Genomic DNA, 72,089 nt, shown 5'->3' on the forward strand with positions numbered 1-72,089 from the left:
TGAATCGCCCGCAGGCATAAAGGTAAGAAAAAGGCACTGGCCGTGCCAAGGCAAAGTAAATGAAGGGGCCCGAGGCCCGCCAGGACGCAGAGGACAGCCCCGCGCAAGGAGAAACGTATGCGCAATGAGGCGCAAGCAACCTGCGCAAATGTACGAAAGAGAAGAAAAAAAAAAAAAAAAAAAGGGGGGGGGGAATAAATAATAAAATATATAACATGAGTGAGTGTGCGTATACAGAACAAAACATCAAAACGCATGGAGGCACGCTAATGTGATGTGGTGTGTGGATTGCCCGCAGGCACAGAGGTAAGACAAAGTCACCGGCCGCGCCAAGGCAAAGCAAATGAAGGGGCCAGGGGCCAGCCACGACGCAGAGGGCAGCCCCGCACAAGGAGAAACGTATGCGCGACGAGGCGCAAGCAACCTGTGCAAATGTACGAAAAAAAAGAGAAAAAAAAAAAAATAAAAAAAAAACAAACAAAAAACAAACAAACCCAAGAAAAGATATACCGTGCGTGTGTGTGTGTAAGAGAACGCAGGTGGCAGCGCAACCACGCAGGCAGGGCGGACCATGTCAGCCTGCCCACAAATGGGTGGACAGTCGTACAAGCGCGGCGCAGCATGTGCAACGCCCGCAGGCATAGGGTACAGACCCCGTCCAAGCAGGGGCCCGAAGGACGAGGGGGACTGGGCTGGATAGGTGGAAGCATGTGAAAATACATACGTATTACACACGAAAAAACAAACAAAAAACACATACGTGATCCTATGCGATCCACGGCAGCCCACACAGAGAAGCACTAGCAGGCACTTGAGTGCGATGCGGCAGGAGCGAAGACCGCAGGCATAGGCACAGGACAGAGGCACTGCCTAGATAGGGGGTGTGTGTGCGGGAGAGCTCGGGCGCCCATAGCCGCAGTGTTGTGTGTGAGTGCGTGTGAACATAGCGAAGAAATAAAGAGAAGTCATATCACTGTACACATACATAGTCAGGGGGGGGTCTGGCAGACACGAGCAACAGAAGGTTCAATGCGGACACAGCACCCCTGTCCCCCAAACCCACACAGAGAGTGGGGGCGGCAGAAGGGCTACGAGAAGCAAGTAGTTGCAGAGGCCCGAACCCCCCCCCCAAAAAAAAAAAAAAAAAAAAATATATTAAATATATAAAATAAATGGAGTAAACAGGACAGTCCAGTCCGAGTAAATAAACAAAAATAAATCGCCACGACAGGCCGGAATTGAGTGCGGTGCAAAGCCTCCTACTCCTCTATCGGGCCCATACGCCGAGAGGCCAATAAGGCAGGGGGGTCAAGCGGAGAACTCCGTCGCGTGTCAGGGCGCCGCAGTCCACGAGGCCGAGGTGGGGGACCAGCGAGACGGCCAGGCGCCGCAGAGAAATCCACCCAGTCAGAGATCTGGAGGTCAGGCAAGGCCAAGGATCGTAGCACCTCCGGGATATCGTGGTGATAACGGATAGTCAGGGACCGGTTGGCGTGTCGGATGACCAAGGCGAATGGGTAGCCCCAGCGGTATGGTATGCGGAGCCGCCGCAACTCCGACAGCAAGGGACGAAGAGCCCGCCTCGCCTGGAGCGTCAAGTCAGAGAGGTCCTGATAAAAGGAAACTGGGTGTCCATGAAAGGACCACTCACCAACCTCCCTTGCGCGGGCCATAATGGATTCCTTGAGGCGGAAGTCAGTCAGATGACATATGATGTCCCTAGGAGGGGATCCCGGATCTCCACGGGGGCGCAGGGCGCGATGAGCCCTATCTGCAGGCACGGGGGTGTCCAGCGGACGGTCCAGGAGGCCATTGAAGATCTCTCTGAGCAGGCCGATGATGTCCTCCGGCGTATCCGACTCTGGGACCCCTCTGACCCGTACATTCTGCCTCCGGCTACGGTTATCGATGTCTTCGACCCGGCGATGCAGCTCCCTGAGGTAAGTCGTGTGGCACTCACCAAGGCGTCGAGTGGACGCAACAGCAAGGCTCTGTTGAGTTGCCGAATCCTCCAAGGTCAGGACCCTCTGTTCCAAAGCGGAGAGATCCGTGCGCAGGGCCGAGACTTCATCGCGGACCACCTGCTTGAGCTCGGCGATGAGAAGAGAGAAGTCAGCCTTCCACGGTGCCGAGGAGAATAGCTGGACAACCTCCGGAGGGTGAGATGATGAAGGTGGGTGTGAGATGGAAGCCGATTCCTCCGCGGAGGAAGAGCTGGCCGGAGATGCAGCCTCGTGGTCCCCTGAGGCCTGCGAGGCCAAGTCAGCCGGAGTGCGAAAATATTCGCGGAGAGAAGCCGAGGAGGGCCGGTGACGATCCACGGCAGGAGAGGGGTCAGAGACCATCTTCTTATTGCGTCCCATGCTAGTGTAGCGGTCAGGGAGTTTAGTGGAACGAGCGGGCAGCGGCGGAGCAACTAGCTCATGCGGCCATCTTCCTCGGCGGCCAGACACGCCCCGGATGATATTTTAGTTACTCTTACTCAACCCCTTATTTCTCTGCATCACTTAATGAATGAAATTAATAGATATAGTCTGATCTCAAATTATAAACTAAATGAGAATAAAACAATAGCAATATTGCTCCAGATTTACAGATTATTCTAGAAAAAAAATATAAATTTAATTGGACTAACAAAGAGTTCAGCTATCTGGGTATATGAATAGCAGCAAACCCAAAAAATGAAGTAGAGATACATTTTATGCCTTTATACAGACAGTCAAATAAGCTCTTAAGAGATTGGAGATATCTAGATATATCATGGTGGGGAAGAGTCAACACAATTAATTCTTATATATTGCCAAAATGGGCATATCTCTTTAAAATGCTACCATGCAAAATACCAAGACCTTGGCTAGAGGTGATTCAATCATTATACAATACATATATTTGGAGAGGGAAGAGACCAAGAATAGCTAAGTCGACTCTCTCTAAGAAAATCAAGCAGGGCGGACTAAATTACCCTAATATCTACTGAATATATCAAGCAAATATAGTCGCCCATGTAAGCTATTTACAAATGGAACAAAATAAAAAAGAATCATGGTATATGATTGAATCTGACGCTGTCTCCAAAAATTACCTAGAATACTTACTATGGATGAACAGTTTAAAACTTAATACCGACTCAATTAAATTAAAATCAATGACTTTAGCTCAAACTTTATCAGAATGGAATATTATAAAAAAAAGAATAGGTTTACAAAATAGTCATAAAAACAACCTACATAAAAACCTTACAACACAATATTGAGGACTTTACACTAGATCGATGGTCAAATCTAAACACTATCCATTTCTGATATAATGATAAACAATGAGATCCGTCCATTTTCAGATCTTGCTAAAATGATACAATACCTACGTATTAAAAGTTTTCTGGGGGCGTGTCTGGCCGCCGAGGAAGATGGCCGCATGAGCTAGTTGCTCCACCGCTGCTCGCTCGTTCTCCTAAACTCCCTGACCGCTACACTAGCATGGGACGCAATAAGAAGATGGTCTCTGACCCCTCTCCTGCTGTGGATCGTCACCGGTCCTCCTCGGCCTCTCTCCGCGAATATTTTCGCACTCCGGCTGACTTGGCCTCGCCGGCTTCAGGGGACCATGAGGCTGCATCTCCAGCCAGCTCTTCCTCCGCGGAGGAATCGGCCTCCATCTCGCATCCACCTCCATCATCTCACCCTCCGGAGGTTGTGCAGCTATTCTCCTCGGCACCATGGAAGGCTGACTTCTCTCTTCTCATTGCCGAACTCAAGCAGGTGGTCCGCGACAAAGTCTCGGCCCTGCGCACGGATCTATCTGCTTTGGAACAGAGGGTCCTGACCTTGGAGGATTCGGCGACTCAGCAGAAACTTGCCATCGCATCCACTCAACGCCTTGGTGACTGCCACGCGACTTACCTCAGGGAGCTGCATCGACGGGTCAAGGACATCGACAATCGTAGCCGGAGGCAGAACGTTCGGGTCAGGGGGGTCCCAGAATCGGATGCGCCGGAGGACGTCATCGGCCTGCTCAGAGAGATCTTCAATGGCCTCCTGGACCGCCCGTTGGACACTCCCGTGCCTGCAGATAGGGCTCATCGCGTCCTGCGCCCCCGTGGAGATCCGGGGTCCCCTCCTAGGGACATAATTTGCCATCTGACTGACTTTCGCCTCAAGGAATCCATCATGGCCCGTGCCAGGGAGGTTGGTGAGTGGTCCTTTCATGGACACCCAATTTCCTTTTACCAGGACCTCTGTGACCTGACGCTTCAGGCGAGGCGGGCTCTACGTCCCCTACTATCGGAGTTACGGCGGCTTCGCATACCATACCGCTGGGGTTACCCATTCGCCTTGGTCATCAGACATGCCAACCGGTCCCTGACTATCCGATACCACCACGATATCCCGGAGGTGCTACGCTACTTGGCCCTGCCGGACCTCCAGATCCCTGACTGGGTAGATTTGTCTGCGGCTCCTGGCCGTCTCGCTGGTCCACCACCCAGGCCTCGTAGACTTCGGCGCCCTGACACGCGACGGAGCTCTCCGCTTGACCCTCCTGCCTTATTGGCCTCTCGACGTATAGGCCCGATAGAGGAGTAGAGGATTTTGCACCACACTCAATACCTGCCTGTCGTGGCAATTTAGTTTTGTTTATTTACTTGGACTAGACTGTCCTGTTTACTTCCTTTTTTGGGGGGGGGTTTATTTTTTTTTCCTTTTTTTGTCCCCTCTCCCCCTCTGTTTTTATTTGTTTATAGCAGGTTTCGTGCCTCTGCAATTACTTGGTCCCCGAAGCCCTTCTGCCGCCCCCACCCTCCGCGTGGGTTTGGGGGACGGGGGGGACGTGTCCGCGTAGTACCTTCCGTTGCTCGTGTCTGTTGGACCCCCCCCTGATTATACGTGTGTATAGTGGTATGATTTTCTGTTTGTTTTTGAGTTCTCACGCGCACACACCCCCTACATAGGCAGAGCCTATGTCCTGTGCCTATACCCGCGGGCATCGCCCATACTACATCACACTTGTATGTCTGCCTATGCATATATATGTGGGCTGACGTGGATCGCTCTGCCTGCGCGGCTGCGTCACCCTCTTTCGCTGATTATATGCATGCATAGTGGTATCTCATGCGCGTTGGTTGCCCTCTGGCCTCTCCATAGGCAGTGCATATCCCCTGGGCCTGTAGCTACGGGCTTTACGCACAATACACTACACTTTTTTTTTTTGTAACATATATATATTTACATATACTCCCACCTATACAGCCCAGACAGCGCTCATGCTTCACCACGTTTGGCCTGTTATCACACGGTGCCATCTCCTGCGGGTTTATTGCCTTCGGGCCCCTACCTGGGCAGAGTCTGTACCCTGTGCCTGTACCTGCGGGCATTGCACATACTGCGTCACGCTTGTACGCCTGCCCATACATTTCTATGTTGGCTGGCGTGGTTCGCCCTGCCTGCGCGGATGCGCTGCCTCCTTTCGCTGATTTTCGGTGCGCATGGTGATATGATTTCCGTTTGTTTTTGAGTTGTACCTACATTGCAGCCATGGCCACCTGAGTTCTCACATACACGCGTTGTTTGCACCTCATCACACATACGTTTCTCCTTCCGCGGGGCTGCCCTCTGCGTCATGGCTGGCCTCTGGCCCCCTCATTTACTTTGCCTTTACACGGCCGGTGCCTCTGTCTTATGCCTGTGCCTGCGGGCGATTCGCACACCATATCACACTAGCGTACCTCCATACGTTTTGATGTATTGTTATGTATATGCATGTACATTAATATATCTATGTTTATTTACTTTTATTTTCTTTTTTTTTTTTCTTTTTTTGGCCACGACACTTGGCCTTTCCTCTCCATGATGACAACTTCTGAGATTTCTATGATGTCCCCTTTCATTTGTTATGTTTTGGTTTGCATAGCGGTCTTTTTGTTATCGCTCTTGTTGCTCTTTCTAGTAAAAGGTAGCGGGCGGCGGCCCGCACATGGTTCACTCATTTTTGTGTTTATTTTCTGTTCTGTGGTTTCACCTTTCCTTCCGGATTTGACATCTCCCCTGCACAGGGACGCCCTGTTGCTGTCGGGTGTATACTACCCGTCGGGCACCGTTGGTGTTTTTCTTGTCCTGACCCTTTCCCTCCACGGTTCCCCCTTCCTCCTGTTCTCCCTCCCTTCCTTCCTCCTCCTGCTTCCTTTTCTCTCTTCTCCCCCCCCTCTCTTCTCTCTACTCCCCCCCCTTTTTTATTTTTATTCTTTTTCTTTCTTTTTTTTCTTTGTTTGTTGTGTCTTTGTTTTTGTGTGTGTTAGTTGTTTGTTCAATGTCGACTCTACCTACCCACAGGCTTAATCTGCTCTCACTTAATGCCAAGGGCCTCAACACCCCTGAGAAACGCTCCTCCCTCTTCCGAGATCTTCGCAGAGGTCGGGTAGACATCGCTTTTATCCAGGAGACTCACTTCCTGGGGTCTCGGGCTCCTAGGCTCTCCTGCCGCTCATACCCCACCGTTTTTTTTTAGTAATAACCCATTGGCAAAATCTAAGGGAGTGGCGATTCTTTTCTCTGCCCAGTTACCCTTCCGCGCCTCAGGCGTCGTAGCTGACCCCGAGGGGAGGTATTTATTGGTTAAGGGCACGATCGCGCATCAAATGTACACGCTGGTGAATGTCTACCTCCCTAACCGAGGCCAACACCTCGCCCTTCGTTCTGTACTGCAGCAGCTTAATGGCTTTCAAGAAGGGATTCTAGTCCTAGGGGGTGACTTTAATGTAGCACTGTATCCGGCTTTAGACACTTCTTCAGGGACAACGCGGACCCCCCGCCACGTCCTCCGCAGGATCCATTCACTCCTTACGACCCACAGGCTGGTTGATTGTTGGAGGGCTCTCCATCCTGATACAAGGGACTACACTTTCTTTTCCATGCCGCACAACTCGTATTCCCGTATCGATTTTTTCTTTCTTCCTTGCCACTTCGCCAACCTCCTCCGCCGCTCTTCCATTGGGGCGACGACCTGGTCGGACCATGCCCCCCTGTCCCTTTCCCTGGCCTCCCCTCTCCCCCGTCCTACTGGGGGCTCCTGGCGTCTTAATGAATCTATCTTATCGGACGTGCTGGCCCGCTCTGAGTCACTTGAGGTCCTCCGCCATTATTTTCAGGATAACCTCCTCCAGGGTACCCCTGAGTTGACAGTCTGGGAGGCGCATAAATGCGTCATTAGGGGGCATTTTATCAAGGAGTGCTCTAAGCGTAAACGCGCGGAGCAGGAGCGGATAGACAGTCTCTACGCCCAGATAGCCTTGGCAGAACAGGCGCGCAAAACCTCGGTGTCTGGAAATGACCTGCAGCTCCTCTTGTCTCTCCGGGGCGAGTTGGCCTCGATCCTCAATCGCCGACTGCACACTTCTTTTCTGAAAACTAAGGCAATTTATTACGAGCATAGCAATAAGCCGGGTAAATATCTAGCTCGGGCTTTACGGGCCATACGGAAACCGACCTATGTGCCCAAGATACGCTCCTCGAGCGGTCTCCTTCGCTCGCACCCCTCCTATATCTCTCGCTGTTTCCAGAGCTATTATGAGGGACTTTACAACCTTCGCGCGGTCCCCTCCGGCCCTGCATTTCCCAGTCAGTCCCTGGAAACTAGGTCGTATCTTGATAGGACCGTTAAACGGAAGATCACGTCGGATGACGCGGCCACTCTAGACTCCCCAATCACACTGCCAGAGTTTCTCCTTGCCCTTAAGTCCTCCCCGGCAGGGAAATGCCCAGGCCCTGATGGGCTTCCCTTACGCTACTACTCGGAATTTAAAGATCTTTTGGGCCCTCACTTTGTGAGTGCCTTCAACTCTATTCTGTCGGGCGGTCGTATTCCGGATCATACTTTGTCTGCTGCGATTACTCTCATTCCAAAGGAGGGCAAGGACCCGGAGCAATGCAGCAGCTACCGCCCAATTTCATTGCTGAACGCGGATCTGAAACTGCTGGCCAAGATCCTTGCCAACCGGATCAAGTCTTTCATGCGCTCGCTGGTTCATCCGGATCAGACGGGCTTCATCCCTGGGCGTGAAGCCAGGGACAGCACTATCAGAGCCCTTTCACTTATGCACTACGCCAAGCACACCTCCGCTCCGACCATGCTGCTCTCCACGGACGCTGAGAAGGCCTTTGACAGGGTGGACTGGCCTTTCATGCTGTCCACCCTGTCTCATATGGGTTTCGGTCCCGGTCTACTGACCTGGATTCGGTCCTTGTATTCCACTCCCTCAGCTCGCGTCCGGGTTAATGGCTCCCTCTCGGATTCTTTTGCTATCCGAAATGGGACGAGGCAGGGCTGCCCACTTTCCCCCCTGCTGTTTGTGCTCTCTGTTGAGCCCTTACTCCAAGCTGTGCGGCTGAACCCTGATATATGTGGGTTGCAAGCTGGGGGTACCCATCATAAAATTTTAGGTTACGCGGATGACCTGCTGTTCGTTGTGTCTCGCCCCCAGATCTCTCTCCCCAATATCCTCCGTGAGTTCTCTTTATATGGTGCTCTTACGAACTTCAAAATTAATGCCTCCAAGTCCGAAATATTGAACATAAACCTTCCTCATGAGGTGGTCAGGGGGAACATAAACCTTCCCCCTGAGGACCTCGTTCCCTTTTGCCTGGTGTAACTCTAAGCTCAAATATCTCGGGACCTGGTTATCGCCTGATTTCTCTCAACTATTCCACTATAACTTCTCACCCTTACTGACTACCCTCTGGTCTGATCTGAGGTCCTGGAAGTCGTTGACGATCTCTTGGTTGGGTCGTATCAATGTGCTCAAAATGAACGTCATGCCTCGTTTTCTGTATCTGTTTCAGACCCTCCCTATCGCTGTCCCCCCCTCTTTCTTCGCTTCTCTGCGCACGGCATTTCTTCGCTTTGTCTGGGGTTCTCGGGCCTCTAGGGTACGCCTTGCCACGCTAATTCTCCCCAAATCTAAGGGCGGTCTGGCCCTGCCTTGCCCTCGCACTTATTACAGGGCATGCCATCTACTACGTGTGCTGGAATGGTCCCACACCCCGGCACATAAACAATGGGTGGCTGTTGAAACCGCCTTACTGGGAATTCCTATGCGCTCTTTGCCTTGGCTTCTACCCCCTACTGCCCGGGGAGCGGCTTTGCCTCACCCATTCATACGGGCCACTCTGGATGTCTGGTTTCAGGTTCTTAGGAAGACGCGCCTATCCTCGGTGCCCTCGCCGCTGACCCCTGTTCGGTATAACCCTGATTTCCCCCCTGGGATGGGTGGGGCCCTCTTCTCGGCCTCGTCCGGGGGCGGGAGGTCGGAGATCCGCACTTTCTTCTCCAGTGAGGGTCTTAAGCCTCTGGATCAGCTTTCCCCTCGCACGCCCCCCTCTTTTCTAGACGCTTTCCACTATGCTCAACTACGTAACTTTGTGCGGTCACTCCCCCGGAGACATGACTTGTCGCGAGCACTCACAGCACTCACGGCTATATGGTTTGCTCCTTGAGGCACTTAACCCAGTGACCCCTGTGTTTATGGGACGGTGGGAATCCGAGCTGCGGGTCGCTTTTACGGCAGAACAATGGGAGAAGATCTGTGTCTTTACTCATTGCTGCTCCAGGAGTGCTAGCGACCAGGAAATGTCATATAAGCTACTGGCCCTTTGGTACCGACCCCCTGCCTTGACTTCTGTATACCGCCCCGACGTGCCGAACAGGTGCTGGAGATGGGACGCCTCCCCAGGCTCTCTCCTGCATTTGTGGTGGCAGTGTCCTCGTATAGTTCCTTTCTGGAAATCTGTTCATACCCAGTTGCAACGCCTCACGGACCGTGTGGTCCCGTTCACGCCGGAATTTTGCCTTCTCCTTCATACCCCCCTCTCGGTTCCGCAGGTCTATTACGCGCCATCTTCTCACAGCAGCTAAGGCGCTCATCCCGCTGCACTGGGGTGATCCTGCCCCACCTACCTTTAAGGACTGGGTCCTCCGAGTTGAGCAAATGAGGGTCCTGGAGGAGTTGCACCTGCTTGCCACGGGTGCGGAGGTGAGATACCAGAAGACTTGGTTTCACTGGCTGGAGTTTATCGCAGGCCCCCTTATTCGCCCTCTCTTGGATTAGTTCCACAGAGATGTGTTCCCTTTGCATTTGGTTGTGGTGGCCCGGTGGGGTAGTAGTTTTTGTTGTGGTGTTTGTTGTGGGTTTTTTTTTTTTTTTTCTCCTCTCTCACTCTCCTTCTTTCCCTCTCCCTCTCCCACCTTAGTGATTCCCCTTCAGTTTTGGGGCTGCTGAAACGAGAGCTCCTCTAGCTACCGCGTATGCAACAACACAGTGCCCTTTGTACTACCTTGCAAACCCTTACAATAGGGGTTATCATGTGTGCCCCTTTGCCTCTTGTCATATGGTTCTCTCGTGCACGAGTGCGCTGTTGTTATGTGATCTGCCCGTTTTACGATGTACTGTTAACTATGTCTCTTGATGTGTGGCTCTCTCTACGCGCAATGTGAGCTACCCTAATGCACCCTGCCTCTTGTATTGAGATATGTTACTGTGGGTCTCTTGTTGCGACCATTGTTTTCTGTTTTACCCCGCATTCCCCTTTTTTTTCCTTCTGTATCCCCTATTTCCTGCAAAAATTACAAAATAAAGAAATCTTGATTTACCCTAAAAGTTTTCTGAGAAAACACTTACTGCCTACTAGTCCTCTTAGTAATCTTCTTGAGGTCATTTTTTCCCATAAAAAACTAAATAAACCTGTAACTAAATGCAACGAATTAATTAGACTAAGCAATAAAACTTCTCCACCCTCATCTTTAAAGTCTTGGGAAAACGATTTAAATTTAAAAATATCTCTAAAAGAATGGAATATAGCAGCCTATCAAATAAACAAGGTAGTACACTGTTTAAACTTAGTAGAAAACCGATATAAACTACTATATAGATGGTATTTAACTCCTAAAAAGTTAAATAAAATGTATCCTCACTTGGCTCCTAACTGCTGGAGATGTGGTGACCAAGATGGTTCTTTTTTTACATATGTGGTGGTTTTGTAAATTAGTTTCTCCAATTTGGAAATATGCCTATGAATTGTTCTATCAACTATCTAATATAAAATTTGATAGGGACCCCAAGACCGCACTGCTCCTTCTAAATATAAAAAATATTCCAAAAGAGACCGCTAGCGATACACTGTTTAGCAGCTGCAAAAATAATAATAGCTAGAAATTGGAAATCTACTAACCTCATCCCAGTTGATTCATCAATTAAGTATGGAAAAGGATATTAGTTGGTCTTTTGATATAACTGGTAGAACTGCATGGACTTACCTTAATTGGTTAAAAAAAGCCCAGGATATTGTAGAGACGAAAAAAAACAACCTAATGGAAATGTTTCTTTCTCTCCTCTGAGGCTCTCCCCCACTGTCCATTTGCAATAATTTATTTTTTTTGTTTCGTGTCTGTTGTCTATTGCTCGAGGCTGGAAGATACTGTAATAGCTGTGTATTATGGATTTTTTATGTCTGTATGTATTTATACCTCTTTAATAAAATTTCTTCATTATCTGTCCCTAGCATGATTTCCTAGGGTGGATCCTTCCCCCCCGATTCCTACACCCATGCCTGTACACTTTTAACGTTCTCAAACCACGATAAGCTTCATGAGTGAGAAGAGGCCTCCTTCATGTTTTAGATGCAGATTTCCACTCCGTAGATATACAAATCCATGTGTGAATCCATATGAGAGAGCACATCCCTTTGGAAATTTTGATTCCTTTAGGTTTTGGAACCTTTTTGGGTCCTATCTAGTCGTAATTCCCCAGGGAACACTGAGCCAAAAATAGCTTTAAAAAGATATTGAACCAAAAATAGGCAGAGACTGACAAATTATTCTCCCTTGACCTGTCTTTGAGACCTGGGCTTTGCCAGTTCTGTCTGCATGTCTTATTGCTGATCAACTAAAGAATTATGTGCAGTTGCATACTCCATGCAGAGCTCAAAGTCAAGACTAGCCGGGTTCAGCAACAGGATATATCGATCAATCGTAGTTAGGACTAGCCAGGTTCAGCAACAGGATATACAGATAAATCGTAGTCAAGCCAAGCCAAGCCAAAGTCAGCAACCGGAATAACAGATACAAATCCACTACAGCCAAAATGCACTAGGCACTATCGCAGGCACTGTAAGAATGTCCACAGGACGTTTAAATAGTGTTCCTAATCAAAACCCCACCTCTGGGATTGGAACGAGGTGTGAAATGCATAATGCCTTTAAAAAGGGGCTGTACAGGGTTTCCCTATTTCGTACAGCAGAAGCATTAGACGCATGTTTGTGCCCTCTGAATCGTGACGGCCATGTTGGAAGCAGGACAGCAGCCTGGGACAGGAGGAGTTCGTCTGCCAGCAGCAGTAAGCAGAGAGGTAAGTGTAGTGACACATATCTAATTTACTGTATTTGCTCGATTATAAGATGACCCTGATTTTAAGACAACCCCCCAAAATTTGAATATTTTTTTCATATTTAATAAAAACTATGATTGAGAAAAAATGCATTTTTTGGTTTTATTTCCATTTATTTGCCAACCTGCCCCCCCAGATATGCCTTATACCCCCCTATATGCCACTCTGCCTCCCTGATATGACTTTTAACCTCCTATATGCCACTCTGCCTCCCTGATATTCCTTTTAACCCCCTATATGCCACCCTGCCTCCAGCAGAAGTGGCGGCACAGACCTACACCAGCTGCCGGAGAAGAGGATCCAGGTCCCCAGCAGCTCTGCGGGGGATCTGGATCTTAGTCTTGTATTCAGACCTCATTCAGGTTGTATTCAGACCTATTTGAGGTCTGATTAGAAGACGACCTAGAAGATTTCCATATGGCCTCATTAAAAATCACTCAGTAAAAATCACATAACAGAATATTTCCAAAGCATGAAACACTGTATCTATGTATATGGTTATATTCACGGAATGTTGGTGAATGCAAATTAAAAGAATTTTAAAATTTCAAAAAAATATACATATACTTGTCGGTATTTTAAAAATATTCTGTTTAACAAAATACACTGCAATCCTTGTTTTTTTTTGTTTTTTGACCCTGAAAAAAACAATATATGGTTTGTACAATAAACTAATTACATAACTTATGGTGGGTAAAGGTGATGGAAAACCTACGATAAACTAAATTAGAGCAGATGGATTACAGTTGAACTAGACATAGGAAAAATGTTGAAAACTCTTGTTTCCTCAGGCGTAATGTAGTTTACAATATACGCATCCTTAGGGGTTTAGTGCTAAAAGTTTTACCCTATTTCTTTCGTTGCATCAGTTCTACACACTGCAAATGCCGTATTGGCTCGAATATAGGCCGCACTTTTTCCCCCCACTTTAAGTCTTTAAAGTGGGGGTGCGGCCTATATTCGGGGTCTAGCGTCCGGCGGGCAGGCAGCGGGGTTAGGATACAGATCCCCCGCAGCGGTGCAGGGGACCTGCATCCTACTCTCTGATACGCTCAGACAGCCTCCCCTGCCAGCACTTTCCACGGGGGGGGTTGCCGGCATGGGAGGTTGTCTAAGCGCGATGCGTTTTACCTCTGCCCCCAAGACTTACCAGAGCAGACTCCCGGGTGTCTTGCGGGGCCGGCGGGGGACACCTACGCAATACGCGTATACAACTTCCGGTGCTGGCACATCTGCTGAGTCCCGGCACCGGAAGTTGTATACGCGTATTGCGTAGATGTCCCCTGCCGGCACCGCAAGACACCCGGGAGTCTGCTCTGGTAAGTCGGGGGGGGGGGCAGAGTGGCAGCATATCTCGGGGGGGACGACAGTGGCAGCATATCTCGGGGGGGTGGCAGCATATCTCAGGGGGGGGACAGTGGCAGCATATCTCAGGGGGGGAGGAGGACAGTGGCAGCATATCTCGGGGGGGGACAGAGTGGCAGCATGTTTTTTTGGTGCTTTTTTAAAGAAAAAAACTTTTTCTTTAAAAAAGCACCAAACTTTTACGGTGCGGCCTATATACGGGGGCGGCCTATATCCGAGCCAATACGGTAATAACTTATTTGATAGTCAATAGCATATGACATGTTTGTGCCCAAGAAATAGCCGATGTGCTTAGATTTATTTTACAGTTACTTATCTCGGGCCATTTCCAAAGCACCAGCCAACACGTGCCGAAACTACACGTGGTATAAATTCTTTTCCTCTTTTAACTGCCTCTACAGTGTCTATGTTTAGCCTTACTGGGGGCGTGTCTTTGTGAGCAGTTTTGTTATTGGCTAAACACGCTGACGGAGGAGGAGGAACGATTTCGCCGTCCTCCACATTGTGCTCTTCCGTGTCAAATACAGAGTGGGTCCGTCTATAAGCTTCGGTTCAATACCGGACAGCGACATGCCGAATATCAAAATATTCAGCGGTAGTTCTCACCAGGATCTGTCACAGAAGATCTCTGACAGATTGGGACTGGAAATGGGTCGTGTCGTTACCAAGAAATTCAGCAACCAGGAGACATGGTAAGCTTAGTTTCTCCTCCACTACAAAAGACGGCCTAGTATAACAAATGCCTACACTAACAGCGACTTGCATTTCCAAGCAAGTCTCCGTTTAGGTAAACGCTGGGCGAAAGTGTTCCCGGGAATTGTAGTCTTTGGGCCTGCTGATGCGTAAGCACAAATAAGAAAAACCACTACAAATCCCAGCATGCACGAGGCTAGTCTGCTCTGTAGAACATGTAACCCGTGGAACACGTGTGCGAGGAGAGTTGAAGTCTGCTGGGCGGAGAGATTGGTCAAACGTTTCGAATCGTTAATTAAAGATTAGCGGAGACGCGAATGTTTCCAGGACGATTGCTGTAAAATTAATGATTAATAAATATAGGGATATTTATTTTTCAAATGTATGTAAGGTTGTTAGCTCCTTGGATGTGAGGCTCTTCTCGCTTTACTTATATACCAATGTAGCAGCCCTCCCAGATTAAAATACATGCGTGTGCATATAATCGGTATTTAAGGCGTACTTTAGGCCTTTAACAGTAATCTTTTCTAACAGTTTTCAAACGATTATTCGTTCATTGTTACTATTTTTGGTTATGTATTTGGTACTTGTTGTCTGGGTCAAGCATGCTTTCTAAGAGTAGGGTAATGGGTAATAACTTAGGACAGTAGGCTGATAATGCACTATAGTTGTGTCCAGTTTAGAAAGATAGCTTGGCTTCCATTGCTTTAAAAGAAAAGCAAGGGCTTCTCCACTCATTCTCTGCCCTTTAAATTTCTATGGTGTCCCTTTTTCAAATTCATTGGTAGGGGGCGTGGTGCTTCAGAATACCCCATTCGCATTTGCAGCGCCAACCAGCGAACACTGCAAGAGAGGGTACTATATTATTCAGTAGGTGTGCTATCTGCAGCTATCAAAAGCATTAAATGTCGTATGGTGGTAGGAGTTTTCTTTAAAAATGGGTGACCTATATATTGGGGTTCATTCACTAAAGGGAGACTTGTCTGAAGAGTGTGCATGAGACTTGATGCATAATAACAAGAAGCACTGCATAATGTAGAATTTGACAGAACACAATTAAACTATGCATTACACAGGGCCAGCCAAGCTCCTTGTTCATCAGAACCGCACTTGGGTTGGACTTTCACTGTGTATAATAAAAAAAATGTTAGAACGAGAACCGAAAACCCACACCAGCTCTACACCTTAAACATTTCTAGAATCATCAAGGAGGTTGTGAATGAACTGAAACTATGGCAGACATTCCACCTAATGCTAACGGGTAGGATTCATTTTAGGGATGCACCGAAATTCTGGACCGAAACTGAAAATTCAGCATTCACTTGGCTGAAAATGACTTCCCCACCTAACAGCAATCACATACCTATCATGCTCAGGCATACCCAGATTCCAGCATGTACTGGTTGCCTGGGCATGAAAGGAGTGTGATTGCTGTTGGCAAATATATATACCAACAGCAATCACACTCCCATCATGCCCAGGCAGTCAGTGCATGCTGGACATGGGTATGATGGGAGGGTGATTACAGCCTCCCTATGCCATGCTATTCCCCCCACGCACACTTACACATCTATGCTATCACACACTTTAACAAACCTTCATTCACTCATATTCTCTTAATCACACATACTTGCTCTTACACCCTCCCTCACCCCCTTATCTGAACAGCAGATCTCTCACTCAGACTTCTGCCGGGACCATGCCGCGTCTTTCTGTGTTGCTCACACTCTGTGCGAACAACTTCTCTTGGGTCCCCCCAGGGGAAGACGGAACGGAGCAGAGTCATGTGATGTGCATTCACGTGACAATGCTGGGTTCCTGCTTCTCCTGGCTAGTACAAGAGACACTGCACGCGCACTGCAGCCAACGCACAGGTAAACAGCCTGGCCCCTGCGGACTATTTTGGTATTGGTACTTTGCCCATAATGCCCTTAATCTAATTAAAATGATCAGTTTTCCCAAATACTTTACACTCTACCTTTACTAATTAAGCCAACGGATCTCAAATTTTTAGATAAACAATTCACTTTGTTCCTTTTGTAAGGGAAATAAACCCAGGATCAGTTTACACATATTGAAATAGACATCGCAGATATTAGGACTTAGATTACCACATATTAAGCGTTATAATCTGGCTGCCTTAATGCGCCACGCAATTGACAGGCTATCGTTTTCCTATAAATTCTTAGAGAACCAACTAAGCTCTCTGCATGCACTGATGACCCTCCCACACACGCCATACACCTTATTATCGGAGTCTTAGAGAACACTGTCACACCAACCGGTGTAGTATGTACATGGACTGGCTACCCGGTAGAGATGGCACAGACAATTTCAGTATGTGAGGGGTTAATTCGATTGTATAGGCATGTGGCGCCAAAAGGTCTTTTTAGATAAATTGGTCTTTTGAAGCTGGGACTCCAACCAAGGCACTCTGCAAGGTGTGAAATTTCACGGGGAGGCAGTGCCTTTAAGTCTGCTAGCCAAGTCATTCACCATATGCCTGTATCCCCTCATATATAATGGATTCTTTGATATGCTAAGTGACCACTAGCAGTCAGGAAAACCATTTCATATCCAGGCCATATCCAACACATATCAATAACTCATATATTCATTATCATACCTCCTTGTGTGCATACCTAGAATGGGGAAAGCGCACCCTACAAAAAGAGTACAAACATGGCGGCGCCACTTAACCAGTTTGGAAGGAATTGTGAAGTCTATGATGTTTAGTCATAAGTAGCAAGTGTGACATATCTATGGACTTCACAATTTACAGGAAATTCATAAGTGCACGAATTATGGCTGTGGAGAGCACAGGAGGGACGATAAAATGAAAATAACTTATTTGGACTGATATGTTTCCACCACGCAAGAGGGAGGTCACTTATGGTACACCTTCCCTCCGCTTATACCACCTCTGGGCCGGCTTGGAAACTCGAGATGAACTGGGAAAGAGTATAAAATTAACGAGAGAAGATGGGTCATTGTGCTTACTAGGGTCCAAGATCTAATTTTGAGTAAGTTGCCATCTTTCCTTGCCGGAGCCCTACGGACAGAAAAACTGTTACTTGACCTTTCAGTGAGTGGTTTTCTGTAATTTTCTCCTTTTTATTTTTATCTGTTGGTGTAAATAATCTGTTTATCATCTTTTTGTGTATGCACTGTGATTTTTTTTTTTTGATAATAAATATTCCTTTATTAAGTTCTGCCTTTGTCTGGTAAAGACTCACGTTACCTGATTAGACCATTTTATCGGTAATTTGAAATCACATAATTGTGTTTAAAATATATTGTTTGGTTTTTTTTAGTCTGAATCGTTTGGGGTACCAAGGCACCCCATTTCTAAATTGTCTTGGTGGTGGCAGCGTTATTTTGATATTTGTTATATCATAGTTAATTGCGGGTGGTATTAAGGGTGGATATTTTTAGGTTTATCACTATTTCCGGTCTAGGGCAGACCCTTTTACCACCAGAACCAAGTCAAGCGCGCGCTTGGAGTAGAGTGCGTTCGTGACAAACACCCTCTACTGTATTCCACGATTAAAGCATGGAAATCATCCTTAAACTGCAATGGCAGTACACCTCACACATGCCACTCATTAACAATCCCAACTTCCAGGACGGAGTATCCATACCTCCGTATACTAGATGCTATACCATGGGTATTACATCGATTTCACATTTCCTTGTCGAACCCAACCAGACCATTCTCACACTGTGGCAGGGTAGGGATAAATATCCTGACTTGCAGATCCCTTGGTTTGTGGTTTTGCAAATTCAAAGTTACATTGGCTCTGTTACTAATCACTTTACCCAATATGACTGGCACAATGCCTTTGGCAGATATATACATAAAAGAGGACACACCCCTTCAATTAGCATTTTGTATAAAGTCATCTGAACTGCATGTGACTTGACTGATTGGGGGACTGGACTGTTGGACTACACACATCCCCAATATTATCAAGGAGGACATCTGTAAAGCCACAGCCTCTGTATCTACAATTATACCGTTGGCGACGTACAAATAAATGGCCTATAAAATAGCCCATGATGTGTACTTTTCTCCCAGAACGTTTGTGCAGGCTGGGCTTAAGACTAGGGCTGAAACAACGATTAGTTGAATCGATTTTTATCGATTTATAAAATGATGTTTTTCAGAGCAAATGCTCTGAAAAACTCCCTTCCTTCTATAATCCAATCTTAAATAGAGATCGGATTATAACTCTAGAATCCAGATCCCCCGCAAAGCTGCAGGAGGCCTGGATCTCCTCTGCCACCCGGTGAGTGTCTGTGCAAAACGCGCAGACATCCTCCGCTTCTCCCCTCCACTTCCGCTGGGGCTTCTATTACTGAACCCGGCGTCACGTGACCTTCCAGTACGGCTTCCATCATGGAAGCCCCAACGGAAGCGGAGGGGAGAAGCGACTGTGCGCGCATCGCACAGACCCCCACCGGCTTCCAGAGAGGATCCAGGTCCCCTGCAGCGGTGCAGGGGATTTAGATTTTAGTGCGCAATGTGCACAACCTCTGCTTAATATAGCAACAGAAGAAAAACGGTAAGCACCACTAGGTAAGGTAAGCATGGAGTATTATCTTTATTTTTATGCTTATTTGCCCTGTTTCTTTTGTTGATATATTAACCCCTGGTGGGGCAGGTAGAATTTTTCCGGGATCTATTAATTATGTCTGTGCATTCTTTAATTTGTGTTTTTTATTTTTTGATTCCTGTAATATATAATTTATTATTTATATTGTTATCTATTCTTTTTTGTCTATATTTATTAAAGCATATATTTTATGCCTATTTTAGCGCTGTCAGTTTTTCTTATCAGGTGGCACAGTGGCATAAAGGGGCTATGAGGCATATCAGGGGGCATGGTGGCATATAGGGGGTATAAGCCATATCGGGGCACAGTGGCATATTGAGGTAAAGGGCATATTCTGTTGCTTATTGGGTATAAGGCATATAGGGGGCTATAAGGCATATCAGGGCACATTGGCATATAGGACGTATAAGACATATTGGGGGGCACAGTGGCATCTCTGGTACATAGGAGATATAAGGCATATATGGGGCAGAGTTGCAAGCTGGGAGTGAGATGTGCATAACTGGGGGGCAGGTTGGTAAATAAAAGAAAACAACATAAACAAGAAGCATTTTTCTCAGTTTTTTATTAAATATGAAAAAATAGTTTACATGAATTAATATTTACTAGTAAAACTTTTATCAAAACTTAGAGAAATAGTGTGTTTGGGTTCCTTTAAAATATAGCTTTATTATGTCAGTGTTAATGACACATCTTAATGTAAATTAAAAAAAAAGTTTTTATTTTAAATGAAAAATTTGCATATTTTTTTTTTATCCGATTAATCGGACCAACTAATCGATTATGAAAATAATTAGTTGCAGCCCTACTTAAGACCAACCTTTGTCTGCCCCAAGTGTGGTGTACTGAATGCGCATTCCTTTCATTGCTTGCGGCGGTGCCCCCGAATCCGAGATTTCTGGTCCCGGTCTACACTTGTTACATGACACAAACTCACATCGTTCATACTTCCCCCTGAAATTGCAGTGTTTGGCATTGTTTAGGACTGCAACAACTAATTCATAATAATTGATTTTATAGACTAAAAGATGAGTTTTTTTCAGAGCAAATGCTCTGAAAAATACCCCTCGTTTTATAATCCAACCTCAAATAGAGGTCGGACTATAACACTAAGATCCAGATCCCCCGCAACGCTGCAGGGGACCTAGATCCTCCTCTCTGGCAGCCGGTAGGTGGGCATCTGTGGGATGTGCGCAGATAGTCTCAGCTTCTGGGCCATATAGGGAGGTATAAGGCATATCAGGGGGCACAGTGGCATATAGGGGGTATAAGGCTTATCAGAGGGACATAAGACATATTTGGGGGTGGAGTGCACATAGGGGATAAGGCATTTCAGGGGGAACAGTGGCATATAGGGGGGGTATAAGACATATCAGGGGGGCACAGTAGTACATTAGGGATCACAGATGAGAAGGATTTGAGAATTGTTATAGACAACAAACTAGGAAACAATGTGCAATGTCAGTCAGCAGTTGCTAAGGCCGGTAAGGTATTGTCAAGTATAAAAAGAAGCATCAATTTGCGGGATAAAAATATAATTTTGCCTCTTTATATTCAAGGTGTGGTCTTACCATTGATTTATACTGTGCAATTTTGGGCACCTATTCTAAAGAAGGATATTATAGCACTGGAAAGGGTGCAAAATTAATAAAGAACACTTTTAGTTATGATGAAAGCTTAACAAATTTAAATCTGTTTAGTTTAGAAAAATGGCGCCTCAGAAGGGATATGATAGGATTATATTAGTGCTGCAACTAACGATTATTTTCATAATCTATTAGTTGGACAATTACTTTTTTGATCGGATAAAAAATAAATTTTTCATTTATTTAAAATTTAATAAACAGGATGTTAAAAACAAACAGCAGAATAAAAAAAAAAAAAACTTTGATAAAAATGCATTTCATGTTTTTGTTTCCCAACCTGCCCCCCCAGTTATGCCAATTTGAGCCCAGCCCTGCCACTCCACCACCCCCCCCCGATATGCCATAGTGCCCTCGTAGATTCACAGACTCGTTCACAGCACACTGACACAATACTTTTATAAATAAATACAGGATTTAGATTCCCCTTTGTTTGCACCCCTTTACCTCTAACTGCACCTTAAGTTAACCTTATTAAATTAACTCTGTCCTCAGCATTGAATTAACCCTAAACACCCCGTCAAACATAACTGCCCCTAACTGGGCCCACCTCCCCTACCTTTCAGCATACTTACCGTTGGATAAGTTGCTGAGCAGTGTGGATGCTATAAGGAAATGGGCGGGGCAAATCAGTGTGACTGCGGGGAGGGACTGGGAAGCTGAAAGGGGCGGGGCCGTCGTGGGGTAGTAACTGCTGAAAGTGACATTGAATGAACTGAAGAATCAGATCCGTGCTTCATCACACAGACACCCCCCACAGGCTGTTAGGAGGATCCGGGTCCCCTGCAGCGCTGCGGGGGATCTGGATCTTAGCGTTATGATAGATAAAATCTAATCAAATAATCGATAATTAAATTTGTTGGCTACGATTTTCATTATCAATTATTATCTATTAGTTGTTGCAGCCCTAGATTATATAAATATATATTCGGGACAAATACAAACCATTGTCATGAATAGGACTATGCATAGAACATGTGGTCACGCATTTAGACTGAAAGAAAGGAGTTTTAGTCTAAGGCAAAGGAAGGGCTTTTATTTACAGTGAGGGCAATAAGGATGTGGAAATCTCTGCCTGCAGAGGTAGTTTTATCGGCGTCTGTACAAACATTTAAACAGCAACTGGATGAATACTTAACTAAATTATGAGGAAACGGCTTCTTGATCCAAGGAGAGATCTGACTGCCATTGTGAGGTCAAGAAGGATTTATTTTCCCCTAGTTTGTTGCAAAATTGGAAAGCTACAAACTGGATTTTTTGCCGCCTTTTTGTATCAACAGCTATTAACAGATATGGGAAAGGCTGAATATAATGGACTCATTTCTTTTTTTCAGACTATGTAACTATGTAAGACTAAATATTCCCTAAAAGGAACACACCGCTTACCTTTCTAGGTGGTGTACTGCAACCACAAATCAAAAACACAGAATTTTGAGTGGGGGGGGTTCTGCCTTTTCACATGCCAGTTTGTGATGGATTCTTCACACTGGGCTACCTTAAACAAGAATCAAATGAATCCCCATAAATATTCCCCAAAAGCATATTGCCCAAATACCTTAGACACTCCACTTAAGTATCAAGTGGAGCGCTGTGACCACAGTTGATGGGTTTTTTTTTTTCTTCTACTTTTTCACGTACTGGGGCAATTTTTTTTTTATTTTTTTTTTCCTGTGTGTCCCTGTTTCTTGTGGCATTTAAAAAAAAAAAATTGGGTTGTAACGTGCAATTAAGTAGAGGACTGCATTGGGATGCGGGACCCGCTTGCAGGCGGTTATGCTGGTGTTGCGAGCAGTCAGACGCTGTACCCGCAGGTTTTGGTAATCCCGCGCAGTCCCGCAAGTCTGCCTTTGCGCTGCTCCCTCACAGCATCTCTTTTCTTGCTCCGTCCAGGAACACAGCGGACTTCCCGTGTCTCCGCTGTGTTCCTGGGCGGAACAAGAGAAGAGACGACGTGAAGGAGTAACACGAAGGCAGCCTCGTGGGACTGCTCAGAAAATCTGCGGTTCAGGTAAGGAGGTGGGCGGGATTGACCACATATGTGGCGGGATTGGACAAATAAATCAGCGGGAGCGGGCGTGAACAGGATTAAAAAAGCAGTCCCATGCAGGGCTCTACAATTAAGTATTTAACAGCTTAGTGATTATATCTAGAGGTTAAAGGATTATGCTGGGTTACTGTTAGTAGATAGTGTTAGATGTTAAGGTTAGGCTATTGATTGGTGAGACTGATCAATGTTCCCCAGTTTAAGATAAAAATGTAAAATATTGTAAATATAAAAAAACTAAATTGTGCAATAAGCACACCAACCATTGTTTTTTCAACTCTGGTCATCCTGCCTCCATGTCCTGTTTGGTACATCTTTAATTGGACATCCGGCCAATTTAATTCAACTATGAGTATTCCAAATGTCAGGATATTTGGGAAGATTGCTCTTATTTTATTACTTGCTCATAAAAATAAAATTAGGCACATTGTATGACAAGCGGTACATCCTGAGTATGCTGGATTTGTTAACGCCATGTCCGCAGTTCACCCTAGAGCCTTGTTCAAGGTTACAGCGTGGAATTTGAACCTGCTGCTGATGTATTTGTCACGGATCTGGCTAGTCCGACCGACTACCTCCGCTGACTTGTGCTTCCTTAGTCTGGGACAGCACACTTTCCCCGGTTCCCCAGTCACTAGCCAAGACTCAGTGTAGGGTAAAACCAAACGAAGACTGAATTATTTCTCACACACAAGGCTGGATATATCCAGCAAAACACACATTTACATAAAAAAAAAGATATTGGGATACAAACCGCCCCCTTAATCTGCCATTTGCTTACATTTAGTCTGCTTCCGTTATCAGAGATTGAACAAAAACTTTATACACTTGATGTTAGGTCTCTTATGTTGTACGCATGTAATATGGCACAGTAGAGAGTCAGCTTCTTGGTGTATTGTACAGAAGGTTGTGGGTACTTAGAAAGCAGTGTGATAAGGAACCGCCTTGAAGTAGCTCATTCTACTAGGTGCTGTGATAATTGTGATGACTGTAACCTACTTCTTTCTCTTGCAGTGTAGAAATTGGGGAGAGTGTACGTGGAGAAGATGTATACATTGTGCAGAGTGGCTGTGGGGAAATAAATGACAACCTAATGGAGCTCCTAATCATGATCAATGCATGCAAGATAGCTTCAGCCTGCCGTGTTACTGCTGTAATACCTTGCTTTCCATATGCCCGTCAGGACAAGAAGGACAAGGTGAAAAATGTTCCCTTCCATTACCTGCGTTAGACTGTATAACATATGCAACCAATATGTCTGTAAAAAAGCAGGGGTTATCTTGTTTTTCAATTTGTGTGTTGCATTTCATAAACCAGTTCTTCTCTATTCTAGTCACGAGCGCCAATCTCTGCCAAGCTTGTTGCCAACATGTTGTCTGTGGCAGGTGCGGATCACATAATTACAATGGACCTCCATGCATCCCAGATCCAGGTTATTATATGCGTGCATTATGACAAAAATGTAAAAGAGCACTTAGCCCTTTTTTCATTTTAAATCCATTTCAGATTAAATTTTTCATGGTCTCCAGTACACTTTAAAGAATGCCTACACCGAGCCGCATGCTTTCATGTACAAAATTAGATTTTCAGTCAAATGTATGCTGTCTTAACACTGATGTTTAGCTAGCATAGATGCAATTGGCTGCTGCTGCTCCGACTGATTGCAATGGGAGTTTGAGTTCAACGCGGCATGTGTTAGCTGTTGATAGTAATGTTTCTTTATTTAAACCTGATTAATCTAATTTTTACTACCTAATTAAGTTCATGTCTAACATAGATTATGTTTGAGCAGAGGTAAATAATGTGTTGCATACCATTATTGAAATGTTTTCCTTGTTCTAGGGTTTTTTTGATATCCCAGTGGATAATCTCTATGCAGAGCCAGCAGTCTTAAAATGGATTCGAGAGAACATACCAGAGTGGAAAACATGCACAATTGTTTCTCCGGATGCAGGGGGAGCAAAGAGGTGAACTTTTCAGGCATTCGATCTGACATGTACACTGATTTCTCATAATTTTCTCTCTGATAGATGTTCCTGTCTCTGCCATTAAGTGTTTTCTGATTAACCTAATATAGTTCATCTACAATAATTGCAGACCTCTTATCGAGTCACTGCTCCACATCTTCTTATACTTTTACTGGCCCTCTACTTTAACCCTTTAGAGTGACATCAATCGCTGACCGTTTGAATGTGGACTTCGCTCTGATTCACAAGGAAAGAAAGAAAGCCAACGAGGTGGATCGTATGGTATTGGTTGGGGATGTAAAAGATAAAGTTGCTATACTTGTTGATGACATGGCAGACACCTGTGGAACTATTTGTCATGCAGCAGAAAAGTAAGTATCAAACTGTTACTGACGGTACGGTCTTCACAATTGGCCCATTGCAGGACAAATTGGGAACACTTAAGCTAGAGCCAGTAAAAGTTTTTAAAACAAAAAATGGCTTGTTTTGGTGAGTGCTATATTTAGGTTGGGTGCTGGCTTGCTCACAGTAGTCACATCTGCACCCTGAACTTAATTAAGGAGTATCTTACACATCTTTTTACACATTTTTGAGCCACTTGTTTATTGCTGACACAACAATTGAGATTTAGGATGTATAGTTTCTCCAGAATAAAACTGGATTGTTGTATATGTCACTGTTACAGCTAGTCACAAGAATGTTCTTGTATTGCAATATTGCATAGTGTCCATCTAGTACCATCTGCTTTGTGTTTATCACTTAGCACTTTATCTGCTGAAATTCAGTCCCTCTGTTGGCTCTCCAGACTCCAGAATTAAACTTAAGTTTCTTAAATGCTGAGTTATAAGCGTGTAGATTTAGGGTGAAAAGCGGAAATGTGAAAAATGATCCAATTTTTACCCCACCACATCCAAAAACAAGACATACCATGGCATATGGGGTGTTTCCTATTATTTAATTCTCTCAAGAGGGTGTTCTCCTTCTGTACCAGCATGTCTTAACATGTTTTAATCTTACTGTAAATTTGTATTATTGTTATTGTTCTCAACATCCGCCTGTTGCAATAATACTACAGAATCTGCTGGTGCTGTAAAAATACATGTGATGTATGTTTCATTTCCAGACTTCTTTCAGCTGGAGCGACAAAAGTATATGCCATTTTGACACACGGTATATTTTCTGGTCCAGCTATTTCACGGATTAATAATGCTTGTTTTGAAGCCGTGGTGGTGACCAACACAATCCCCCAAGAGGAGAAGATCAGACACTGCTCTAAAATCCAGGTTAGTGTGTAACTGAACAGAACCTGCACAATAGAAATAATATGTAGTGAAGTGCTTTGTGGCAAGACAGTAAACCTATTAATTTGGGGTTGATGAAGGAGCTAGAGAAATCTTTTGTGGCTCAAGAAGCAAAGGCAAACCATACTTGGCTCCTTGTTGCAGAGAATATACCTTTTGTTGTTAAGAGCATCTGTCTGACAATTTTAAAATTCATAAATATTTTTACTCCCAGAAGAGCTGATTTTCATTGAATCCCTAATCATCCTTTATTTCCACTAGGTTATTGATATCTCCATGATCTTAGCTGAAGCCATTCGAAGGACCCACAATGGAGAATCTGTCTCTTATCTGTTCAGCCATGTACCCTTGTAGTGGCCGTAATAGTAGAAGACCAGTCCTTGGTCCTTGGCAAAACTCTTTATAATCATCCTTCCCCAGGATACTCTGAAGATAAGAAATGCCCTTCCATCATATTCTCCTTACTACCTGTGTTATGGAACATTGGTGTGTTGCTCTGCTACCGAACAGGAGAAGTGGCATTTAATGTCCTAGGCCAAATGCCTCCAGCTTCACTGACTTGGAGAAAATTGGAACAGCTGTCCACTGATTTTATTTTGTTTTTTGGTTTTACGAACTGTATTAGGAAAACAAGCTGTACTTTTGGACAGAATGGTAGGCGGCAATGAAAGAACACTTTGTATTTTGTTTTTCTTCTTTGTCTAAATAAAATGAGCTGCCTTACATGGCCATACTAAGTCATTATACTAAACTGCTAAGTATAAGCAGACCTCTCTTGACCAACTATATGAGAATTGGCAAAACAGAACAGCCTTTATATTATTGAAACATTGACTAATCGAAAGAAAAGCAGACCAAAGAGTTGTTGCATCAAGCAAATGTACCAGTTTGTTAGATCTTACAAGATTGTGTTTGCCATAAGTCATATATGTGACATTAGATAAAAACTAGTGGGAAGGCTGGCAGAGTAACAAAATTTCTTATTCTACAGCAGACACATATTATTGACGTGCCTGCCACGCCACGCCATGGCATTAAGTAAGCTTAGATATTTCTTCACTTAAATGGTGTTGCTGTAATGCTACACCCAAATCTTCAGCAGGGGCCCCATGTGGCCCCTCCCCTGGGTATCACCATCCCCCCATATACTGTATGGTGGTGGACGCCCCGCTTAACGGAACTTAGGAGCCGATCAACAATCATCTCCTGAGTTTACACCGTGTCGCTGAAAGGGTGCACTGGTGACAGCGAGAGATTTTTCAATGGAGCCCAGCTTTCTCATCACAAAAAAGTTATATTATTATTATATGGCAATATTTGAAAATAATTAGACAATTATGTCAGGGGAACCATCCAGCTCCAATAAAATGTAAAATCTATATTTTCATGCGCAACTGCTAAAATCAGTGCTGATATGGAGAGAGTTTAAATTACCCATAGGGTGTCTAGTGTTTTTATGAAATGAAAAGAAAACATGAGCTCCTCCCAAATGTGACCTTTTAGCCCCGAAATAACCCAACATGGATGGATGGTATCGCTGTACTGAGATTTTGCTGAACACATATTGGGGTGTTGTTTGTCAGTGACATATACCAAGGACTATAAATTCACACCTATAGTACAATGTGTGTGTGATAAAAAGCACAGTAAATCACTACCACAAAGTTTGACAAGGGCTGCTTGTAGAACTAGTGCATGGAAAGTGTTAAAATACCAGCATCTGAAATGCCCTGGGGTACCTAGTTTTCAAAAATATATGGGGAAATTGAATTGGCCGGCTGTAAAGTTGTCCCAAATAGGACACAGAGACAGAATTTTACTAGATTTGGGAAAAAATGGTTTTGAAATAGCAAAAAAAGCATAAAAACATTGGGTATTTTAAACTCGTGACAAGTAGTAGAATCCATTTAGCAGTTTTTTCCCCCCATTAGCTTTTGTAGACGAATAAAATATTTTTCTAACAAAAGTAAGTAAAGGTGATTAGATTAAAAAAATGGTATCTGGAGAAAGGCCTTCTTGGTCTGCAAAAACCAATATATATAACTTGTGCAGGTACACTAAATGAGAGAGAGAGAAGAAAATTAGTTAAATAAGAGGACCACAAAAGTGTTAAAACGGCATTGGTCACAAGGGTACAAAAATTGAAAACCAGCCTTGTCCTTAAGGGGTTAATGGAATCACTTCTGTTGAGCACAGAATGTGACTTGATAAGTTAAGCACTGCAGAGCCCTATAGTGATTTTCCAGCTCTACCTCCTGTTGGACCAGCTTGTCCAATTCGGATACCCATTGCTCCTGGGGTTGCTGTCCCAGGAATTACATCTGTAGTTCCCGCTGGTCTCTAATCCTTTGTTCGGAGCTTGGAAGATACTGACCCCGGCGTATAAAAGCCTTCCGGAGGGCCCTCTGCCATAGTGACCGTTGAACCAGTTGCCTCAGATTCTGGTTTTGTTATGTAGGCAGGGCAGTGGTGTAGCGGAGAGGATGACCCACAGTAGCCCCTGGAATTCTGATGTCACATCCATGTCCTCGTCAAGGCGACCGAAGCCTGCCTTCCTGTCGGTAAATCCTGGTAAATAAGAATTGTCCCTCAGACTAAGAATCAATCCCACATCTGCCACCAATGTCACGGATCTGGCTAGTCCGATGACTACCTCCTCTGATTTGTGCTCCCTTAGCCTGGGACAACACATTTTCCCTGGTTCCCCAGTCACTAGCCGAGACTCAGTGTAGGGTAAAACCAAAACAAAGACTGATTTATTTTTGACGCACAGGGCTGGATATATCCAGCAAAACACACATTAACATAAAAACATGCTATTGGGATACAAACCACCCCCTTAATCTGCCTCCCAGAGACAACAGGGGCAGTAACGGGATTAACAATACAATAGTGTCCCAACCTCTGCTATCTATTGCTGGCCAAAACCAGTTCCAGGGATGGCCGGGGTAAATGTCTGTAGTAGTGGAACTGGGGGGAAGGGGACAACATAATAATGCACCATGGGGTGGAGGGGTCTAATATTAAATTAAAACAATGGTGGTCACTCCCTGGTTGCAGATCCTGGCTGCCGGACAGAGATAATCCCCTCAGCCAGTGATTACATGATATGCTACTGGGGGTAGCCACAGAAGTCGTTACAAACCCAGGGCTCATAGTCAATAGGGAGGAGGCTGGCAGTCAGGCCTCTCCAGTGGTCCCAGTGATGGAGGGCTCCGTCACACATGATATAATGGTTCATGGTTTTAAGTCACAATTAAGGATTCCAGGCTGTCGTTTGTATTCAAAAGAGCTTTGTTTTGGCATGAACCCCCTCCTTTCTTGTAAACTTTTTAGACCTTATTTCACAACACTGGAGACAAACGGAAATTTGAATATAATGACAAAAGAGATATGTGTGAAATATAAGCAAATATGCGCATGTTTTGCAATGTTATATGTATTGGTTTTTATAGGGGTTGACGTGGAGGGCATTTTACAAAAGTCAGACGGATAAGACAAAATGTATTTACAAATTGAATACACTGGACTCCCTAGGCTTGAATATACCGTATTGGCTCGATTATAAGACAAGGTTTTTTCCAGAGCAAATGCTCTGAAAAATACCCCTCGTCTTATTATAGAATTATGGAATTAATATACGTAGTAATGTTTTAAGATCAGGTGATTGTTACATTTTAAGAGTCAAATTCATGCACTTGAATGTTTATATTCTGAAGTATCTATACCTGGCAGCATAGCTGATCCATTCTTACCCAGCAATGGAAGGGTGTAGTATGGGCAATTTAAAGGAAAATGGAAGTGAATTCTACTGCACACCTAATAAAATGAGTCATAGCTCACAAAATGTGTAGGGTGGGACTTTTTGTTGGAATCCTCTTGGGAATGTGTAGACACTGAGCAGTATGTGCCATACATATATATACATACATGCCCCCCTCCCCCACTTACCTCTCAATGCTCCTGCAACTTTCTGTCTGGTTGCTTGCAGACTGTGCGGGCAACCTTGGTTCCACTGTGGGGTCACATGCATTAACATGACCCTGATACATTACTGTCGCCCCATGCCGGTTCAAAATAGTTTAGGAAGGGCCCTTTCTAAACAACCTTGAACCTTTACAAGGAGATAGGAACAAGGGGTCGCTCCAGGCACCCTAGCGACATGGGCCCCATCACAGTTGCAACCATTGGAACCTCTGTAGTTACGCCACTGATGCGTTTGCCCTTTTTTAAGAAAAAATCTTTCTCCATTAAATTATGCCCACAGGTGTACTTTTCATACATACGTGCAGTATGGATACTTTTTATTTCTTACAGAAGAAAATTGGTACTTACTCATTGGACACCTGATACTTCATCAGGTGTGGAAGATTACTGATGGACACAGACTGTGTTTGCATTCTTGATCTTTTATTACATAAGATTATTGATTTTATGTAAAAAGGAGTAGCATTTTGGATATACAACTTCTGTGACTATTCACCTGTGTACACAAAAAAAGATAAAAAGAAATACACTATGTCACTGCCAAACAACACCCCAATATGTATTTAGCAGCATCTTCTACAGTACAATGATACCACCCATGGTGGTTTATTGGGTTGTTTAGGAGTTAATAGGCGTGTTTTGACATGTGCCTTTGTTTTTCAATTTGGAATTTTTACATCCGGTCATCTTTTAAGGTGGCCAAAATCAACTCACCCAATCAAACCATATACATTAGAAAAGTAGACACCTCTGGGTATTTCAGACGCTGGTATTTTAACACTTTCCATGCATTAATTCCACCAGCCTTTGTCAAATTTTGTGGTAGTAATGCGTTGGGTTTTTTTTCCCCCCACACATTGTACTTCAGGTATGAAGTCGTGTTTGGGAGCTAAAAAGCCACATTTGTGAGGCGTGCATCTTTCTTGGAATTATGACATCTGGTCATCCTCTGCCTACGTCCTATTTGGGACATCTGTTAAGCCGACCAGTTCAATTTTCCATCAAACCATGCATAGATACTGCAGGGTATTTTATATGGTGGTATTGTACATTTTGTAAATTTTTTAGGGAAGATACAGTGCAGAATTTCAGGACTTGCTCATTTTCTTGCAACTGGGTGGTTCCCCTTATAGTGTCATGGTGACATTTTTACAAAAAGATTTTTTTTACTATATTTAAATTTGTATTTCATTTAATTTCACTGATCACATAGGGCACCCTTGACCTGCATAGTTGGCTACAGTACCAGTTCTTAGGAAAGTTTGGACAGGCCTTCTAGGAACTCTTACTTTGAACTGGATGCCACCAATATGGCAAATGTGTTCACAATCTTTGATCACTTTCTAAGCCCATTTAAATCCATGATGTACCAGGCATGTCATTGGTCCAGAACTGAGCTTTTGCTTGTGACGTGTCTGGTTGTTAAGGGGTTACATTAGGCATCTATGAATATCTTAACTTGTTAAAATTATATATTAAAGTGTAAACTAGGGATGCACTGATATATCGATGGCTGAAATATATCGGCCGAGAAAGGCATTATCGGCAAAATGCCGAATTTTTTTTAAAAAAAACTGCCGGAAATAATCATCCGCAGGGGCCAGGCTGCTTACCTGTGGATTGGTTGCACAGTGTGACAGCAGCGTCTCTTGTACTGGCCAGAAGAAGCAGGAACCAAGCGGAGTCACGTAAATGCACGTCACATGACTGCTCCGTTCCTTCTTTCCCCGGGGGGAAAACAGAAGTTATTCGCACAGAGTGCGAGCTACACAGAGGGAATCAGCAGGGCCCGTGTGGAAATCTGCAAGTGAGAGATCTGCAGTTCAGGTAAGGGGGTAGGGGAGGTTGTATGAGCAAGTATGCATGATTAAGAGAATGAATATGAGTGAATGAATGTTTGTGAATGAGTGAGTGTGTGCATGTGATAGCATGGAAGTGTGTGTGTGGGGGGGTAGCATGGCATAAGGAGGCTGTAATCACAATCCCATCATGCCCAGGTTCTAGCATGTACTAGCTGCCTGTGCAGGATAGGAGTGTGATTTCTGTTAGCAATCATATATACAGTATCTCACAAAAGTGAGTACACCCCTCACATTTTTATAAATATTTTGTTATATCTTTTCATGTGACAACACTAAAGAAATGACACTGCTACAATGTAAAGCAGTGAGTGTACAGCCTGTATAACAGTGTGAATTTGCTCTCTCCTCAAAATAACGCAACACACAGCCATTAATGTCTAAACCTTGGCAACAAAAGTGAGTACACCCAGCACTGCCTTAACCCTCTTGGGCATGGAGTTTACCAGAGCTTCACAGGTTGCCAATGGAGTCCTCTTCCACTTCCAGTAATCCATGTCCTTAGTCTGCGTGTCTTCAGCAAACTGTTTGCGGGCATACTTGTGCATCATCTTTAGAAGAGGCTTCCTTCTGGGATGACAGCCATGCAGACCAATTTGATGCCATGTGCGGCATATGGTCTGAGCACTGACAGGCTGACCCCCACCCCTTCAACCTCTGCAGCAATGCTGGCAGCACCCATACGTCTATTTCCCAAAGACAACCTCTGGATATGATGCTGAGCATGTGCACTAAACTTCTTTGGTCGACCCATGGAAAGGCCTGTTCTGAGTGGAACCTGTCCTGTGAAACCGCTGTATGGTCTTCCTGACTGATATCTTTCAACAATGAGATGCCTCTGATGCTTTGGAAGCTCTCTGCAGACTATGGTTTTTGCTCTGACATGTAACTAAGCAAATGTCAGGTAGATCCTACAGAACAGCTGAACTTTATTTGTGATTAATCAGAGTCACTTTCAATGATGGCAAATGTGTAATTACTTCTATTTAAAATGAGTTTTAATGTGATTGGTTAATTCTGAACACAGTGCCAGTTATAAGAGGCTGTGCACACTTATGCAACCAGGTTATTATGAGTTTTTATCCCCCCCCCTCAAAGATTTCAGTTTGTTTTGCAATTGAATTGTTCACATTATAGGTCACATTAAAGGTGGAAAAAGTTCTGACATGATTTATCTTTGTCTTATTCTTTAACATCACAAGAACCTGACATTTGAACAGGGGTGTGTAGACTTTTTATATCCACTGTATATTAATATTAGACCCTGTTGCCAATATATTTTATATTTAAAAAATTGGACCCCAGAAAAATATTTGCCACACTGACCGTAGATTAGGGGAAGACTGTGAGAGTCAGTGCAGTCTTCCCTCCTGACCCTACCGTGACATTGAGAGGTCCTCTTCCCTGTAATCACCCCCAGAGTCCCTTTGTCCCCTCATTCACGAAGCCATACCTCTCCTTTACTTACTCCCTGTAGTTCAGGTATAGATCAAACACAGTTAAACAGCAATGCAGGTATAGATCAACTAAATAAGACATAAAAACTGTATTTGAAGTTATAAATAATGTATGGAAACAAAGCATAGCAGATATAGATCAACAGAATAACAAAAAAACTCAGCTTTGCAGGTATAGATCAATTGGATTTCATATAAAAACTCAGCATTAAAGGAATAGATAAAATTAAATTACAGGCATAGATCACAGGTTGCCCCCCCCCCCAAAGGCCAGACCTGGCATTCACACTGCCCACATAGAACCTGACCAGCACCCAAATTACACACATAGGACGTGCCATCTTTGTCCCTAAACAGCCCAGCATGCGTCAACTTTGTCCCCAAACAGCCTGCCCTGTGCCATCTTTGTCCCATAAACAATCTACCTGTGCCATCTTTGTCCCATAAACACCCTGCCTGTGCCATATTTGCCTTTACACAAATGAATTATGCATCTGATACACACAAAACTTTTACAGTGACGCACTATTTCACACAATTCATTCAATCATTCTTTCACACAAATTATTTACACATATTAATGCATTCTCACAAATTAATTCTCTCACTCATTCACACAATTCACGCACACATTAATTCCTTCATCCTCTCACTCATTCACACAATTCATACACACATCAATTAATTCATACTCTCACTCATTCATACAATTCATCCACACATTAATTTATTTCAATATTCTTACTACCCACTTTTCTTACTATCTACCCTCCCCCCTTACCTTGTAGAAGTCCTGCGGTGGGATCACAGAGGCCTCGCGGAGGAGAGTGAGGGGCGCCGAGTGCATGGCACCCCTCTCTCTCCTCCGCGTCAATCACGGCTGCACAAAAAAAAAAAGACGGCGTTTCAGTTGTAGTGATGTCCGGATCATGAACGAATCGTTCATTTGATCCGATTCTTTTTGTGGCAGTGCCAGTTCAGTCTGTGAATCATGCAGCTGTAACCTGATCCTAGAGTGAGTCATCTGCAGAGCACTCAGACACAGACTCTGGGGTCAGGTTACAGCTCATTAATTCACAGAGGAACAGTGACTCAGAGTCAGAGAGTCGTTCAAAGATTCAAATGATCCGAAGATTCAAATGATTCGAATCTTACAGGGATCCAAATCTTACAGAGATTCGAATCATTCAGAGAATATTACTGTCAGGACCCGGGCGAGAAGGTCTGGTAGGAGTCCATTGGCAGGGGATACGGGGGACTCTGTCTGTACTCCTTTATGCATGGTGACAGAGAGATAGGAACAGACAGAGTAGCAGAACTGGAAAGGACGGGAGCTGAGGCAGAGAGACGGGAGCAGAGGAAGGTGCAGGCTCGGGAGCTGAGGCAGAGAGACGGGAGGCGAGGCAGGTACAGGCTTGGGTGCAGGCACAGGCTCGGGTGCGGGCCCACTGGCAGGTAAGCCCACAGGCGGGTTCAGGCACAGGTACAGGCTCGGGTGCGGGCCCACTGGCAGGTAAGCCCACAGGCAGGTTCAGGCACAGGTACAGGCTCGGGTGCGGGCCCACTGGCAGGTAAGCCCACAGGCAGGTTTAGGTACTGGTCCAGGTACAGGTGAGGCCCACTGGCAGGGCGGCCGGGAACGGAGGCCCACTGGCAGGGCGGCCGGGAACGGAGGCCCACTGGCAGGGCGGCCGGGAACGGAGGCCCACTGGCAGGGCGGCCGGGAACGGAGTACTACCGGGCCGGGAACGGAGTACTACCGGGCCAGGCACGTGTACAGGTTCATGCACGGGTACAGGAACGGGCTCAGGCACGGGTTCAGGCTCAGGCACGGGTTCGGCCTCAGGCACGGGTTCAGGCACAGGAGCAAGCTCAGGTACAGGTAGCGGCTCAGAGCAAAGGCAGTCCTTTAACATCAATGCCAAGGCCCTGACTGATGGGCAGGGCAGGTCTTATAAAGGCAGGCTTCACTCAGTTCATGAGGCGCAGCTGTACCTGATAATCAGGTTCAGCTCACTCCAGAGGGAGAAGGGTGGCCACTAGTGGTAGCAGATGTATTAGCTTGATGTATGATTCAGCCATGGTTCAGGGAGCAGAGAGTGGACCCTGACAATTACTGATACCATACTTTTATAAATAAATACATTAATAATGTTCACTGCCCCCAGGATTTAGATTCCCCTGAGTTTGCCCCCTTTACCTATAACTGCACCTTCAGTTAACTTTATTAAATTAATTAAATTAACCCTCAGCCATCAGCATAAAATTAACCCTTATACCCCATCAACCATAACTGCCCCTAAATTAACCCTAAACACCCCATCAACCATAACTGTCCCTGAAATTAACCGTAAAGACCCCATCAACCATAACGGCCCCTGAAATTAACCCTAAAGACCCCATTAACCATAACGGCCCCTGAAATAAACCCTAAATACTCCATTAACCATAACTGCCCCTAAATTAATTGCATGTACTCCAGATAAATTACCTAATAAATTGGTATGGTTGATGTGGTCTTTAGTGTTAATTTTAGGGGCAGTCATGGTTGATGGGGTGTTAAGGGTTAATTTTAGGGGCAGTCATGGTTGATGGCGTGTTAAGGGTTAATTTAATTAATTTAATAAAGTTAGCTTAAGGTGCAGTCGGAGGTAAAGGGGAATGTAAATCCTGGGGGCAGTGATTATTAATGCATTTATTTATAAAAGTATGGTGATATTATCTGAATGATTTGAATCCCAATGAAGGCAGAGAGTCGTTCAAAGATCCGGAGCTTACAGTGATCCGAATCTTACAGGGATACGGATCACTGTAAGATTCGGATCCCTGTAAGATCCGAATCTTTGAACGACTCCCTGCCTTCATTGACATCACTCGAGTAGGCAGGCAGGGGGGTTCATTGCCTAATGAAAGGGGCGGGGCCAATCGTTAGTGTGCCTGCACGGAGTTACTGGAAAACAGTAACTCCTGTGAGTCACACTGAGTGATCCGAAGATTCGGATCATGAATCGGATCATTTCAGTGAACGAGTCGAAATGATCCGATTCACTTTAATGATCCGAACTTCCCATCACTATTCAGTTGAGGGGCAAAGCATGATGTAGGGGGACCATGGCCCCCTCTCCACCCCGCCGACGCCACTGTCTATTTTCTTCTCATCGAAAAGCTGTGCACTTCTAAGCACTCCAATAATAAATAAATTTTGGGGAGCTGCTGTGATTCTTTTTTTGTTGTTATCGATTAATAATCATTATCAAACGTTGTTGTTACTGCTAAAAATCTACTAATGTATGTAAATTATATATGCATTTATTCTAACGAATTGATAATGTATTAAGAATTAATTTATCTCGGGAGAAATCCCCTACTACGTTAACATTGTAAGATGAGAAACAAAAGCTATAAGGACCACCCTACTGAGAATGCAATGCTGAGATCTTTCTCCAATCAGAGCGAAGGCTCAAGGAGGTTTCACGCTCCCTTTTCTATAATGAAAGCTATTTCTAGGAGGACTGATGCTGCAAAGACGCCGTGAAAGAGCCTGTGTGTCCTGAGAGCAGAGGTGACATGTTTTATAGTATAGTATTGTAAAGTGCGTCTATACCTAGAGTCATCATATTAAAAGGGACAATGATTCGGGAAAACAATGCAATAACACTAAAGTCATCAACATGGGTAAATAGACATGCCCCATGTAGTAATAGAAAAGATTCAAGGTAAACTCCTGTCCTCATATGCGCTATCCACGTGATGGCTGTGCTATCTTATATTTAAGATGTTTTATTTTCGTGACCAAATATATAGAGGGATTAATAAAAATGCTCTCTATGTATTTGTTCTGCAAATGTTATTGGCCATACATGTGCTTCTATTAGGACTCATGTACAGCTCCCGAATATGTACAGTTTTAACAGGCCAAGTAGGCTTTTTTGTACGCTTAAAATACGTATTAAAGTGTTTTCATTTGCGTTCGCCTTTGCTGTTGACTGGGGTCCTGTACTGTTCGTTTAAATGTGTTGAACGAGGTCTGCCAAACGTATACAAATAATTGCATATACGTTTAATTGTTATTTGATAGTGAGTTAACACTCATTCTGTAGTATTTTCAGAGATCAGATATTTTCATTTGAATTCACCTATTAAGCAGCAGCTCATCAGTAGGGTTATCTTCTCTAAACAGAATACATTTCTGTCAGGCACATACACTATATGTGCCCTTCGTGACAATGGCTGATTTTATTTTTGTACCCTTCGTGACAATGGCACATTTCGGTGGTGCTTGTGTTGTAATTCTCTTTCCTGTTTACTGAACCACTGAACTCAAGCTCAGCTTCATATCAGACGCTTTTTGTTTCAGTTTAGCATTAGTTGTGTAAGAACTGCAAACGTTATAATAAAGATGTAATGATACAATTATGACTGGATTAGGCAAAGTTCTCACACATGTATATACATCTCCCTACAAAACTATATAATTTAAACAAATTAAAGGTAAATATCAGACCATTGCCAGCAAATTACGTTTTCTAACATTACACAAATCCAACATTGGACCAATATATTAAAAGTACATTCTACACGGTGTTAAAAAAATTCCCCTATTGGACCAACACAGTTGCACTGCACACATCTCTTACACACACCTCTCTATAATATCTTACAATATGGTGTGATTTTACAGTGGAAATTTAAAAATAGAGCGCCCCAAATATCAGCCCAGTAGTTAGTAACTGGCATTTTTCAACATTCTACATAGGGTTAAAAAAAATTCCCATATTGAACCAACACAGTTACACCGTACATATCTCTCACACCCCCCTCTATACTATCTTACAATATGGTGTGACTTTACTGTGGAAATGTAAAGATATAGCACCCCAAATATCAGCCCAGTAGTTAGTAACATACTACAACATTCAACATAGGGTTAAATTCTGTCGTGGGATGCATGGTTTCCAACAAGTGGAGAAATTGTGTACAGCCTAACTTTAATTGACAAGATATTATAAAGGTTTTTCCACGTTCAGTGGAAGTTGTTTCTATGCTTTTTTCATTACATTACATTTATTTATAATGCGCCGACAGATTCCGCAGCGCTGTTACAGTCAGTAGAACAACATAGAATCACACACAATAACAAACTAGTACAAAAGAGAAGAGGGCCCTGTGGTTGAGGGGGAAGTGAGACAAAAGAAGGAGAGGACTGCTTGGATGGGGATGAGTTGATCTGGTTCCGATGATATGTTGGAGCTGTTAATTATTCAGATGGCTTGATTATGATGATGGTTGAGTACTGGGAAGGAATTATGTACGTTTCCCTGAACAGGTGGGTTTTCAAAGAGGTTTTGAAGGTTGTATACGAGGTAGAAAGCCTGATGGAACGGGGAAGAGAATTCCACAGGAGGGGTGCGGCACTGGTGAAATCCTGAATACAGGAGTGGGAAGAAGTAACAACAGTAGAAGATAGCCGCAGGTCGTGAGAGGAGCGAAGAGGGCGGGTAGGTGTTATTTGGATAGGAGGATAGAGATGTAAGGGGGTGCAGAGTGGGACACCATAGGACAGGGTCAGAAGTTTAAGTTTGATTCTGAAGGGTATGGGGAGCCAATGAAGTGATTGGCATAGTGGAGCAGCGGATGAGGAACGGCAGCAGAATTAATCTAGCTGCAGTGTTCAGGATGGATTGAAGCGGTGGAGAGGGGGAGACCGTTTAGTAGGGAGTTTCAATAATCCAGTTGGGATATCACAAGGGAGTGGATTAGTAACTTGGTTGTGTCTTGTGTGAGGAATGGGCGGATTCAGAAGATGTTTTTCAGGTGAAGGTGCCAGGCTTTGGTGAGGGCCTGGATGTGAGGGATGAAAGAGAGAGTAGAGTAGTAGTGACACCAAGGCAGCAAACCTGGTCCGTTGGTTGGATAGTGGAGTTGTCAACAGTAATAGAGATGTCAGGAAAAGTGGACAGAGCAGATGGCAGGATTGCCATGCGTTTGGTCTTAGAGATGTTAAGCTTTAGGTAACCGGACGCCATCCATGGTACAAGTCCTGATAGACAGTCGGTGAGGTGAGTGAGAAGAGGGGCAAAGGTCAAGAGCAGAAATATAGATTAGGGTGTCATCTGCATAATAAGTTGTCCGATGGAAGAAGTGTAGATGGAGAATAGCAGAGGCCCAAGAACTGAGCCTTGAGGAACACCAATAGATTCTCACTGCAGCGAGGTCATGTAGCTCATTGAAGGCGGAGACTGCAGAGCCCGTAGCAGAAGCGTAGAAACGATCACGGAGGTGGCGAATCAATCAATCGATTAATTGATAACGAAAAAAATTATACAGGCTGTACACTCACTACTTTACATAGTAGCAGAGTGTCATTTCTTCAGTGTTGTCACATGAAAAGATATAATAAAATATTTACAAAAATGTGAGGGGTGTACTCAATTTTGTGAGATACTGTATATGATTGCTAACAGCAATCAAACTCCTATCATGTCCAGGCAGCCAGTACATGCTGGAACCTGGGCATGATAGGAGAGTGATTACAGCCTCCCTATGCCATGCTATTCCCCCCCACTTAACCATCCATGCTATCACACACACACTCATTCTCAAACATTCAATCATACTTGCAGTTCCAGGTGCCGGGCAGGTGTTTTTTTCTTTTTCATTTAGCCCTGCAACGGGCAAGCAGCAGAGTTAGTATCCAGATCCCTGCCGCGCTGCAGGGGACCCGGATCCTCCTCTCTGACAGCTGGTGAACGTCTGGGCGATGCAGAAACCCCCGCTGCTGCCGACACTTCCGTCTGGGCTTTTATAATGGAGTGCCGGTGTGACAAGACCTTCCAGTGCTCCACCATAGAAGCCCAAACGGAACTACTGGCCAGCAGCAGTGGAGGTTGTCTGAGCGCATCGCACAGACGTTCACCAGCTGCCAGAGAGGAGGATCCCCGCAGAGCTGCAAGGAACCTGGATCCACCTCTCTGTCAGCCGGTGAACGTCAATGCGATGCGCGCAGACAACTTCCACAGAAGCCTGGCGTAAGTGGCGAGCAGCAGCAGAGGTTGTCTATGCCCATCGTGCAGACGTCCACCGAGTCAAATAAAGACTGAAACGTTGACCTGCAAAAGAGGAATCTGTATTTATTGGAAAAGGACCTAGAGTGCTGGTAACTATCCATAGACTGTGTATATTACTTTGCCTTCTCACCTAGCAACAGGCTATAACAGAATTGGTTTGGAGTGCAATAGCATATTATTGGTTTTGTATATATATATATATACCGTATTTGCTCGATTATAAGACGAGGTTTTTTTCAGAGCAAATGCTCTGAAAAATACCCCTCGTCTTCTAATCGGGGTCGTCTTCTAATCAGACCTCAAATAGAGGTCTGATTAGAAGACTAAGATCCAGATCCCCCCACCGCTGCAGGGGACCTGGATCCTCCTGTCTCACCCCCCCCCCCCCATCATACACACACTTACCGGTGCTTCCTGCTGTACTGCCGGGGCAGCGGGTTGACGTCTACGCGATTCGCGTAGACAACGTCCGCTGCAGCCGGAAGGAACCGCACCGGTGCGGGGAACTCTGATCTCTGACAGCCGGGGAAAGTATACGCGACGGACGCATACAAACCCCCCCTGCCAACTCCACCTCCTTCCGGCTGCAGCGGAAGGCGACGTCAACCTGCTGCCCCGGCTGGAAGCACCGGTAAGAGAGGGCTGAGAGGGAAGAGAGGGGTGAGAGGGGGGGGGGAGAGTGTGTGTGTGTGTTAGTTAAATGGGGGTATAGGGTGTGTGTGTGTGTTAAATGGGGGCATAGGGCATTTCTGGAGTGGCGTTAAGGGGGCATTTAATAGAGCACTCTGCCTCCTGAAATGCCTTATACCTCCCTATATGCCACTCTGCCCCATAATATGCCTTTTAACCCCCTAAATGCCAGAGTGGCATATAGGGGTATAAGGCATTTCTGGAGGCAGAGTGCTCTATACAATGCCTTTTAACTCCCTTAATGCCACTCTGCCTCCTGGAATGCCTTATACCTCCCTATATGCCACTCTGCCCCATAATATGCATTTTAACCCCCTAAATGCCAGAATGGGATATAGGGGTATAAGGCATTTCTGGAGGCAGAGTGGCACATAGGGGGTCAAAAGGCATACCATGGGGCACAGTGGCATATAGAGGGTTAAAAGGCATATCATGGGCCACAGTGCCATATTGGTGTGGCAAGCCTGGGGGCAGATGTGCGTAACTGGGGGACAGGTTGGAAAATACAAGGAAATAAAAACAAAAAAAATATTTTTCTCAATCATAGCTTTTATTTAAAAAAATAGTTTACATGAATTAACATTTACTGGTAAAACTTTTTTCCTTTAGGGTCGTCTTATATTCAGGCTTTTTCTTTTTTTCCTAAGTTAATATTCAGATTTTGGGGGGTCGTCTTATAATCAGGGTCGTCTTATAATCGAGCAAATACGGTAATCACTTAACTTGCATGGTTAAATGCAATACCTGTACTCAACCTGAAGAGGGAGCTCTGAGTTCTAGACAGACCCTTTTTTGGTTCTCTGGAGTGAACACAAGGCACTCTGGCATGTTAATGCATTATCCTTAATTTGCTTTAATTTCCTTAAATCTCATTATTAGGCCTTTTTACCTTTTAATTGTAAATGATAAAAATAAATATGTGAATCTGCTTCCAATTGTAATTCACAAAATACATTAATGTTCCTATGATCTCTGCACAACAATTTATAAACATAATTACATTAAAGAGGCAGACACTTGAATACACATTTTCTGACCTGGAGCAGTCACATCCTATTCTGTCACATAAAACTATTTTTGCAAAGTCAGTTTTTGAACACTCCAGTTGAAGTCCTCAGTTGTATAAAAAAATATGTCATACATTTTAAGTGATCTTTCTTCTGTGCATACTATGATAATTCACCTATGAAGGTGTTCTATTACAGAAAAAAAACATCATAAAACTTCTATACTTGCAGTGGCACCTGCAAAAAAAATGTTTCTTTTCATCAATTTTTTGCAATTTTTCTAGATCTTAGTACTGATAAATACTGTATGTATTTTGAAAAAAGTTTTACTAACGCATATTGATGTAATGTGATGGGATTGGGAGTAATCAGTACACTAAAAAAAGGCATCCAACTAATAAAATATGCAGATTGAAATAGAGTAAACAACACAAAACTTTTACTTTTCCTCTCACTGATTTCTGGACCTTGAAAGTTTTGTCTTTTGAAGTGACTACAAATTCATATCTCTGGTTAACTAAAAATTTAATTTGTTCAGTTTATTCCTACAGAAATTAAAGTGCCAGGAAACAGATGACCAAATACACATACCAGGACAGGCTCTGCCACACTGACACCCAAACACACACACACACCAGGACATGCTCTGCTACACCGACACACCACACACACACACACCTGGACAGGCTCTGCCACACCGACAGCCAAACACACACACCATGGTAGGCTCTGCACCCCACACCCTTGTGTATTGCCCCATGTGCATTTGTGCCCCCAGCCAGCCCCCTTTGTGTATTTATGCCCCAACGCCCATGTGTATTGATTTATGTGATGTCTCCAGCCAGCCCCCCTCCCTTGTGTATTGATGCCCCCTTTTGTACTGGTTAATGTATCCTTGTCTATTGCCCCCAGCCTCCCACCCACCCCTCTTTATAAATATATAAATATATATATATATATATATATATATATATATATATATACGGCAATCACACTCCTATCATGCCCAGTTTCTAGCATGTCCTGGTTGCCTGGGCATGATAGAGTGTGTGATTACAGCCTCTCTATGGCATGCTATCCCGTCCCACTTACACATCTATGCTATCACACAAACATTCACTCATTCATTCCCAGATACTCATTCATTCCCTTAATCTTGCATACTCACTCATACACCCCTCCCCACCCATTACCTGAACTGCAGGTCTCTCACTCCGAGTTCTGCAGAGGCCCTGCTCCTTCCCTCTGTGTTGCTCGCACACCGTGCAAACAACTTCTCTTGTCCTGCCCCCCAGGGGAAGAAGGAACTGAGCAAAGTCATGTGAAGTGCATTCATACAATACAATAGACACTGCTCGCACACTGTGCAAGCAACGCGCAGGTAAGCTGCAGGGCCCCTGCAGATGATTATTTTCGGCAGTTTTTTTTATTTCGCCATTTTGCTGATAATGCCTGTATTTTTGGTTTACCAGTGTGGTCGTCAAAGGAGTTTAAAGCCTTTGGCAAATCACACAGTATCACTCGTAAAACTTGTGCACGTATCATCTCTCGGCCAATGGTAAGGTGGACTGTTTGTGGCCATTTTTGCTTATTAGTTTATACGTAAAATAAACTATTATCATGTCTGTTTGAAAGCATTCTACAGCAGTGAACCAAGTAAGTATGTACCAAGTACATACAGGCCTAGTGTATACAGTTAATAATAAAAACAGCACAACTGAAACATCAACAAAACTTTGTAAGTGCCATTCCGTGACATAGCAGTTAGAAGTAACAGTAAGCATCACTAAAACAACACAATATTGTTAACCCCTTCAGGACTGGGTGTTTTTGCTATGCCTTTATTAAACTGTGATTTGTATTCAGAAACACCCATGAGTACAGGAATACCCCATATGCATGGGTAGGGCATGTCTTTTAGGCACTGCAAGTTCAAAATTAAGACATGCGGTTTCAAAACATGGAATTTTGACAGATCAGTTTGTTGGGTCCAGGTCTCAATTGAGACATAGTATCGGTCCTATATTTCATTTTAACCCCTTTAAACTATATTTACAAAAACTAGACAGCTCAGGGAATCTAGGGGCATATTGGCAGCTGATTCTGCACCAGCACCTTCAAAAGTTAATCTCAGGAAAAAGAGAACGTTTTTCACATCCACTTTGCAGTGTCATAATGTTTATGGATATGTAATAGAACAAAAAAAGTCTTGATTTGTGTTCAGTAACACCCCTGAGTACAGCAATACCCCACATGCATTGATAAGTAATGTTTCTCAGACATTGTGCAGTTAAAACTGAAACATGTCCATTTAAGTTTTCAAACTTGGAATTTTGACAGATCACTTTACTAGGTCAGTGTTACTAGGTAACTTTCAGTTTAGTGAAAATAGCTGCTAGCATAAGGTGTAACACTAGGATTGTGTAGTTGGATAGGTTTAGTTATGGATAGATGTTAGGTTATAGTACTATATTGTGTTAGTATTAGGGATAATGATACGATTAGGTCCCTGGCTATTGAAGTTAGATGGATCAATGATTAGTGACTAAAAAGGTTATTAATCAATGTCACATAGCATTTTATTGTTAAATATATATTGTATTTTTGTAGCAGATTTATGCTCAGATATACGTTCCTTTAAAGGTCTTTGGGTAGATCCGACATACATTTTGGAACATGGACAAAAAAAGAACATATACCACAAAAGCAGTGGCACAGTTAATGAAGGAGTTACTATAAACCTTTTTACCTGTGTAGGGATGATTAAACCATTTGGTATTATTCGTTTTGTTACACTGGGCACAACTGCCATATTTGTAATTTCCTTTAATAGGCTGATTTAGCCACATACCCTTTTGGTTAATGGGTTTTAAATCACTGTGAACTAAAAGATTTCTAAGATTGAGCTGTCTTTTATAGGCAAGGCTGGGGCGATGAGCAATGAAATCTTTCAATTTGGACTTTTTTAAGAATATGCCAGTGGCCAAAAAGAATATTCCAAAGTTGGCCTGATAAAAGTGAAAAGGCTGTGGTATATCTCCAAATAGGGTGTTTAGGTACTTTCTTAGAAGTTTTGCTACTCTGAGTGTCTCTGGACTGGATCTACAATAAAGCTTTATTAAGGATATCTTCAGGATAACTTCTACCTTTAAATATAGATAGTAGGGATTGAGTTTCTGTGTCTTTAATAGAGGGGTCTGTACATAGATTTCTAGAAAAGAGAGTGGTAAGAGTTAAAGTGCAAAAGTGAATTAACAATTTTGGGGCTAAAGCAGTGCCAGATCTATAAATGACCATATCTAAAAATTCAACCTCCATAGATTTCCTCCAACCTCCAAAATTCTCAATGATGTATTGATGTAATAATAGGAGCTGGTCCTGGGGGCCACTGAAGAAAAATATCACATCATCGATGAATCTATGCCACACAGAAATCCACTGAAAAAATGGATCACTGGGGGCATAGATCACCGACTCCTCAAAAATATCAACATATAGATTGACAACATTAGGGGCCATAACAGCCCCCATAGCAATGCTGCTGGTTTGGGCATAAAATTTTGTGCCAAACTGAAAATAATTGTTAGTGAGAGCAAAATGTAAAAGATCGCCCAAAAGGTGGTGCATCAGGGAGAGAATTTAACCACAACTGAGATATGAAGTAAACAGCCCTGGCTTGACAAATATTAGTGTACAGGGACTCAATCTCCATCATACATAAAAAAGTAACAGTCTCTGAGATAAGCTGGAAGTTTAACCACATAAGGGGACAAAAACAATGTATGCGCGAATAGGCTCTAAAATAGAGCCTATACAGGCTACAATGAGCCTGCCAGGTGGAGGTCTGACAGATTTATGTATTTTTAGTACCGTATAAAATACAGGTACCACCGGTTCAAGGGTAATGAGTTGTTTATGGATAGATAGGGGAATATAATTACTGTCTAAAGCAGTCTGCAAAAGAGTCAACAATTTAGCCTGAATATGATAACTGGGATCAGTATCCAAAAGGCAATAAAATCTATAATCCAAGAGCTGCTTCTCACACTCAGCAATGTAAATATTACGGTCCTGAATGACAAGAGCTCCCCCCTTATTAGCAGAAAAAAACATTTCAAACGTAATAATCTACAGAATTTGAACAATTCGATTTTCATGTCTCCAAAACGAGGAATAGCCACTGGCATTAAAGATAACCCCTTCTGTAATAATTTAAACTCAGCAGTATCCAAAGTCCTTTGAGACAAATTAACAACAATAGAGTCTAATATCGAGGGTACCTCGAATTGCATCCCCAGAGGGAAGGTTTGGCTGCGTGTTATAGGTCTGAGGGGAGGATTTTCTCGACCCTCTCGAGCATCGCCCTCTCCTGTGTCTGGAGTTAAATGTTCGTGAAAACGGGGAGCTCTGGAAGGTGTTGAACCTATGCCTTGTGTATATTGGTCCTGGTCTTCTGGTCATGAAGAATAATCAGTGGAGCCCCGGGAGAATCTGGGTGTAGAAAAACCCTTTCTTATCACTCCTGGTTTTAAATTCATTTTTCAATTTGTCCAACTGGACTGAATATTTATGTTTTAAGGTTATAGCTTCCGATGAGTGCATTAGGTCACTCTGTATGTGGGTTAATTTACTGTGAGTATGCTCGATGATAAGAAGCATCAAATCCATGCTACACTTATTCAGTATGGATTCCCACTTGGAACAAATGCAGGATCTTTTGGCTGAGTTTTCTGCTTTTCTTCAATGTTCTATTAATGAACAGGTTGCTGACAGAGTGGATGGATTATTGGGAGGGGCTGTCATATCGGTAACAATGACAAAGTCAGTGGAAAATGGAAGGTCCTAAAGATTGATTTCAGGGCATTAGGATGCACAGAAGAAAAGGACCTCCAAGGTAGTATGAGAAATCAGCAGGAGATTAGGGGGGTTAATGCGTGGCCAAAGCCATGGTGTAGGAAGGAGGGTTTTGGCTTTTTAGAGCACTGGGCTGATCTTGTGCTTGGGTATAATCTTTATAGCCATGATGGATTGCACCTAAGCGGAAGTGGGTCTGCTGTGCTGAGGACAGGATGACTAGAAGGTTGGAGGCAATTTTAAACTAGTGAAAGGGGGGAGAGACACAGAAGGAGGTGGGCTTTAGATCAGAACAAGGGGGGCCAGAGATGGAGGTAGGGTTAAGATCAGAACAGAGGAGGTATGTAATAGTAATACAAATTCACATAAAATACAAGAGACTCGTGATAATATTAAATGTATGCATACTAATGCAAGGAGCCTAAATACCGTATTTGCTTGTTTATAAGACAACCCTGATTATAAGACGACCCACCAACATTTGAATACTAATTTAGGATAAAAGAAAAAGCCTGAATATAAGACTACTCTATAGGAAAAAAAGTTTTACTAGTAAACATTAATTCACATGTAAATAATTTTATTATATCTGATAAAAACAATGATTGAGAAAAATGCATTTTTATTTCCTTTTATTTGCCAACCTGCCCCCTAGTTATGCACATCTGCCCCCAGTTATGCACATCTGCCCCCAAGATATGCCTTATACCCCCCCCTATATGCCACTCTGCCCTCTCATATGCCCCTCTGCCCCCCAGATTTACCAGTTCATGCCGAGACTTGTCCCTCATGCTTCAGACTCCCTGGTGTCTAGTGGGGACAGTCGGTGGACATCTGTGTGTTGCGCGTAAACAACCTCTGCTGCTACCCGGCGGGGCTTCTATGACTGAGAACCGAAGGACATGTGCTCCATCATAGAAGCCCCAGTGGAAGTCACGGCAGCAGCGGAAGTGGTCTGCACGGATCGCACAGGACAACCTCCGCTTCTGCCTGGCACTCCCGCTGGGGCTTCTTTAATGGAGTGCAGGAAGGTCATGTCATAGAAGCCCCAGAGGAAGTGCCGGCAGCAGCGGAGGTTGTCTGTACATATCGCGCAGACGTCCACTGGCTGCTAGAGAGGAGGATCCAGGTCCCCTGCAGCCCTGCGGGGGATCTGGATCTTAGTCTTATTGTCAAACCTCTATTTGAGGTCCGATTATAAGACAACCGTGAATATAAGACGAAGGGTATTGTTCAATTTTTTTTTCTTATATTTGAGCAAACATGGTAACAAAACGGGGAACTAGAGGCAATAGCATACACTAATCAATATGACATAATAGGCATAATGGAAACATGGTGGGATGAGACGCATGACTGGGCAGTTAAATGGTTACACATTATTTAGGTAGGGTAGAAAAAAACAGGAAAGGTAGTGGGGTATGTTTGTATGTCAACAATGAACTATAGTCAAATATTAAGCAAGTAGAATGTGACAAGGGAAATGTGGAAGCTTTATGGGTAGATATCAGCTTGGGACAAAAAAAGAAAAATCAAATACTGGTTGAGATATGTTATAAACCACCTAATGTTAATATTGATGAGGAAGAACAGTTGTTAGAGCAAATTGGGAATGCTGCACAACTGGGTGACACCTTAATTATTGGAGATTTAAATTACCTGCACATAAATTGGGACAGAGGGACTAGTAGTTCTGCAATGAGATTCAGGTTTTTGAACCTGTTAAATGATACTAGGGCTGCAACAACTAATCAATAAAATCAATAATAATCGATAATGAAATTCGTTGCCAACGAATTTCATTATCAATTAGTTGAATCGATTTTTATTGATTATAAAATGAGGGTTTTTTCAGAGCAAATGCTCTAAAAAATACCCCTCGTTTTATAATCCTTCATTCAGTGTGACTCACAGCAGCAGTTACTACTTACATTCCCTCCCTGCAGTCACCGACACTCTGATGACTGGCCCCGCCCCTTCTTTCTCCCAGTCCCTCTCCGCAGTCACACTGACAATTGGCCCCACCCATTTCCTATAGTTTCCACATGGCACTCATCTAACTGTGAGTATAAAATTAATATTTGGGCTGCTGAAAGTTAGGGAGGTGGGGGTTAATTTAGGGGCAGTTATGGTTAATGGGGTGTTTAGGGTTAATTTAGGGGCAGTTATGGTTAATGGGGTGTTTAGGGTTAATTTAGGGACAGTTATGGTTAATGGGTTGTTTAGGGTTAACTTAGGGGCAGTTGTGGTTGATGGGGTCTTTAGGGTTAATTTTGAGGCAGTTGTGGTTGATGGGGTGTTTAGGGTTAATGTAGGGGCAGTTGTGGTTGATGGGGTCTTTAGGGTTAATTTAGGGGCAGTTGTTGATGGGGTCTTCAGGGTTAATTTAGGGGCAGTTGTGGTTAATGGGGTATTTAGGGTTAATTTAGGGGCAGTTGTGGTTATTGGGGTCTTTAGGGTTAATTTAATGCTGAGGACTGAGGGTTAATGTAATTAATTTAATACAGTTAACTTAAGGCACAGTTAGAGGTAAAGAGGGGTAAACTAAGGGGAATCTAAATCCTGGTGGCAGTGAAGATTAACCATGTATTTATTCTTAAAAATATTGTGCCAGTGTGATGTGAATGGGTCTGTGAATCTATGAGAGCACTATAGGATATCGGGGGGTATAAGGCATATCTGGGGAGGACAGAGTGACATATCTGGGGGTATAATGCATACTGGGTTATAAGGTATATCAGGGGGCACAGTGGCATATCAGGAGGTATAAGGCATATAGGGGATATATGGCATATGTGGGGAGGGCGGACTAGCATATCTGGGAGTATAAGGCATATAGGGTATATAAGGCATATGTCTGGGAGGCAATGTGGCATATCAGGGGGCACAATGGCATATAAGGGGAGGACAGAGTGGCGTATCAGGGAGTATAAGGCATATGTGGGGAGGGCGGAGTAGCATATCTGGGAGGCAGTGTGGCAAGCCTGGGCTCAAATGTGCATAACTGGGGGAGGGGCAGGTTGGGAAATAAAAACAAGAAATGTATTTTATCAAAGTTTATTTCATTCTGCTATTTGTTTTTAACATCCTGTTTTTTTTAATTAAATTATTTTAAATAAATGAAAAATTCTTTTTTTATCCGATTAATCGAAAAAATAATCGGCCAACTAATCGATTATGAAAATAATCGTTAGTTGCAGCCCTAAATGATACCTTCATGTAACAACTGGTACAAGCACCAACTAGAAAGGACTCTTGTCTGGATTTTGTTATAACAAACAATGTTGATAAAAGAAAAATGTTGGTGCGCTAAACTAGTCCCAGGCTCAGATAATTAGGGCTGCAACAACTAATCGGTAATAATCGATAATGAAAATCGTTGACAATGATTTTCATTATCGATTAGTCAAATTGATTTTTATCGATTATAAAAAGAGGTTTTTTTCAGACCAAATGCTCTGAAAAACTCCTCTCCTTATATAATCCGACCTCAAACAGAGATCGGATTATAACACTAGAATCCAGATCCCCGCAACACTGCAGGGGACCTGGATTCCCCTCACTGTCAGCCGGTGGGTGTCCGTGCGATGCACACAGACAACTTCCACCTCTCCCCTCCACTTCCGCTGGGGCTCCTACGATGCAGCGCCAGCATCACATGATGTAGTAGCCCCAGCGGAAGTGAAGGGGAGTAACGTGCAGACCCCCACCGGCTGACAGAGAATCGAGGTCTCCTGCAGACGATCATCCTTTCTGTCAGCTGGTGGGGGTCTGTGCGATGCTGAGCAACGGAGGTCCACAAGACACCAGTGAGTCGGGAGAGAGGCAGAGTGGTGTATGGGAGGGGGGAGGAGGCAGAGGGGTGTATGGGAGCCACCCTCCCATACACCACTCTGCCTCTCTACCCAACTCCCTGGTGTCTTGTGAACCTCCGTTGCTGACAGGAGGCAGAGTGGTGTATGGGAGGGGGGAGAGAGGCAGAGTGGTGTATGGGAGGAGCACAGTGGCATATCAGGGGGCACAGTGGAATCTCTGGCATATATGAGGTATAAGGCATATCTGGGGCAGAGTGGCAAGCTGGGAGTCAGATGTGCATAACTGGGGGCAGTTTGGTAAATAAAAGAAAATATAAACAAGGCTTTTTTCTCATAGTTTTTATTAAATATGAAAAATAGTTAACATATGAATTAATATTTACTAATAACTTTGTATTAAAACCTAGTTTGAGAAACACTGTTTGGGTTCTTGTAGCTTTTATTATGTCAGTAAAATAAGAAGGTGAATAGAGAAATGCCATTGCGATAAAGAGATGAAAGTGTAAATTGTAAGTTTTTTATTACATTATTTTAAATTAAAAAAAATGTACATTTTTATCTGATTAATCGATTAATCGAAAATATAATCGGCCAACTAAACGATTATTAAAATAATCGTTAGTTGCAGCCCTACAAATAATACAAATGTGTAAAATGAGGCCTACCAAACAGGTATGTGAGTATGCTGCAAATACAGTGCATTAGCTGTACAATGTATACAAAGTTGCTCGTATAACTTTTAACTCTTGGAGCCTTCCCAGGCCAAGTTTCAGCGTCAGGAGTTAAAGGTCCATATGAGCGACTCTATTGGTCTCTGGCACTGAGCTCCTCTGGCATCAAATAATGAAGGACATCTGCCAGCGACCAATAGAGTTGCTTGCACGGACCTTTAACTCTTGGAGCCTTCCCAGGCCATGTTTCGGCATCAGGAGTTAAAGGTCCGTATCAGTGATTCTATTGGTCGCCAGCAGCGAGGTCCTCTGGCATCAACCAATGAAGGGCAACCAATCGAGTCGCTCGTACGGATCTTTAACTCCTGAAACCCCCCATACCAAATTTTGGCATCAGAAGTTAAAGGTCTGTGTCACGGAGCTGGATAGTCTGACAGACTACCTCCGCTGACTTCTGCTCCCTTAGCCTGGGACAACACACTCTTTCCCCGGTTTCCCAGTCACTAGCCGAGACTCAGTGTAGGGTATAAACAAAATAAAGACTTCTTTATTTTTCACACACGTGGCTGGATATAGCCAAAGCACACATTCACATAAGTCAAGATATTGGGATACAATGGGGACACAACCGCCCCCTTAATCTGCCTCCCAGAGACAACAGGGTCAGTAAAGGTATTAACAATACAATAGGGTCCCAACCTCCACTGTCTATTACTGGCTGAAATCAGTTCCAGGGATGGCTTGACCGGGGTAAATGTCTGGGGGGGGGCTGATTTATACAACATATTAGTGCAACATGGGGGGGGTTCTGACATTAAACTGAAACAATGGTGGTCACTTCCTGGTTACATATCCTGGCTGTCTGCCAGAGATAATCCCCTCAGCAAGTGATGAGATGGGGGGGTAGCAAGCTTGGGGAGTGATGTGCATAACTGGGGGGCATGTTGGCAATTAAAAGGAAATAAAAATCAAAAATGCATTTTTTTCATAGTTTTTATTAAATATGAAAAAATAGCTTACATGTGAATTAATGTTACTAGTAAAATTTTTTTCCTAAAGGGTAGTCTTTTTGTTCTCTAATTAACATATTTGCTCGATTATAAGACAAGGTCTTATAATCAAGCAAATATGGTAATATTCAATTTTTGGGGGGGTCGTTTTATAATCTGGGTCCTCTTATAATCGAGCAAATATGGTACATCAAGGTCTCTGTTTAAAATTGCTCATATGTGTTAAAACGTCGGTGACGTGATGACGTGACGCGTGTACGCGGACATGCGCGCCTCCGTGACATGTTCCGGTACTGGTAGCCTGCTCCCTATCTCGTAAGACCCCGCTGTTGGATGAATTCCACGGCTGGACGAGCGTAGTGTCTCCGCCGGCTGCTTATCGTTTGCTGCCTGCCGCCCGCCGCCTCCTGTCTTCGCTCACCAGCCGCTCGCCCATAGCCGCCGGTCTGCCGTCCCCGTGCACTGTCTGCAGTCTCCTGTCGGATCCCGCCGGAAGGTTCTCAGGGTAGGATTCAGACGGGTGGGACAAGCGCGGTGAGACGGGGGGAGTGCTTTTGGCGGGCGTAGCTTGGCGGGCGGGCGGCGGTGTAGTTTGGGGCTAGGGGTTTGAGGTGGGTCTGGCTCCTATTCCGTGCGTAGCAGCACGGGTCTGCACAGGAGCGCAGGGGTTAAAACGATCAGCCGGTGGGTGAGAGACCTGGTGCGTTTGGAGGAGCGAGCCCAGTAATAGGGTTCTCCCCCCTTATTGTTTTTAGACCCTGCTGTTCGGCTGGTGGTTGCATACTCTTACATATCTCCAAAAATCCATGAGAAGATTGAAGATAAAAGATATTAAAGAAATACAGAGACAAATACAGAGACAAATACCAAATTATACTACTGATTGCACTTCATACCAATCCAGCTAAAATGAGTTAATTTCACCACATCCAATGACTGTTTAACCTTTTAATAGTTGTATAAAAAGAAGAATTTCAAGCATTAAGATGCAGCATTATTCAATTGAATCTTAATTGAATTATAGGTGGCTCCCAACACAGACTAATTGCTGTGACTCTGCTGATGGGTTGATGAAAATAATATTATATACATTCATAAATACAAATCTGCAGCCCGAAGATAACAGATACTCAGCGACAAGTATTAATTTGGACTTTCCATGATTGACTGTAACTTATACCAACGGAACTAACTGAGTTAATTTTCAACACCACCTAACAGCTGTTTAAAAAGAAGGAATCAAATGTAGCATAAGCTAAGTTGGTTGACTCTGGTGGTTGCATTCATATACATATTTCTAAAAATTAATGAAAATAATGAAAATATTGAAGATAAAAGATATTTAAGAAACACATAGTCAAATATAGATTTGGACTTTTTATGTTTGATTATAATTTACACCAACGGAGCTAATTGAGTCACTTTCAATATTATTTAACAACTGTTTAAATAGAAGAGAATCAAATGCAGTAAAACTCAGTTTAAGAATAAGGGAAAAAAAAAAGGAAGAGAAAAGATAAGAAAAAGAGAAAAAGGAAAGAAAAGAGAAAATGGCCCCAAAGAAAGATAAAGAAAAAGCTGTAGACAAAACAAAGTCAATCAATACTTTTTACTCCCCAAAAAGGTGTGAATTAGAAACGTCCAGTACAAGGAAATCCCTCGCTGGAGATACTAGAGAAAGGAGATCATTTCCTCTTGAGCCAAGGCCTACATCAGTTTTGAATCTATCTGAAGAAGCAACATTACCTCAGGAGATTACTAATCAGTCATTAGGCGCAATGCTTGATTCACTATATAATAAACTGAAACAAGATATGGATAGAAACTCTGCGGATTTAAAAAAAGAAATTGAATGCCTAGCGGAAATAGTGGAAATCCAAGCAAACCAGCTCAATAAAATTCAAGCTGAAAATACGAATTTAAGAATCCTAAATGGAACAATTGATAAGCGAATTAATCTCTTAGAGAATAAGATGAATGAATTCGAAGATCGATCAAGACGAAAAAATATTCGCCTTAGAGGAATCTCGGAATCGGTCGGAAATGACCAGATGTATACTTTCTTGGAGCACTTTTTCAGTTCACTTATATCTGCAGAGAAACTTGGCTCTAACTACATAGAAAACTTCCACAGATTACGTAAACCTAAAGAAGTGGATTTGTCATCTCCACGGGATGTTATTTTAAGATTTTTAAGTTTACAAACAAAAAATCTTATTGTACAAAGCTTTAGAAATAATTTGAACTCAATTCCTCAACAATATAAGGATATTAAAATTTTCCCGGATCTTTCTTTTGCTACGCGCCAATCAAGGAAAAATTTTTCTCACCAGACGCAAATACTTAAGAAAAATGAGATAAGATACAAATGGACATTCCCTACAGCAATAATAGTTTTCTATAAGGAAAATTCGTATCTCCTGAAAGATCCAGAGACACTACAAGAAAAGATCGCACTATGGAACCTGGACTAAGATAGTATATATTAGAAATTTTTTTTTTTTTTTCTTTTTTCTCTACACCTTAATTATCATCACACTATGAATTCACTTTGATATATTTATATTTGTACTGAACTTATAGATATACGTGCTTGACAATTGGCGATTATGTTATCTGCGAAATTTAATTATACATAATTACTTACTTAAGCATATAAGAATAGTAGCCACCAATGTTTATGCACCTGATTAAGACTTTATACACTGAGAGTACACATATTGGTTTACGAGGTAATTTATACTAAATGTGATTAATAATTGTCCCTTTGGCGACAAGACCAGCACTTTGATATAACTTTATTTATATTTAATACACAGATATAGGTGCTTGACTTAATTTAGGTTTTTAATAATATTTACTCAAGCATATAAGAATAGTAGCCACCAATGTTTTTGTTAGTTCACTAATGTTTTTGCACTTGATTAAGACTTTATACACTGAGAGAGGTGGCATATAAGAATAATTTACTAGTATCTCAGTTAAGCACTATCTTTTGGAAATAACATAGTATTTAATGCACTTTTACAGAATTCACATTTAAGCTGATTTCACAGATATTTGTATGTGGCTTTAAAATAGTTTTTACTAATAATTCTGGGCGAATATTAACTTTTGATATTTGATGAGTATTCTTAATTTATCGAGATAATATATATCTGTGAGATATTTAAAACTTATAGTATTGAAGTAACTTTAATACTGGGATTTATTTTTCACTCTCCTCTTTTCTTATAGAAATACATTGTTTTTGAGAAAGAAGGGAAAGAAAGAGAAGGGAAAGGAAGGGAAAGGGGGAAAATGGAAAGAGAAGGAGGGGAAGGAAAAGAAGGGAAGAAGAGGGAAAGAAAAAGGAAAGAAAAAAAAAAAAAAAGAGAAAGGTAGAGAGGAGGAAGAGGAAGGAGGAAGGGGAAAGGAGAAGAAAAGGAAAGGAAAAGAAGGGGAAAAGTAAAGGAAGGGAGGGAAAAAAGAAAGAGAAAGTGAAAAGGAAGAAGGAAAGAAGAAGGAGAGAGGAAAAGAGAAAACAAGAAAGAAAAGGGAAAAGAAAAGGAAAGAAAGGGGAAGGGAAGGAGAAGGAGGGGAAAGAGAAAAAAAAAAAAGGAAAAAAGGAAAGGGAAAAGAAGGAGAAAAGGGAGAAAAAGAGAGCTATCTTTTTGGGGATAATGCTAATATGCAACATTATCTGATATACTATATATATAAATATTGAGTCCATAGATATTGGTATATGATATAATAAATTCGTAGTATTAATGTGGGTAACCCACTTAAACCTAATGAATATATATATTATGAATAAGCATTTAATAACTATATTTAACAAGCAGTATACTGAATGGTAACACATTAATTTTAACTCTTTGGAGTTTTTAGCTATTTTTGGAACTATTTAATACTAAAATGTTTATGGATACAGGGGTATAGTTTAAGCACAATGTCTAGGTTACCACATAGAGATAGTGGGGCAGCCCAACCAAGTTACCGGAATATTTCCTGCGGCGGCAGCAGGAAATGAGTTAACAGCTTAAGTAATGTTGCTTTTTAACTCATTTGCAATGGTTATTGAATGTTTGTATGAATGGTGGTTAATGTGTGTATGTAGTGGGGGAAGACTTCCAAGACGGCGAAAGAGTTGGGGAGGAAACGTTTACTCGCATGTCACTTAGAATAGCTACCCAGAATGTTAAAGGCCTAAACACACCACAGAAAAGAGGTTGTCTATATAGATACCTATCAGAGAATAAAATAGACATAATGTTCATACAGGAGACTCATTGGAAAGAACATCCTCAAAAAATTTGGAAATTTAATAAATATAAAGATATTCATACGGCATGTTTTCTCGGTCAGAGTAAAAGAGGTGTAGCCCTATTATTTTCCAATAAGCTTAAGTTAGAGTTAATACACGAAATAGCTGATCCCAATGGTAGATATCAAATTGTTACTATAAAAATCAATGACATACTGTATACTTTTTTGAACATATACGCGCCAAATCAATCACCTCTTAGATTCATGAAGGAACTTTTTTCAAAATTGGAAAATTATACTGTAGGAACCCTAATCTGTGGAGGAGATTTAAATTGTGTGATTAATCCTAAAGTTGATAAAAGTTATACTCAAACAAAGAAATTTGATATACATCTTCATGACACCTCGACATCTTTACAAAAAATATTAATACATCACACACTCTACGATTGCTGGAGAGTTTTACACCCGACTGAAAGGGACTACTCTTTTTACTCAAATCCACATCAAACATACTCCCGCATAGATTATTTTTTAATGAAACCACAGACATTAAGTCGTATCATTAAAATAGAGATAGGTTCAATCTCTTGGTCAGACCACGCCCCAGTTGTTATGGAGATAAAAAATAACGAGCTATATAAATTACGTACAAAATGGAGATTAAATGAAAGTCTGTTAAACGATGGAAAAAATTTAGAGTATCTTCAAAAAGAGTTAGAAACATTTATAATACACAATGATAATAATGAAGTATCTCCAGGAATTCTATGGTGTGCCCTTAAGAGCTATATGAGAGGTGTTCTTATAAAATTGGGTGTAGAGAATAAAAAAAGAACTAATAACCTTTCGATTAATGAATTATATATCAAACTATCCACACTAGAAAGAGAAAACAAATTAATATTTGATCAAAAATGTTTAGATAAAATTTTTGAAATTAGGGCAGAAATAAAAATTAGAACCTATGAGAAAGTGAACCAAGCCATTATCAAATTAAAACAAAAGTGGTATTACGGCAATAATAGAACAGGGAAGCTTCTAACCAAAAAATTACAATTTAATAATGAGACAAAGATAATTAAGAAGCTAGTAGTAGGTAACAATCAATTTCTAGATCCAATAAGCATAGCCAACGCTCTTGGAAAATTTTATAGTGAACTTTATAATATTCCGTCTGTAAAAGATAAAAATAAATCAGATATATCGAAGCTTTTAGTTAATTTAAAATTACCAAAATTATCTAATTTAGATTTAGAAATAATAAATAAGCCTATATCACTATTGGAAATAGAAGAAATAATCAATAACCAAAAGCCAGATAAAGCTCCTGGCCCAGACGGTTTCTCATCTATATTCTATAAAAAATTTAAAAAAATTCTATCCCAATTATTATTGAATTTATTTTCAACTTCATTCGAGCTAAATAAATTTCCGGCAGAGATGCTCAAAGTGGACATACTTCCAATACTGAAACCAATGAAAGATCCCACGATTATAGGGAGTTATAGACCTATATCCCTAATAAATAATGATATAAAATTTTTTTCTAAGATCTTAGCCAATAGACTAAACCAATTTATTCCGAAATTGATTAATACGGATCAAGTTGGATTTGTTCTTAAAAGAAATCCAGTAGATAACACCCGTAGAATATTAAATATAATACACAAGATCAATACGCAACAGCTTGGAGCAGTTCTAATGGCGATCGATGCTGAAAAAGCATTCGATAGAGTCAACTGGGACTTCCTTGACAAAGTACTGGATATATTTGGTATCCTGGGCACTATCAAAACTAACATTATGAGTCTTTATACTAATCTTACAGCTAGAGTAACAGGACCTCTATTCCAATCACAAGACTTCAATATAAACAATGGTACTCGACAAGGTTGCCCACTGGCTCCTTTATTATATATCCTGACCATCGAACCCCTGGCAGCTATGATAAGACAAAACATAGAAATATCGGGTATATTAATTTCTGACACAGAACATAAAATAGTACTCTACGCAGATGATATCATGTTGACATTAACAAATCCAACTTTATCTATTCCAGCTTTACTGCGTACAATTGAAACTTATAGTAAATATTCAAATTATAAGATAAATTTACATAAAACACAAGTACTCAATGCTAATTTGACAAGCAATGAGCTAGTGATGTTGTTTTATAATTATAAATTTAATTGGAACACTAGGTCTATTGATTATTTAGGGATAAAGCTAGCTATGGATATTGAAAGTATCATAGATATTAATTATACGAGCTTATTTAAAGAGATCAGAGAAAAACTGACTAAATGGAGAAGTCTCGAAATTTCATGGCTAGGACGAGTAAACACCATAAATTCGTATGTCATTCCCAAGATATTGTATTTTTTTAGGATAATACCCTTAAGAGTTAAAACTGGAATACTTCACAATTTTCAAAAACTTTTTGCTGATTACATATGGGCTGGGAAAAATCCCAGAATATCACAACGTATACTTAAACTTAATAAAAAAGAAGGAGGTATATCCTATCCAGATGTTGTAAAATTACATGAAGCATCTATGTTAACACACGCCTTCGCATGGTTCAACCCTGACTCTAAAGTACTTGCTTGGTATGGGATCGAATTAACATATCTGGTTCCACGCCAGCCATCAGAAATATTCTGGGCTAATATAAAAAGAATTTTACATTTAACGATAGACAATCAAGTAATTGTAGACGCTCTGATCTCTTTGAATAAGTTTAAGATCACATTTAATTTAACGCAAGCAATTTCAATGAATTCTCCTATAGTCATAGCTAAATATGATATAGAAAATATGGATATAACAACATGGTCTAATGCCGGTTTAAAGAACATATCTGACATAATGAATAATGGAAATATTATTTCGTTTAGGGATTTGCAAATTAAATTCAATATCCAAAACAAATATCTGTTCTCATATTTGAGGTTGAAAAACTATATTTCCAAGAAGTATATATTGCCATTAAATCATCAAATTAATAGGCTATTAAATAACATTCAGAGAAAAGGACAGCTCTCAAGGATATTGTCTTTAAGTAAAGAATTTAATGTTCGGGAAAAATATCCCCCCATATTGAAATGGGAAAATTCAATAGGAAACGTCTATGACATAAAAGATTGGCTTCAAGGGTTATCTATTGTTACACAGAATACCCACTGCATTTCGTTGGTAGAACTTCAATATAAAATAATGTATCAATGGTATTTAGTTCCAACAAGATTACATAAAATATCCAAAGTATTTTCGAACTTTTGCTGGAGGTGTCAGAAGGATATAGGCGATATGCTACATATCTGGTGGGACTGCCCTATGCTTGACTCTCTAAAGGGTAACCTTAACGATATGATATCTAAGCTATCAAAAACAAAACAAACAATTACAGTGGAATCTTTTTTATTTAACATTAATTTTCCGGTAGTGAGCAAGATACAACAAATTTTAATTTCTCAGTTGTACTTAGCAGCAAAAATTTGTATTGCAAGAAAATGGAAACAATCAGCAAAAATAGAGTGGAGTGATGTTGTTAACCAGGTTAAATATCAAAAAAAGATGGAACAAGGTTTCTTTGTTTCCAGAGGCCTTTATAAAATATACGAACAAATATGGCGCCCGTGGGTAAACTTATATAGTGACATGCTTGATTAGACGCTCCCCTGTGGGAATTCTTCCGCCCAACACAATCTAAGGTCTACCCCAAGCATACGTGTGTAGTGTGAACGAGTGAGGTATGCATGCTCAACTTGAATGTTATATCCAAGTTGGTAATAATGATTATGATATTTATCTTCCTATAACTAGTTGAAGGCACGGTCACTTTGTATGTTTTCCTGCTGTAATTTCATGGCATCTATGGAAGAAATGTTATATGTTTTGTAATAATATGAAAATTCTTAATAAAAAAAATAAAAAAAAAAAAAAAAAAAAAAATTGCTCATATGTGCTAGTCTCCCTGTTATGAGAAAGATATTACAATTGCCACAATTAGTAAATTAAGATATACCGTATTTGCTCGATTATAAGACTCGTTTTTTTTCGGAAAAAATACCCCTCGTCTTACAATCAGGGTCGTCTTATAATCAGACCTCAAATGGCCGGAAGGAGGTGCGGTTAGCAGCTGGGAATTCTCTCTGACAGCCGGGGAAGGTCTGCGCGATGGACGCAGACAACCCCCGCTGCTAGCCGCACCTCCTTCCGGTTAGCAGCGGTGGTTGTCTGCGTCCATCCCGCGGAAGTTGCCTATGCGAATCGCGTAGATGTCTACACGCTGCCTGGACAACACACCAGGAGTCAGAAGAACCAGTAAGTTTTTTTTGGGGGGGGTGTTAAATGGGGGGCATAAGGCATTTCTGTAGGCAGAGTGCTCTATGAAATGTCTTTTAACCCCCTTAATGCCACTCTGCCTCCAGAAATGCCTTTTAACCCTCTATACGCCACTCCTCCTGAAATGGCTTATACCTCCCTATATGCCACTCTGCCCCATATTATGCCTTTTAACCCCCTAAATGCCAGAGTGGCAAATAGGGGTATAAGGCATTTCTGGAGGCAGAGTGGCACATAGGGGGTCAAAAGGCATATCATGGGGGGGGCGTGGCCTGCTCGCGACCAAGATGGACGCTTGAACCCGGAGCTCCTCGGCATCTGGTCCAAATTTGCTTCGGTTAAGCTCCTCACGCTACTATGGGCAAACATAACAAACCCGGTGGCACCCCGAAACCTTCGGGATCTAGGGAAAAGAGGTTACTTACCTCCTTCTTTCATGTCCCGTCTCATCAGGACTCCCGCGATTCCAGCACTAGGCCGCCGTCTCCTGCGGCTAGCGTGGCCAGCGAGGCCCCTGATGACGGTCACCTGGACAGGGAACTGGTTCCAAATACTTCGCCGACTCGGACCTGGCGGGAGAAGCTGGATTCCTTACCTTCGAAGGGGGATATCGCTCTCATCATCGAAAAAGCGACCCAAGGTATACGATCCAGTCTCACTGAAATACAGGCTGACATCCGCCATATTGGAGGTCGCGTGGCGGCGCTGGAGGATGACCAGCCACGTATCTTCCATACAGTTGACTCCCTGACCTCCCACCTGAACCATCAATCGACTATAATTCAACAGTTGTCCAGGAAGATAGAGGATCTAGACAACAGAGGCCGAAGGCACAACATCCGTGTGCGCGGCCTTCCGGAGTCGATAGACCACCTGGATTTGCCATCTACGCTCCAGGCGATGTTCAACTCGGTCCTGCGGCGACCTGCGGACTCCGTGATCCAACTTGATCGGGCTCATAGGGCTCTCCGCCAAAAGCCCTCCGGAAATATGCCTCCCAGGGACGTGATCTGTTGTCTACAAGATTTCTCTCTCAAGGAACTTATTGTTCGTGCCTTCCGCAACCAACCTACCTTTGTTTGGAATTCACACTCCATTTCGGTGTTCCAGGACTTATCGCCGGTAACGCTACAGTCACGTCGGCTGTTACAACCCATTACGAGGGCGCTCCGTGAGGCAAACATCCCCTATCAATGGGGCTTTCCCTTTGCGCTAATCGTGCGCCGAAACAACGACACTCACGTCATTCGCCAACACGGAGATGTGCACGGTTTTCTTGAAGCCCTCAGCCTTCCTCACTGTGAGGTCCCTGACTGGGAATACTCGTTTCAAGCTCCAGCCTGCCTCTCTGACCCTGCCAAGAATTGGTCTCCCAGACCGCAACGCTCTAAGCGGCAACGGTGGCAAGATGACCAGCGATCGTGAGGTTTTCATGACCTACATCTTTCTACAAACTCTTCTACATTGCAACTTACCGTAAGCTGTCACCCGGAGCTGGGATGAAGATTGCTTCTCTCGCACACGAGCCTGTTCGCTGCGCTTAGGTGCCGCTGAGGATCTGGTTCCTGTGATGTTCCAAGTTTCCCGGACTCCGTTGCCTCGGATCGCTGCGGACGTCAACTTTGGCCTATTTTTGTTCCTGTTCATTGCGCGTTTTTTCTTTCTTTTTTTTTTGGTGACGATCATCACATCATACCGGTCACGGTATTTGGCCTTCGGGCTTCGTTTTGTTTTATGTGTGGCAGGAGGTTGTTCTTTCTGGATTCCTCCGGTATTTTATTTTATTTTGTTTACATGTTATTATGTGCCCGCTCTCGCTCCGATGATGCCACTCTCTACCTTTGCAGCGGGTGGTGGTTGTGACTCCATAACCTGCCCGACATCGAGATTATGCCCGTCTGCGCACATTGATATGGTTATGCATCCACGTACACGTACATGTATTCCTCACTACACTATTGCGGCCATGTCCTCTCACGGGCGCATATTGCATACACATTCACTACTGAGTGGCTTCATTCATTCATTCATTTTTTACCTGTTATGTCACTCTTGTTGCTCCTCTCTATCTGCCGCTATGTTTGAGTCACTGGGTATGATGGTCATGTGTATTATCCCTTCCTAGCCCGTTACATTGTCACATGTTATTTTCTCTATTTCGGTCCCTTAGCGGGCCAGATGCCCCTTACTGCTCCACGTTGCTCTACACTGCTCATCCGTTCATTTCTTTTACAACATTCGTTACAAGCTCTCTCTCGCCACTTTTACCCCAAAGAGCCGGCCGCTTCGGTTCTTTTCAGAACCGAAGTTCTGGTTCATGACCTATCGACAGGTCGAATGGCTCATTATTCAATGCCTCGGCATCCAGGGCCCCTGATGTGTCTTGCACTCACTTGTTGGCCCATTGTTTTGTTTTGTTTTGTTTTTGTTCTTTTGTCGTTTTTGGGTTTTCCGGGTTATGTATGTTTTTCTTTTTTTCTTTTTTTTTGCGCCGCTGTTTTGCCTACAGCACCGTTCTGTCCCTCCAGCTGCCTTTTAGATGACACTTGATCGCCTTAAACTTACCTCTTTTAATGTGAGAGGTTTGAATAAACCACAACAGCGATCTAAATTGTTACACATTCTTCACACATTTCGCACTCATGTTGCATTTTTACAAGAGACGCATTTTAAGTCCTCAAAGGAATTTAAATTGACTAATCATCACTACTCATATAGCTACTTTTCTAGTTCCTCAGATTCAAAAACAAAGGGCGTTGCGATCCTCTTGCATAAGCAGCTCTCATTTCGTCTGATGGATATCTGGAGGGACACGGAGGGCAGAGCCATTTTCCTCAAAGGTTACATTGGCAATCAACTGGTTTCTCTGGGCAATGTATACGCACCCAATAGAGGCCAATCATTGTTTTTGTCTCGTATATTGTCTCGGTTTGGTGATTTTCAGGAGGGTTTGGCTGTTTTTGGGGGGGATCTGAATATGCCTTTAGATCCTACGAGTGACTCTTCCTCCGGGGTCTCTCATATCCCATACCGTCATATTAAGAAGGTCCGTAGGGCTCTGCACCTTAACCAATTGGTAGACGCTTGGAAGTCCCAGCATCCAGACACGAGGGACTACACCTTTTTCTCCCCCCCCCATGACCGGTATTCCCGGATAGATATGTTATTCTTATCGCACCACCATCTGCTACAGTTACATTCCTCGGACATAGGTATTCGTTCGTTCAGCGACCATGCACCAGTCCACCTCTCGCTATGTCTTTCCTCGTCCCGGAGTGGGATCTGGAGCTGGAGATTGAACGAAAATCTCCTTGATAACCCCACCTCTCTCTCCGACCTTTCCTTGCATTTACAAAATTATTTTTCATACAATAACATAGGTGAGGTCCCTTTTCCCACGGTGTGGGAGGCTCATAAGGCTGTGATACGGGGTCACCTCATTAAATTAGGCTCACTGCAGAAAAAAGCCAAATTGGCTGCCATGCTGTCGCTACATAGACAAATCTCTCTGCTGGAACGGTCTCATAAAGCCTCCCTAGACCCGACTATCTTACCCCGTCTGCAGTCTCTTAGGCAGCAATTAGCATCCCTCTTAGATGCTAGGGTGAAGCGTTCTTTCCTCCTGGCGCGGAAAGCTTTCTATGAATTGGGCGATAAGCCGGGTAAGCTTCTAGCTAGGGCTTTGAGGGCCAAACGAGCCGCCGTGTTTATCCCAAAGATACGACACCATGGTACCCTGTTGTCTGAATCTTCGGCTATCGCCACATGTTTTCGGGAGTATTATCACTCCCTATATAATTTGCCCCCCTCGATTGACCGCCGCACCCACCATGATGAGTCCATCAAGACATATTTAGCGAAATATCTGCCCAGGCGTCTGACGGAGGGCGCTAGAGTGGCTCTATCCGTCCCTATCTCGTGTGACGAGGTGAGGGCGGCCCTTAAAATGACCCCTAAAGGCAAGAGCCCTGGCCCGGACGGCCTTACCAGCCGTTATTACGATCGTTTCTTTCCGGTCCTGGGCACCCATTTAACCACTCTTTTCAACGCTTTAGCAGATGGTGCTGTCCCGGATCCTCATACTAACGTGGCACACATTGCTGTGATTCCTAAGCCGGGGCGGGATCCCGAACTCTGTGCCAATTATCGCCCAATTTCCCTTATCAACACTGATCTCAAACTCATGGCGAAGGTTATGGCCTTACGCCTTCGATCCTATATCCCATCGTTGGTCCACAGGGACCAGGTGGGCTTTGTGCCAGGGAGGGAGGCCAGGGATAATACCATCCGGGTATTAAATCTGTTGACGTTGGCCCGTGAGCTCAGAACACCATATGCTCTAGTCTCGATGGACGCCGAAAAGGCGTTTGATAGGGTCTCCTGGCCTTTTATGTTCCGGGTACTGGACTCTATCGGCTTGCCGGATCATTTTCTTAATATGGTCAGGGCCTTATATGCCAATCCCTCGGCTCGTGTCAAAGTAAATGGTACCCTCTCTGGCGGTTTCGACATTAACAACGGCACGAGGCAGGGCTGCCCCCTCTCCCCACTCCTATTTATTTTAGTTATGGAACCCCTGGCGCAGGCCATAAGAGTGAATGCTGATATTTCCGGACTTGGGGTTGCTGGCCATACTCATAAGCTTGCCATCTTTGCGGATGACATGCTTTGCATGGTCACTCGCCCGGAGGTTTCCCTTCCCCACATAGTCAAGGAGTTGGACATATTCGCGGCCCTTTCCAATTATAAAATTAATTTACAAAAGTCGGAGATTTTGGGGCTCAATATTCCGGAACCGACCAAAACGTCTATTACTCAATCGCTCCCCTTTAAATGGGCGGATTCCGCGATTAAATACCTGGGGCTGTGGCTTCCTTCTGATATTTCCCGACTTCAGTCTTTAAATTTTGACTCATTACTTTCAGCCACTCTTGCGGATCTTCGCAAGTGGGCCGTCCCACACATTTCCTGGTTTGGACGTGTGGGTGTCCTTAAGATGAACATCCTCCCCAGGTTTCTTTACGTTCTACAGTGCCTACCAATCTTTCTCCCTAAGGCGTTTTTTTCGTAAATGTCACAAAATCTTCCGGAACTATATTTGGGCTGGTCGGTCTCCTCGGCTTTCCCTTTCCCACCTGTCCAGGCCCAAACTCAGGGGTGGTATGGGGGTCCCCAATATCGAATGGTATTGGATGGCTTCCCATCTCCGCCGCCTGGTGGAATGGTCAATTAACGTGCCTAAGCTTTGGATTCCCCTGGAGAACTCCTTTTCCTCTTGCTCTCTTGCGGTGGTCCCTTGGCTTCCGGATCGCTTCAGGAAGATATCGATCCCTGCTCACCCTTTGATATCCGCCACTTTAGGCGTTATGAAACGTGTGGCCTCTCGCGGACTCTTGACCTCGGTCCCGGGTCCTTTGTTGCCCCTCACGCATAATCCTGCGCTAGATCCCACTACCCGTGGTGGTCTACTTGTTCTGTTCCCACCACCTCACGCTGGTCCAGTTAGGATCCACCAGATCCTACAGGGCACTGCCTTCCGTCCGACTCGTGACCTCACTCGTCAAGCTCCCCCGTCCTTTTGGCAGCTCTTTGTACATCACCAAATTAAACATTATGTATCTACCCTGCTCCCAAATTCCCAGATTACGAGGGAGTTAAGCAACTTGGAAAAGCTTTGTGTGTTAGATAAGGAGCCGGCCCATCTGCTTTCACACCTATACTCCCAGCTACTGGAGGCGCAGTGTGCCACCAAGCCATTTTTCTTGAGCCTCTGGGAAAGGGACCTAGAGGTCTCTTTTACCGAAGAGGAATGGGATAAGATGATACTGCTCACTCATAGGGGCAGCATTGCTAGCAAAATACAGGAGTGCTCCTACAAATTTTTGTCGAGATGGTATAGGGTTCCTTTGGATTTGCATCGTTTCCTTCCCCTGGTCTCCCCCTTGTGTTGGAGGTGTGGTGCCTCTAATGGCTCTTACCTTCATCTATGGTGGGACTGCAGGGATATTCGTCCCTTTTGGTCGGCGGTGGTGCGGGTGATACGGGAAGTTGTAGACCCTAACTTTGTAGCCTCTCCCGCTGCCCTTCTGTTTCACCACACGGACTCCCCGGTTCACACTTATAGGGGGTCGTTGCTTATTCACCTCATCCAGGCCGCTAAGGTGGTCATTCCCCGCTATTGGAAGGCCCAGGGTCCCCCTCCCATTGACGCGTGGTTAGCTAGGGTTAACCTTATTTATCACATGGAGAGCTTGATGGCCATTTCACGGGGCAAGGAATATACCCATGATGTGACCTGGCTTCCCTGGGTGACCTTCTTGTCCACCTCCAGCCTCATTGATATCTGCTTCTGATCTTCTCCGCCCGAGCTCTTACCTGCGGGTTGGGAACCTGCCTGGCGGCTTCTCGTCATAATTCGGCTCATTGGTTTTTTTTTTGGTTTTTTTTTGCTCTGGGTCCGTGTCGGGTGTGTGTTGGTTATGTGTATATTTCAGCAAGTGCCTTTATCTGTGTCACACACATAGCAGCGTGCGCTTTGGTTTTTGTTTTTGTTTTAGTTTCTTGTTGTTTCCTTTTTGTGTCTCCGTTTATGCATATCTCACATGGCCTGTGTTTAATTTTTTTTACTTTTAGGACCTATATTGCCCTCCTTTCGCGTTCGATCCTTCTGGGCCTTGGTATGTCGTATTTTGGACGGTCCAGCTGCTCAGTCGTCTCTGTTTCAATTATATTTCTAATTTCCTGGATCTATTGTATTGCATTTTCCCTTGTTTTGTACCATGCTATGCATAATGTGACTCTTTGTACTACATCTACTGGTTGTTGCTGTTATGCATTTTCAATAAACGGAGATTTGAAAAAAAAAAAAGAAAAAAAAAGGCATATCATGGGGCACAGTGGTATATAGAGGGTTAAAAGGCATATCATGGGGGCACAGTGGCATTTAGAGGGTTAAAAGGCATATCATGGGGCACAGTGACATATAGTGGGTTTAAGGCATTTATGGGGCAGAGTGACAAGCCTGGGAGCAGATGTGCATAACTGAGGGGCAGGTTGGAAAATAAAAGGAATTAAAAACAAAATATTTTTCTCAATCATAGCTTTTATTAAAAAAAAATAGTTTACATAGTTTACATGAATTAACATTTACTGGTAAAACTTTTTTCCTATAGGGTCATCTTATATTCAGGCTTTTTATTCAGATTTTGGGGGGTCGTCTTATAATCAAGCAAATATGGTAATTTCTATATTAATATGACATTAAAATTATTAGAATAGTAATATTTTGAAATTGTACTGATTTATGAAGGTCAGATCATATAAAACAAGTTGTATTAGTTTAATTGAGACAAATGTCCAACAATGTAACAGACGTTGTGATTCTGACACTAATAGTTATTGAATAAGTTACAGGAAATAAGCATAGCAATAAATACTAATACTAGTAATATTGTTTCTCCTTTTATGTTTACTTTTGTAGGCAGTAAAGCAGTACCCCGAAGACAACATTTTATTGTGATTCCTGACTTACAAAGGTTAACAATAACTTACTTTACAACGTGAGCTAAACAGCCAAGACTTTAAGTCATGGGGGATGGAAACACTCCTCGCTGGTTTGTTATAAATGGTGGTAGTTATTTTGTGGGAGCTGCCTCCACCTTTCTGTCCACAGTTCTCACATTTCCCATCTACAAGACAATCTTTCGGCAGCAACTCCACACACTAAACATCAGAGCTGCTACACACCAATTAGGCAAAGAAGGGATTGCTTATCTCTACCGTGGCTTGACTCCACCTCTCATCGCAAAGACTGTACAAGGCACAGTGCTCTTTGGTACTCAGGGAACTTTCCAACATCTGCTCTGTGGTGGGGGGATTCCAAGTGCTGGGCATCGTGCACTATCTGGATTCCTCACTGGGGTTTTGGAGGCCACCCTTCTTGTACCATTTGAAAGGGTCCAGAACATACTGCAAGATGGCCGTAACAACAAACGTTTTCCGTGTGCTAGCTCCATCTTACAGGAATTCCTAAACTACAAGGGAAGAGACCGTCTGTATTGTGGCCTCTATAGAGGGTTCAGTCTTATTCTTATCCGCAATGCTCTTGGTAATTCTTTATACTTTTTATTAAAGGATCCACTAAAAGATATACTAAGCGCTAAAGGGATTCCGCAATGGGCTCCTTCTTTGGGATCTGGTGCTCTAAATGGAGCCCTCATCTCATTGGTGCTCTATCCACTCAGTGTGCTAGTGTCCAACATGCAGGCAACAGTGGGGAAAGGGCTGCCAAATTTAAGAGAGGTAGCACATGCTGTATTTGCACAACGCAGGAGTAGAATCACACTGCTTTACCGTGGAGCTTCCCTCATTGTTGTGCGCTCTTGTATCACCTGGGGTGTGACAACTGCTATTCACGATGCTCTTAGCAAATGACATTGTGTAATAAAATGAAGAGTGGCTTTTGTTTTATTTTAATCATATGCTACAAATAAATATAGCATAGTCACACAAATTAAATCTGCAGTCATTATTAAATATTGGACATAGTATTGTAAATAGAAATAGTCAACAATTGCATTTTGGGCTCATTCATTGACAAAATGTGACACACACATTTAATCTACATAATAACTCACAACCTCATCTAAACCCAGCTGAACTAGCAAAAGAACCACAAAACAAAAATATTACAAATAGAGCTTTTATTCCAACTATGTCTATTATAATGGCCTCTCTTTCAATTAAAAACCTTCTGCCAAGCTTTCTCAAATAACTGATAATAGGTGAAATCTGTTCCTCTTGCCGCAACAGTGTGCACAACAGAACATGTGCTAACATCATGCCACCTGGAAGTGCAATATATCACAGAGCTCATATTATGCAAGAGCTTGATGAAGCTGCAAAATAGCCAGCTACAGTGTATCCCAAGAGCTATATACAGTGGGGCAAAAAAGTATTTAGTCAGCCACCAATTGTGCAAGTTCTTCCACTTACAAAGATGAGAGAAGCCTGTAATGTTCACCATAGGTACACTTCAACTATGAGAGACAGAATGGGGGTAGATAATTTTGTAACATGTAAACAGACATCCTGAAAATGAATGTTAACACATATTAACACACAAAATAGTGATTTCATACAGCCAGGATTGACAAAGCTTGGATCTAGGAGCCCATCAAAAAGGTTAGGAGACAGCTTTTTTTCTTCCCCAATCATGTTTTTATTGAACTGGTGCCCTGGGTGTGTCAATCCTTGCCATATACTACCATGTATTTACACACTTGAACACCATCTGCTCATGTACGCACATGCTACCACCATACACTAATACGCACACTCTAACATTATGTGATGACAAACACACTTATGCTAATTTCATATCGTAGCTTAAACACCATACATGCTATCACCACACTCTTATACACATGCACACACTTCCTTACACTATACATATACACGGATCAGCCATAACATTACGCCCACCTGCCTAATATTGTGTAGGTCCCCCTTTTATCACCAAAATAGCCCTGACCCATCGAGGCATGGACTCCACTACACCTCTAAAGGTGTGCTGTGATATCTGGCACCAAGACTTTAGCAGTTTGCTGCTAAAGGTGCTTTAGGTGCAGTAAGTTGTGAAGTCGGCCCTCCATGGAGCCATGTGTTCTGCAGATAAGTGGTTAACACACGCACCCGGCCATTCACGTGATGTAAAAGAAAACGTGATTCATATGACTATGCCTCATTCTTCCATTGCTCCCTGCCTATTGTAGGACTGCTTTTGGCAGTGGACAGGGGTCAGCATGTGCACCCTGTCTGGTTGTCAGGATTTCACCCTGTTAGCTTTGACTCTGTATTTATCGTATCTGCTTGATTATAAGACGACACTGATTATAAGAAGACCCCCCCAAAATTTGAATATTAATTTAGAAAAAAAAGCTATGATTGAGAAAAATGCATTTTTTGTTCTTATTTCCTTTTATTTACCAACATGCACCCCAGTTATGCACATTTGCTCCATGGGTTGCTACTTTGCCCCCAGATATGCCTTATACTCCCTATATGCCATTCTGCCTCCCTGATATGCCATTCGGCCTCCCTAATATAGCTTATACCCCCCTATATGCCACTCTGCCTCCCTGATATGCCACTTTGCCCTCCCTGATATGCCACTTTGCCCTCCCTGATATGCCGTATACCCTCATATTTCCCACTCTGCCCTCCAGATATGCCTTATTCCACCCTATTTGCCAATCTGCCCCCTGATATGCCTTATACCTCCCTATATGCCCCCCTGCCTTACCGATGCATCCCTAGACATGTCCCCCGTGCGCCAGACTCCCTGGTGTCAAGAGGGAGCAGCCGGTGGACTTCTGCATGCTACTCGGGACTTCCGCTGTAGCTGTGTGTTTGGGCCCTGATTACTGTTTATGTTAACAATTATTTAAGGCAGCAGGCTGCCTACCTTAAGCCTGAGTAATTTTTGTTGTCCTGGTGAACGTACCTGCAACCATCAATTTTGCGTCTGTTAAGGACAGGAGACTTCAAAATTCGATCAAGATTGAAGTTCCTGAGAGAGAGAAGAAAGAGAAAGGAACAAAGTATGTTGTACAGGAGGTGCTAAAACACTTGGACATCTACTGCCTGCAAGGCCAAGTTAAAGGTACGTATACAGTAACACTACAGAACATCGGTGTGTGTCACAACATCTATAAGAACCTCAGAGGAAAGAAGGATGAACCCATATGTGTCTTTTGAAACTATCATAGCCTGGCTGGATCGCTATTGTAACAAGATATCTAACCCACAGAAGGTTACGGAATGAGATGGGGATTTGGAACAGTAAGAGGAGGTTCCTTGTGCAAATAAAAGAGCCCAAGGAAGGGGTCGGTGGAATCCCCCCAGAGTTTCTCCATCAGTAGCAACAGAGGATACTGTTTCTACGCAGGGATGCCATTCCTGTGTAGGAGGTGCAGGGGGCTATGGGCACACTCACGCGACCTGCACAGCCG

General features: G+C 43.2%; 2 protein-coding genes across 5 annotated transcripts; both read left to right on the forward strand.

Annotated features, from left to right (window-relative positions):
• Positions 1–14,362: 14,362 nt before the first annotated feature.
• LOC149282319 (ribose-phosphate pyrophosphokinase 1-like) lies at positions 14,363–26,410 on the forward strand. 4 transcript variants are annotated; one of them, XM_089498348.1, is made up of 7 exons: positions 14,363–14,484; positions 23,803–24,048; positions 24,106–24,220; positions 24,631–24,755; positions 24,953–25,126; positions 25,879–26,038; positions 26,318–26,410. In XM_089498348.1, exons 3-7 carry the CDS (start codon positions 24,158–24,160, stop codon positions 26,408–26,410), a joined length of 615 nt encoding a protein of 204 aa, XP_089354474.1. In that variant the 5' UTR covers positions 14,363–14,484; positions 23,803–24,048; positions 24,106–24,157. The 4 variants fall into 4 exon arrangements, with proteins under 4 accessions (XP_089354474.1, XP_089354476.1, XP_089354477.1 ...); XM_089498350.1 differs by having other exon boundaries at positions 23,803–24,044; XM_089498351.1 differs by having other exon boundaries at positions 23,803–23,995; positions 24,122–24,220.
• A 42,254-nt stretch (positions 26,411–68,664) lies between these two features.
• On the forward strand, positions 68,665–69,510 carry LOC149282320 (solute carrier family 25 member 53-like). The gene has a single exon (XM_089498374.1). It carries the CDS (start codon positions 68,665–68,667, stop codon positions 69,508–69,510), a length of 846 nt encoding a protein of 281 aa, XP_089354500.1.
• The last annotated feature ends 2,579 nt before the right edge of the window (positions 69,511–72,089 follow it).

The sequence above is a fragment of the Sceloporus occidentalis genome, unplaced genomic scaffold (assembly GCF_023333645.1).
Source record: "Sceloporus occidentalis isolate IW3139 unplaced genomic scaffold, rSceOcc1.0.p SCAF_119, whole genome shotgun sequence".
Classification (NCBI taxonomy): domain Eukaryota; kingdom Metazoa; phylum Chordata; class Lepidosauria; order Squamata; family Phrynosomatidae; genus Sceloporus; species Sceloporus occidentalis.

Coding starts and splice junctions, on each gene's coding strand:
- LOC149282320 (XM_089498374.1), top strand. CDS start 68,665: ATGGGGGATGGAAACACTCCTCGCTGGTTTGTTATAAATGGTGGTAGT.
- LOC149282319 (XM_089498351.1), top strand. CDS start 14,363: ATGCCGAATATCAAAATATTCAGCGGTAGTTCTCACCAGGATCTGTCA. Junction 14,485..23,802: donor TTCAGCAACCAGGAGACATG/GTAAGCTTAGTT, acceptor TTTCTCTTGCAG/TGTAGAAATTGGGGAGAGTG. Junction 26,039..26,317: donor GACACTGCTCTAAAATCCAG/GTTAGTGTGTAA, acceptor TATTTCCACTAG/GTTATTGATATCTCCATGAT.